The 72,089-nt window shown below is 44.2% G+C and overlaps 2 protein-coding genes across 5 annotated transcripts in view; both read left to right on the forward strand.

Moving 5' to 3' along the window:
- The first annotated feature begins 648 nt into the window (after nt 1–648).
- On the forward strand, nt 649–32,827 carry LOC106572645 (potassium voltage-gated channel subfamily G member 1). The gene is made up of 3 exons (XM_014147011.2): nt 649–784; nt 28,791–29,690; nt 31,155–32,827. The coding sequence occupies exons 2-3, from the start codon at nt 28,881–28,883 to the stop codon at nt 31,920–31,922; spliced, it is 1,578 nt and encodes a 525-aa protein (XP_014002486.1). The 5' UTR covers nt 649–784; nt 28,791–28,880; the 3' UTR covers nt 31,923–32,827.
- Nucleotides 32,828–49,465: 16,638 nt separating this feature from the next.
- LOC106572626 (proto-oncogene tyrosine-protein kinase Src) overlaps nt 49,466–72,089 on the forward strand; it is a 40,469-nt gene continuing 17,845 nt past the window's right edge. For 3 of the 4 annotated variants that reach the window (XM_014146977.2, XM_014146976.2, XM_014146978.2), the window contains exon 1: nt 49,468–49,918. The gene's annotated coding sequence lies outside the window, so the exon portion shown is untranslated. Of the gene's footprint in view, nt 49,919–72,089 lie in introns of all 4 variants that reach the window. The other variant, XM_014146975.2, reaches the window with a different exon arrangement.

The following is a 72,089-nucleotide window of genomic DNA, read 5'->3' on the forward strand; positions in this document are numbered from 1 at the left end:
TAATGGTAGACTGTACCTCCAACAACTCATTCTAACAGTGAGTTCACGCCTGTCTAATTTTGGACACAGTGACGGCTATCTGTTTACATAGAGTGAGGTGCGCAGCGGTCTAAGGCACTGCATCTCAGTGCAAGAAGCCTCACTACAGTCCCTGGTTCAAATCCAGGCTGTATCACATCCGGCCGTGATTGGGAGTCCCATAGGGCGGTGCACAATTGGCCCAGCGTCATCCGGGTAGACCGTCATTGTCAATAAGAATTTGTTCTTAACTGACTTGCCTAGTTAAATAAAGGTTAAATAAAAATATATAAAAAAACAAGGAACCACAGTGAGTGAACCTTCTCAGGCGCTAACTTCAGGGGAAAAATATAAACCATCTACATGAGTCTACAGCCAAAAGAGAGTGATTATTCCAGTTTCAGGGGGGGAACCCTTCGCTCCGCTCGCTAGCTAGATGCTGGTTGCTATGGATTTCTGTGAAAAGCTCTTAGAATAATGTTGGAATGGCACATCCCACCTGTGATGTCAGAGCTGCGAGGCTAGCTGTTGATGTAGTGGGGAGGGGCAAGGCTGTAGCCTGTTGCTCATGATCATCAAATAACCTGGTAATACTCTACAAGCCTTGTGCCTGTGTGCAGAGAGAGCAGAGTTATCGTGCGATGCAGAAGCAACAGCAACAGTTAGGACTTCATGTTTTCTTCTCTTTTTGATCACTTTGAGAGCCGCTGGCTTTTTTGTATCAACTAAAACTCACAGCTGTTAGAAGAACTGATGCACAACCACAGTGAGTATTTCATTATATTTGTTCTTATTTAGCTCATCTCAGAGGATATTGATACAATACAGTTTTCACAGCTCATGTAATAGTAAATGCATAGTGGTATCACGTGCTATCAGTATTTACCAAGACTTCAACAAGTGTGCATCTGTTGACACTTACCAGCCTTTCAACATTTAATGTATTGTATTCCTTTTTCATTTTCAGTGGAACACATAAAACATTGGGTGGTGTAACAGCAGTATTGCTACTATACTAATCAACCTCACAGTGGTTATGATTAAACAGTTCAAAATGTAAACAAATGATGATCAACATGTTAATCTGGTGAGCATGTTTTCAGTTAGTTGGAAAAAATCAGTCAACCAGACATCATAGTTTTCAGCATTAACAAGTTTTGATACTGTTACTCTTGCACGCAGCACCCATTTGAGTATGTATGTGCATATCGCAAGTTAATATTTTTCCCCAGGTTCTGAATTAAATCATAGTAATATACTGTCCTTTCAGTGCCATATGAAACATTTTAGCTACTGTCCAATCTGATTTTATCCAATGATTCCATCTGTTCATTTGTTCTTGTTGTATCACTCCATCTCCATGTCTCTGACAGATGTCTATGATTAGCATACTGTTGATCAGCCCATGGTAAAAGAGTGGCAGATACAGCAGATACGCTACACAGTGAGTCACATGTATTTCTTCTTAGAGGCCAGATTTTGTTGAAATTCCGTAGCTGCAGCATCTGAGCAATGTACAGTATTTGTTGTTGGCAAGGAGTATATATAAAAAGACAGAATTGAAAAAGATTCACACGACAAAATGGTTCCAGTATTATTGGTATTTAGTCATTTTGCTGTCAGACAGACATTTTAAGCAGAGTGGATAATAATGACTGCAGATCATTCTCAACATAATATAAACGTTTCTAAAGTAAAGATCTGCATAACAATGAATCCACCCACCCATTTTATTGGGCCACCTAAGACCAAAAAGTAAACACAAATACATACAGTACATACATACACTTTATATACAAAAGTATGTGGACACCCGTTCAAATGAGTGGATTCAGCTATTTCAGCCAGACCTGTTGCTGACAGGTGTATAAAACCTAGCACATAGCCATGCAATCTCCATAGACAAACAGTGTCAGTAAAATGGCTGTACTGAAGCTTTCAGTGACTTTTAACGTGGAACTGTCATAGGATGCCACCTTTCCAAAAAGTAATTTCGTCAAATTTCTTCCCTGTTAAAGATGCCACGGTCAACTGTAAGTGCTGTTATTGTGAAGTGGAAATGTCTAGGAGAAAAAATGGCTCAGCAGCGAAGTGGTAGACCACACAAGCTCACAGAACAGGACCACCGAGTGCTGAAGTGCGTAGCACACTACCGAGTTTCAAACAGCCTCTGGAAACAATGTCAGAACAATAACTGTTCTTCGGAAGCTTCATGAAATGGGGTTTTCTATGGCCGAGCAGCCGCACACCAGCCTAAGATCACCATGCGCAATGCCAAGTGTCGGCTGGAGTGGTGTAAAGCTCTCTGGAGCAGTAGAATCCCGTTCTCTGGAGTGATGAATCATGCTTCACCAACTGGCAGTCCGACGGAAGAATCTGGGTTTGGAGGATGCCAGGAGAATGCTACCTGCCCCAATGTATAGTGCCAACTGTAAAGTTTGATGGAGGAGGAACAATGGTCTGGGGCTGTTTTTCCAGTTCGGGGTAGGCCCCTTAGTTCCAGTGAAGGGAAATATGAACGCTACAGCATACAATGACAATCTAGACGATTCTGTGCTTTCGACTTTATGGCAACAGTTTGGGGAAGGCCCTTTCCTGTCTCAGCATGACAATTCCCCTGTGCACAAAGCGAGGTCCATACAGAAACGGTTTGTCACGATCAGCGTAGAAGGCCGTGACTGGCCTGCACAGAACCCTGACTTCAACCCCATCAAACACCTTGGGGATGATTTGTCTAATCGCCCAACATCAGTGCCCAACATCAGTGCCCGACCTCACTAATGCTCGTGGCTGAATGGAAGCAAGACCCCGCAGCAACGTTCCAACATCTAGTGGATAGCCTTCCCAGATGAGTTCAAGCTGTTATAGCAGCAAAGGGGGACTAACTCCATATTAATGCCCATGATTTTGGAATGAGATGTTCGACGAGCAGGTGTCCACATACTTTTGGTCATGTATTTTACGTATGTACGTACAGTGCATTCGGAAACTATTCAGACCCCTTCCCTTTTTCAACATTTTGTTACGTTACAGCGTTATTTTAAATGGATTCTATCTACACATAATGCCCCATAATGACAAAGCGAAAACAGGTTTTTAGACATTTTTGCACACGTATAATAAAAAAGAAAAAAGAAATACCGTATTTACAGTATTCAGACCATTTGCTATGAGACTCAAAATTGGGCTCAGGTGCATCCTGTGCACTTTGAGGCAAGCAACACTGCAGCATGCATGAGAGCACCAGCTGTTCCGGACGACTGTGTGATCAAGCTCGCCGTAGCCGATGTGAGTAAGACCTTTCAACAGGTCAACATTCACAAAGCCGCAAGGCCAGATGGATTACCAGGACGTGTACTCAGAGCATGCACTGACCAACTGGCAAGTGTCTTCACTGACATCTTCAACCTGTCCATGGCCGAATCTGTAATGCCTACATGTTTCAAGCAGACCAACATAGTCCCTGTGCCCAAGAACACCAAGGTAACCCGCCTAAATGACTACTGACCCGTAGCACTCACATCTGTAGCCATGAAGTGCTTTGAAAGGCTGGTAATGTCTCACATCAACACCAGCATCCTCCCAGAAACCCTAGACCCACTCCAATTTGCACACCACCCCAACAGATGCACAGGTGACGCAATCTCTATTACACTCAACACTGTCCTTTCCCACCTGGACAAAAGGGACACCTACATGAGAATGCTGTTCATTGACAACAGCTCAGTGTTCAACACCATAGTGCCCTCAAAGCTCTTCACAAAGCTAAGGACCCTTGGACTAAACACCTCCCTCTGAAACTGGATTCTAGACTTCCTGACGGAACGCCACCAGGTGGTAAGGGTAGGCAACAACACATCTGCCACACTGATCCTCAACACAGGGGCCCCTCAAGGGTGCGTGCTTAGTCCCCTCCTGTACTCCTTGTTCACCCATGACTGCGTGGCCAAGCACGAATCCAACACCATCATTAAGTCTGCAGACAACACAACGGTGGTAGGCCTGATTACCGACAACAATGAGACAGCCTATAGGAAGGAGGTCAGAGACCTGGAATTGTGGTGCCAGGACAACAACCTCTCCCTCAACGTGGTCAACACAAAGGAGATGGTTGTGGACTACAGGAAAAAGAGGGCCGAACACGCCACCATTCTCATTGACGGGGCTGTAGTGGAGCAGGTTGAGAGTTTCAAGTCCCTTGGTGTCCACATCACCACATCACCAGCAAACTATCATGGTCCAAACACACCAATACAGTCATGAAGAGGGCACGACAATGCCTATTCCCCCTCAGGAGAATGAAAAGATTTGGCATGGGTCTCCAGATGGTCAAAAAGTTATACAGCTGCACCGTCGAGAGCAAGGCGCTACAGAGGGTAGTGCATATGGCCAAACCTTCTGCCATCCAGGACCTATATACCATGCAGTGTCAGAGGAAGGCCCTAAAAATGTCATAGACTCCAGCCACCCTAGTCATTGACTGTTCTCTTTGCTACCGCACGGCAAGCGGTACCGGAGCTCCAAGTCTAGGTCCAAAAGGCTTCTTAACAGCCAAGCCATGCGACTTCTGAACATCTAATCAAAAGGCTACCCTGACTATTTGTATTGACCCCCCCCCTTTTTATGCTGCTGCTACTCGCTGCTTATTATCTATGCATAGTCACTTTACCCCTACCTACATGTACATATTACTTCAACTACCTCGACTAACCTGTACCCCCGCACATTGACTCTGTATGGGTACCCACCGTATATAGCCTCGTTATTGTAATTTTATTGTAGCTTTTTTATTTTTTACTTTAGTTTATTTAGTTAATATTTTTCTAAACTATTATTTTTCTTAAAACTGCATTGTTGGCTAAGGGCGTATAAGTAAGCACTTCACGGTAAGGTCTACACCTGTTGTATTCGGCGCGTGTGACAAATAAAATGACATTTTGACAAAAGAGCAAGATTTTTTTACTTGTCAAATGACAGCCAAGCATCGATCATCATGGCACCAGAATAAGACCCTTGATATTTATTGGAAAAGAGCATCAAGCATCAACCTTGAACTTCACAGGATGGTGAAAGTGTATCATAACTTATTTAATCTGTAGCCTAATTAACAGCATGCTTTCCTGAGGATTATTATATCAATATCTGTGCATAAAAGCATTTCCACCGATTTCTCGCATAATTAATCTTACAGAAACAAAAAGATCCCACATTTTCTAGCGTATTTTGTTTTGTCACATTCGGAAAGTTGACTGAAAATGTTTGTTTCCATCAGGCCTATCAAGACATGTTTCATCTGACAAAAAGGTTTGGTTACAGACAAATATTTGTCAAAACTTCAGTCATGCCGACAGCACCCATTGACGTGCCCCCTGCCACGCCCCCTGCCACACCCACAACCTAAGCTCCTTTTTGTTCCAGAAAACCCTGAATGTATCTGCTGTACACTGTAAACCCCACACTGACTTTCTATATTTATTTGCAACAGGCAACATGAAGGTGGCAATGCTCAAAACGTTGATTACATCTCTTAAATCCACTACTGGAAATAGCCTATTGGGAAATTATGAGCGATAAGAGAGCTAAGAACTGAATGAAAATGAGCAGAGTTGATTTACTTGCACTCCTGTGTCACGGTTGTCGTAGGAATGAGCGGACCAAAGTGCAGCGTGATTCTCGTTCGACATTATTCTTTATTAAACTGTGAAACTCTGCAATACATACAAAATAAACCTGAATTAACAAACACGTGACGCAGAGGTGACACATACACTACTCAAAAGTAATCTCCCACAAACCCAGGTGGGCCAAACACCAACTTAAATATGACCTCCAATTAGAGACAACGATGACCAGCTGCCTCTAATTGGAGATCATCTCAAACAAAGCCCAACATAGAAATACAAAAACTAGAACAACCCAACATAGAAATACAAAACTAGAACATAACAGAAAAACTAAATTAGAAAACCCCCCTGTCACGCCCTGACCTACTCTACCATAGAAACTAACAACTTACTATGGTCAGGACGTGACATCCTGTTGATCACAGGATTTGTTAGTAGGGTCATTCATCAATTGTGATACTATCAATAACTTGATCATGATTTTCCGCAAATGTATTAGTACGCAAAATGCTAATTTCTTCTTTAGACCTATTTATGATGTGTGGTGTGTAACCTATGGATCAATTTCTCCCACTCTACAAGGTCATTCAGATTTGAATGAGATGAACTAATGACTTTCTTGTACCTACATCTTTAGCAGTCATGCTTTCCCCACACTCAGACAGGGCCAGGGCCAGAGTAATTATAAACTGCTATTCCTAGATGTATTCAATAGCAATTGATGTACGGTACAAATCTCCCAGTTTAGAATGATTTTAGATTTTTGGGGTCTAGGTACTTAAGATTATAAATGACAGATCAACCTACTGTCCATCTTTTTGAGCCACTACACATTCTATCAAATCTATCCGATTTGCTACCAGAACCACTGCTGAATATATCAGTCTTAAATCCGCTCCAAATAAAATAGCTTTTCCTTTTGAGGCCCTACCATTCTATACAATCCTATTTGCTACCACTGCACTCAACTCTTCACTCAACTCCACACAAAACAAGTTTCCCCCTGTTGGTATTACCTAGGGCCCAGCTCTGTTAATCAATCCCATCAACTAAAGTAGTTTCCCCTCTCTGTTCAGGCTGACACAATCTAATAATGGTGTCCAGAAAGACTGGATGTTGATTTTTAAAATTTTCAGTCCAACACCATCCATCCCTCATCCCTCCATCTCTCTTTGATCTGTCATTCCCTGTCCTCCCTGCCAGACCATCCCGCTGAGGCTTGTAGTGGGGTCTGGTTTGGTCTGGTAGCCACACTGAGCAATCCCTTCTAAGGAAGCAGATAAATCCCACAGAGCAATCCCTTCAAAACACTCTGTCCATGCAGTGTCAAGCTGTCTGCCTTCAGCTACACATGCCTACTGGGATGCTTTTACCAATGACTGTAACAGGATACTAATGAGTGGTCATGTGGGGCCTAATACACACAGTCTCACAGCTGAGATCTTATAATCATTATGCAATATTAAGTTGTGTTCTATCTAGTGTACTTTCTAACTCAGAAAGTGATATCAAACAAAAACCCTGAAAATGTGGAAGGACAAGAGAAACACATATACATGAGAACAAGATAAAAATACTCAAATATAGATATAAACTACTTCTTGAATGACAAATGATCTTTTACAAGCATAACATTAATCTAAATTATGATGATTGACAGTTACAGCGCATTCGGAAAGTATTCAGACCACATTGTTAAGTTACAGCCTTATTCTAACATGGACGGAAGAAAAAAAATCCTCATCAATCTACACACAATATCCCATAATAACAAAGCGAAACTGATTTTTATATATTCTTTTGCAAATGTATTTTATTTACATAAGTATTCAGACCCTTTGCTATGAGACTCTAAATTGAGCTCAGGTGCATCCTGTTTCCATTGATCATCCTTGAGATGTTTCTACAACTTGATTGGAGTCCATTTGTGGTAAATTAAATTGATTGGACATGAATTGGAAAGGCACACACATGTCTATATAAGGTTCCACAGTTGACAGTGCATGTCAGAGTAAAAACCAAGCCATGAGGTCGAAGGAATTGTCCGTTGAGCTCCGAGACAGGATTGTGTTGAGGCACAGATCTGGGGAAGGGTACCAAAAAATGTCTGCAGCATTGAAGGTCCCCAAGAACACAGTGGCCGCCATCATTCTTAAATGGAAGAAGTTTAGAACCACCAAGACTCTTCCTAGAGCTGGCCGCCTGGTCAGACTGAGCAATCGGGGGAGAAGGGCCTTTGTTAGGGAGATGACCAAGAACCACATGGTAACTCTGACAAAGTTCCAGAGTTCCTCTGTGGATATGGGAGAACCTTCCAGAAGGACAACTATCTCTGCAGCACTCCACCAATCAGGCCAGACGGAAGCCACATGACAGCCTGCTTGGAGTTTGCCAAAAGGCACCTAAATGACTCTCAGACCATGAGAAACAAGATTCTCTGGTCTGATGAAACCAGGATTGAACTCTTTGGCCTGAATGCCAAGCAACATGTCTGGAGGAAACCTGGCACCATCCGTACAGTGAAGCATGGTGGTGGCAGCATCATGCTGTGGGGATGTTTTCAGCGGCAGAGACTGGGAGACTAGTCAGGATCGAGGGAAAGATGAACGGAGCAAGGTACAGAAAGATCCTTGATGAAAACCTGCTCCAGAGAGCTCAAGACATCAGACTGGGGTGAAGGTTCACCTTCCAACAGGACAGCGACCCTAAGCACACAGCCAAGACAACGCAGTAGTGGCTTCAGAACAAGTCTCTGAATGTCCTTGAGTGGCCCAGCCAGAGCCTGGACTTGAATCGGATCAAACATCTTTGGAGAGACCTGGAAAAAGCTGTGCAGCGGCGCTTCCCATCCAACCTGACAGAACTTGAGAGGATCTGCAGAGAAGAATGGGAGAAAATCCCCAAATACATGTGTGCCAAACTTGTAGCGTCAAACCCAGATGACTTGAGGCTGTAATCACTGCCAAATGTGTTTCAACAAATTACTGAGTAAAGGGTCGGAATAGTTATGTAAATGTACTATTTCAGTTTAATTTTTTTATACATTTGCAAGAATTTCAAAAAAACTGTTTTGCTTTGTCATTATAGGGTATTGTGTGCAAAATGTAATCCATTTTAGAATAAGGCTGGAATGTGCAAAAAGTAAACGGGTCTGATACTTTCCGAATGCACTGTACTACACTATATATACACAAATATCTGGACACACCTTCAAATGAGTGGATTTGGCTATTTCAGCCACAGCTGTATAAAACAGCCATGCAATCTCCATAGACAAACATTGGCAGTAGAATGGCCTTACTGAAGAGCTCAGGGTGCCACCTTTCCAAAAAGTCTGTTCATCAAAGTTCTGTAACTGTATGTGCTGTTACTGTGAAGTGGAAACATCTAGGAGCAGCAACGGCTCAGTGGTGACGGGGTAGGCCACACAAGCTCACAGAATGGGGCCGCCGAGTGCTGAAGCATGTAGCATGTAAAAATTGTCTGTCCTCGGTTGCAACACTCACTACCAAGTTCCAAACTGCCTCTGGAAGCAACATCAGCACAAGAACTGTTCGTTGGGAGATTAATGAAATGGGTTTCCATCACCGAGCAGCCATGCACAAGCCTAAGATCAACATGCGCAATGGCAAGCATTGGCAGGAGTGGTGTAAAGCTCGCCGCTATTGGATCTTGAAGCAGTGGAAACTCGTTCTCTGGAGTGATGAATCATGCTTCACCATCTGGCAGTCTGACGTACAAATGTAGGTTCTGCGAATACCAGGAGAACTCTACCTACCCCAATGCATAGTGCCAACTGTAAAGTTTGGTGGAGGAAAAATAATCAGCTAGAGATGTTTTTCATGATTCAGGCTAGGCCTCTTTGTTCCAGTGAAGGGAAATCTTAACGCTACAGCATACAATGACAATCTAGACGATTCTGTGCTTCCACAGTTTTGGGAAGGCCCTTTCCTGTTTCAGCAGTTTGGGGGAGGGCCTTTCCTGTTTCAGCATGACAATGCCGCCCTGCACAATGCGAGGTCTATACAGAAATGGTGTGTTGAGATTGGTGTGGAAGAACTTGATGACCTGCTCAGAGCCCTGACCTCAACACCATTGAACACCACTGGGATGAATTATTATCGGTCACGCTGTGGTGGTGTTGAAAGTCCTGTGTGGGTCAGTTGGTAGAGAATGTTGCTTGCTACATGGTTGTGGGTTTGATTCCCATGGGGGACCAGTATGAAAATGTATGCAGTTGCTCTGGTTAAGAGCATCTACTTTAAAGTAAAATGAAGGGATGAGGAGTGATGAGGCATACTATGGAGCAGTCAGGCAGAAAATAAGGGATTGGCAAGGTCTTCTAAGCTTCTATCTGGGGAGTTCTGAAGGCATGTCCAGAAGGAGGACAAGGAGGGTACACTAAGATAAATGGAGAAATTTGTTGAAGTATGATCATTCCCATTGGTGGCCTAACATTTTCTTAGAGTGGGAACTGTCTACTGAAAGAAAGACAGAGCCACTGCAAGAAAGGACATTTCCTTAGATTAACATCAAAAGGTTCCCCAGTGCACACAACTGAAAACTCATTTCAAGACATTATTATTATTTTTTTAATTTTCACCTTTATTTAACCAGGTAGGCTAGTGTCACGACTCCCGCCGAAGTCGACCCCTCTCCCTGTTCGGGCGGCGTTCGACGGTCGACGTCACCGGCTTACTAGTTGCCACCGATCGATGTTTCACTGTTCGTTTGGTTTTGTCTTTATTGTGTACACCTGTTTTGATTTTCCCTAATTATGTTCATTATTTAAACCTCTGCATTTCCTGTTTGTCTTGTCGGTGATTGTTTGTCTGTTTTATGTAGTTGGAGGTGTTTCTCCAAAATACAGTGCAAGTAGAGATACTGGGGTGCAAAGGAGCAAGATAAATAACGAGTATGAAGCGAGGGCCAGCCAACGAGAGCATACAGGTCGCAGTGGTGGGTAGTATATGTGGCTTTGGTGACAAAACGGATGGCACTGTGATAGACTGCATCCAATTTGTTGAGTGTTGGAGGCTAATTTGTAAATGACATCGCCGAAGTCGAGGATCGTTAGGATGGTCAGTTTTACGAGGGTATGTTTGGCAGCATGAGTGAAGGATTAAAAATATTGCATGAAGGGTTTTCATCAAGGTAAGAGTGACAGGAGAGATACAAATGGTTTTCATTAACATTTCATAATCATAAAATAAAATATTTGGTCAAATTATACATTTTGTGTATGGTTCCTAGAAAAACGGGTGGCTCATCTTACCCCTTTGGCTCAACTTACCCCACTCTCTCCTTATACATTATACTGTATGAAACCAACTGTTGGTTATATGAAAAATGTAAAGTAGTAGTATTGTGTGGATTAAAGTAAATGACGTTTGGATATGGTGGACAATGTTGAAGGCTAGCAAAGCAATTATAGCCCTGGAGATATTTCTTGTTCCAATGTATTCAGTATTTATTAAATCCACCCACTTGCATCAGAAAAGGGCCTTTTTTCGATTCCGCAATTCATAAGCATAAGGTTTGCTCCAGGCGTTGATTCTTGCCTGCATAAAAAACTGATTTGAAAAGAGAGGAGAGATAGAGCGACATAGAGAAAAGAGAAAGAGAGAGCAAGTGAGCCAGAGAGGGGAAGAGAGAGTGAGTGACAGACAGAGCTCAGTATTTCTGTGGTCAAAAATCCATTTCACGTAACGCGTGGAGAAACAGAGAAAATGGTCTATAGAGAAACCAGTCTATAGTAGAGGGTGAAAAAAAAATCCCACTCTGCTCATACCAAGTAGACAGGATTATTAAATAATGACAGAGAATACAAAAGGAATCAAAGTAACCAACAGTATGACTAATAAGGTATATGATTTGCTTAATTCAACCTTGGTGTGAGTTTTACATTTAAAAGAACGAGATTCTGTTTTAAATTCCAAATATTTCCTTAATAAGAGATTAGAAAAATTTGGCCTCAGTTTTGGTCATTTGATCTAAACTGAACATGAATGTGTCTATCTTAAAAATAACTTAAGAAGATGTATTTAGGGGCCTCCTGAATGGCGCAGCGGTCTAAGGCTGTCAGACGGTGGGTAACTGGTGCAGTGAATCAGGCGCAGGAGAGCAGAAATGAGTGTACAAGGTATTTAATTCCACGACAGCACCAGTATACAGACAATACTCAAGGTGAAATACCGGTCACTCGAAAATAACGGCGTAAATACATAACCCGGCAAACATAACCATCATACAAAGAACAATCAATAAACATGCACACTAACATGTGGGAAACAGAGGCTTAAATAATGAACATGTAATTGGGGAATTGAAACCAGGTGTGTAAAACAAAGACAAAACAAATGGAAAATGAAAAGTGGATCGGCGATGGCTAGAAGACCGGTGACGTCGACCGCCGAATGCCGCCCGAACAAGGAGAGGGACCGTCTTCGGCGGAAGTCGTGACAAAGGCACTGCATTACAGTGCTATAGGCGTTAATACAGACCCGGGTCCATTCGCGGGTCCGTAGTACAATTGGCCCTGCGTCACCTGAGTTAGGGGAGGGTTTGGCCGCAGGGGCTTTATTTGGCTCATCGTGCTCTAGTGACTCCTTGTGGCGGGCCGGGTGCCTGCGGGCTGACCCCGGTTGCCAGTTGAACAGTGTTTCCTCCAACACATTGGTGCAGCTGGCTTCTGGGTTAAGCTGCCAGGTGTTAAGGCGGGTCATGTTTCGGAGGACGCATGACTCCACCTTTGCCTCTGCCAAGATTGAAATTGGGGAGAAAAAGGGGGTAAAATATTAAATAAAAAAATGTATGATACATTTAAGCTTCGTGTAGTTAATAAACTATAATATACTTGTGTTTACACAGACTTCTCTGAAACCTTTTACTCATTACCAAATCAATGACCTCTGAAAGCTAACAGAAACGTCAATGTTGATTCAAAGTGTGACCAGAAAATGTCACCAAATAAGGATCACTTATGATCAACTTCATATTTGTTACATTACGATGCATTACGTTACATTGAATGGCACAATTCCAGGATCTCAGTCATAGCGCTTATCAGACACTTGAAATATGTTGCTCACTATATTTCCCAAGCAATTTGAGTCAAATTCTCAAGGTACTGTTGGAAATCTGCTTCATTTGTGTTGCATTTCGAAGCCACAGTCAATGCTATATTTCTCAGACTCTTGAAATGTTCTGTATAATCTGGTAATGCTTTCCAAAGACAGTTTGAGTCAGTTTCTCGAGGCACAGTTGGAAATGCATGAGCACTGCAGACAGAGGGAATCACAGCCCAGGCCAGTGACTCACAAGCAATCTGGAGAGAACATACCCTGTGGCAAAGCTGCGATAGATAGCATGGCATAGCGCCTGCACAGAGAGGCACATCGAGAGAGGGCCAGACCTCACCCGATCTGGTGGAGAGAGAAAAATGTATCTGGCTCTGTGTTGTTTCATCTCTTTCTCCGAGATCCCTGGGAAATACAAATCTCCCTTAAGGAGGTGTTTAAAGGCACAGCAGAGTTCTAAAACACAACAACTACAAGGGTTCTCCTGTGACGGAGACACCTGTTACTACTGGCCCTAGAGAGTAAACAAAACTGGAGAATATAAGGGTTTTATCTATCGTATCTTTGCCATCCATGTCTTTGGGCTAAGAAGAGGAGAGGAATTTAAGATAATTTATTTGAGAATTTTGACCATTGGAGCATGAAGAATAAATAACTAATTGTTCTGCAATTTAGAGTGGAACACGTTTTTTACTGTCTTTGGGCAAAGAAGAGGAGAGGATTTGAAGAATGTCTCAATAACTTTTATTCTTGATTTTTATCAGTATAATATCCTTGGAGCATCAATAAAATAGTAATTTTCATGAAAGATTTACTGGATATGTAGGATTTTAGAAGCAGATCGGATATGGTTTGTTGAAAATAAAATTGTCTATTTACTATACTTTTGTGGTATTCCATAAAGATATAGAATGCTGTTGGAAGTCACTGCATTGTCATAGAGCTCACCAGCTTGTAGTCCTAAAAACCGGGAATGAGTTACCTCTGGTTCGTTCAGCCATTCCTATGGGGAAATTAATGGGGTTTTGGGATAAGCGCAGAAAATAAGGTCTGTTAACACAGGCTAAGGAGATCTTATACGTGTTGTTCTATGAGATATCAGTCAGTTAACAGGGCCTTTATGAATTATGAGGCCTTTATGTTCTTTATCTGCTCATTGTGATTACATAAATGCTTCAAATTTCACAAAAAGGGATGTTAGCTGATTAAGACTATTGCTCTCTATTGACCATCACAACAGTGGCCTGTAGGTTTTGTTCAAGCTATTGCGTCGATTCAAGATGCTGATCATTGTGACCTTTGTGTCTCTCATCTTACACATATCCTTCTATGAGTAATGCTGGTTCCCTCTGTTCTTTAGAAACAACCAGTGGCAAACCAAACACAGATTGCTCCCATTGGATACCAAGCAGGCTAAATGTTACAGTGATGCTTTGCCAGAGAGGAATAGGCAAATGTCAATGTACTCCATAATCTTTGGCTTCGCTTGGGGTGGTTCACTCTAATGTGACAGGCGGGAAACAGAGAGAAGGCCAACTGTAATCATTGGCTCAGAGGGACTGACAGTGCAGGTGCCTAATAACCATCCACTGACCGTGACGCACTCCGATCCATCCATTTTTAGAACCCCTAGGATCCTTCCTCACCCAGTGATTGGTGGCTGAAGACGCCTGCGCTCTGACATTAATTTGTCACAATTTGCGACTTGCTAACCTGCCTCTCCTTAATCACAATAATTTATTTAATTAGTTTGGACATAAGCCACAAGGTCCTCAGAGCCACTGATGAAGTAAATAGTTTGTGGTTGGTCTTGTGGCTGCACACTGAAACTTCTGAAAATTGTTCTTGAATTGAAATCCAATTTTGTATTCTTAGTGGTATTTTTGGTTGCTATGGCATTGCCAAGGAAAGTCTGTCAGGAATCAAAGAAATACTATTGGAATATTTATTGTAATCATTATAAGCAGGGCACCGATGGGATCATAGGCATAACAAAACATTCAAACATTCAAACTTTTTTGTCATGTGTTTTTTTTTACAGCTACAAAATATATTGTGTTGTGGGATTGGTAGTTACGGTATTTCACACAAGACGGAAGTTGGAGTGTTACAAAAGGCAATTTTATGTAAAAAAGAAACGTCCCTTTTTCAGGACCCTGTCTTTCAAAGATAATTCGTAAAATCCAAACAACAGATCTTCATTGTAAAGGGTTTAAACACTGTTTCCCATGCTTGTTCAATGAACCATAAAAAATTATGAACATGCACCTGTGGAACGGTTGATAAGACACTAACAGCTTACAGATGGTAGACAATTAAGGTCACAGTTATGAAAACTTAGGACACTTAAGAGGCCTTTCTACTGACTCTGAAAGACACAAAAAGTAAGATGCCCAGGGTACCTGCTCATCTGCGTGAACGTGCCTTAGGCATGCTGCAAGGAGGCATGAGGACTGCAGATGTGGCCATGGCAATAAATTGCAATGTCCGTAAATTGCAATGTCCGAACTGTGAGACGCCTAAGACAGCACTATAGGGAGACAGGACAGACAGCTGATCGTCCTCGCAATGGCAGACCACGTGTAACAACACCTGCACAGGATCGGTACATCCGAACATCACACCTGTGGGACAGGTACAGGATGGAAACAACAACTGCCCGAGTTACACCAGGAACGCACAATCCCTCCATTAGTGCTCAGACTATCCGCAACAGGCTGAGAGAGGCTGGACTGAGGGCTTGTAGGCCTGTTGTAAGGCAGGTCCTTACCAGACATCACCGGCAACAACGTCGCCTATGGGCACAAAGCCACCGTCGCTGGACCAGACAGGACTGGCAAAAAGTGCTCTTCACTGACGAGTCGCGGTTTTGTCTCACCAGGGGTGATGGTCGGATTCACGTTTATCGTCGAAGTAATGAGCGTTACACTGAGGCCTGTACTCTGGGATCGAACTGGAGGGGGAGGGTCCGTCATGGTCTGGGGCGGTGTGTCACAGCATCATCGGACTGAACTTGTTGTCATTGCAGGCAATCGCATTACAGGGAAGACATGTGGTACCCTTCCGGCAGGCTCATCCTGACATGACCCTCCAGTATGACAGTGCCACCAGCCATACTGCTCGTTCTGTGCATGATTTCCTGCAAGACAGGAATGTCAGTGTTCTGCCATGGCCAGTGAAGAGCCCGGATCTCAATCCCATTGAGCACATCTTGGACCTGTTGGTACGGAGGGTGAGGGCTAGGGCCATTCCCCCCAGAAATGTCCGGGAACTTGCAGGAAGAGTGGGGTAACATCTCACGTTTGATTTTGACCCCCCCTTTGTTCAGGGACACATTAGTCCATTTCTGTTAGTCACGTGTTTTTATTTTTTTTATTTCACCTTTATTTAACCAGGTAGGCTAGTTGAGAACAAGTTCTCATTTGCAACTGCGACCTGGCCAAGATAAAGCAAAGCAGTTCGACACATGCAACAACACAAAGTTACACATGGAATAAACAAACATACAATCAATAATACAGTAGAAAAATCTATATACAGCATGTGTAAATGAGGTAGGATAAGAGAGGTAAGGCAATAAATAGGCCATGGTGGCGAAGTAATTACAATATAGCAATTAAACACTGGAATGTTAGGATGTGCAGAAGATGAATGTGCAAGTAGAGATACTGGGGTGCAAAGGAGCAAGATAAATAAATAACTACAGTATGGGGATGAGGTAGATTGGATGGGCTATTTACAGATGAGCTATGTACAGGTGCAGTGATCTGTGAGCTGCTCTGACAGCTGGTGCTTAAATGTCTGTGGAACTTGTTCAGTTTATGTCTCAGTTGTTGAATCTTATGTTCATACAAATATTCACACATGTTAAGTTTGCTGAAAATAAACGCAGTTGACAGTGAGAGGACGTTTCTTTTTTTGCTGAGTTTAGTTGTAGAGAGTGTAGCTGTATAAAGCAGAGGTGATTGTACTGTTAAAAAGTGTTCAGTACATACATAGTTTTCGCCTTAGATACCACATGCAATCAATCCAGCCCTAAATGCTCTCGCTAACATATAGTCTGGAAAAATAAAAACAACTTCAGAAAAACAAAAAGCAACATATTGTTCTCAGTTTGAGCAACTGTTACACAATGGATAGCATATATTTGTTGTCAGAACATGGCTAGGTTATTATCAATTCATCTAGACAAGTAATCTTGTTTAAAGATGTGTAAACTTCATCTTCATGTAACAGGGGTCAACTGTGTGGGTGTAGTGCTGCACCATTCTGAGTTTTCACTTGTGTTTTGGTTACAAGTAAATGTTTCATTTCAACCCAGTGTTTATCATGGCTACATGACTCCACTACATGATACATGGTTCCCCACTGGCTGAATTGAACAAAGTGTGTGTGTGGTGACACGTAACAACAATTATTCACATTGACATATTTCACAATGACACCCCCTACATAATCAGAAGCCAGGATCATTTCAGCTTTCATCAATCAAGCATCAACATCACAGTGAAATCATGTTGTTACCTAAAATCCTGAGTCAGAATTATTGATGCGCAAAACCGAAGGCATTTTATATGTTGATTAGACAAAGCTTTTATGTGCATTAAGGGGAAATCAGCCACAATCAGTAACTGTTTCAAACATCCAAAATCAACCACTAAATGCAATAGTTTGTTTTGTTGTTGAGGCTTTTGCTCGGCTGTGACAATAATCTCTCCATTAGGGGCATAATGAGAAAAGACAGTAGGCTAAATCAATGATTTATTTATGTTTGTGGTGTTCGATGTTTCCCATAATTGTCACAACGCCCTGTACATTTGGTGCCATGTCGGTTGTGGTATAGTGATGTACATTATGGCCACTTATACCGTGGGATTGTTGAAATCTTTTTTCTGATTGGCTTGAAGGGCATTCTAGAGCATGCATGATTTCCCTATAATGCCCAGCAATATTCAAAGGCCATGAAGTTCATTTTTACATGTTCTATGTTTACGCTGCTTTTGAAAGTAGAATTGAAAACATTATTGGCATTGTTGAATTTAATTTTCATAATAGCAAGCTACTGAGGACTGATGGTTTGGTTTGCTAAGCTAGCAAGTCTGTTTGATTACCAAGGCTGTAGCTATCTGATACATTTTCTAGCTACTGCAGTGGATGGTGAACTCATTTTTACCGGGAAATTAACACATTTCTAGTGGCAAATGTGTTAAATTATAGCTGTGGTATAAGCGGGATAATCAACTCAGGGTTCTATGCGTTCTCTGGAAAATAATGCAACTCCGTGGAAGGTTGGTGCCACTCCGCTTAGGCTATGCATTGTGACAAACAACTTACACGTCATACTTTATTTTCCTTAGAACGCATAGCTCCTCATTGATTATCCCTTACATGATTGTAACATAATCCTTTTAAAAGTAACAAAAATATATTACAGCTATGAAATTAACTCATCACTTCTTTGAATGAACTTATAAGTTATATTGCAGGATACATATAGAAAGTCAATTAGAAATCCTAACTAGCAAGTACAATTTTCCCCCAATAAATAGCCCCATATGTCTAGTCCATTTAACTTCAGTTAGTTAGCAATCACTAACCAAGCTATTGTGAATGTCTGGGTAACCATTAAACAATGGTAGCCAGCTATATAAAAGCACTGGCTGTCACGTCCTGACCGTAGAGAGCCTTTTTATTTCTCTATTTGGTTAGGTCAGGGTGTGATTTGGGTGGGCATTCTAGATTATGTATATCTATGTTTTGTATTTCTATGTTGGCCTGATATGGTTCCCAATCAAAGGCAGCTGTATTTCGTTGTCTTTGATTGGGGATCATATTTAGGCAGCCTTTTCCCACTGGGTTTTTGTGGGATCTTGTTTTGGTACTAAGCTTATGCCCTACTGAACGTTACGTTTTCGTTTTGTATTTATTTTTGTTTTTTGTTTCGGTGTTAATCTAATATATATGATGTACGCTTACCACGCTGCACCTTGGTCTCCTTCTTACGACGGACGTTACACTGGTGAAGAGTAGGGACGTAAAACGTTCAGCCAGCTACACAGACCCTATGGACACTCCATTCCAGAGCGGCTGGTTAAATTGTGCTTAAATTGTGCTTAGGAGCATTGTGTGTGTTTTTTCGCTTATTTGTAACTTATTTTGTACATAATGTTTCTGCCACCATCTCTCATGACCGAAAGGAGCTTCTGGATATCAGAACAGCGATTACTCACCTTGTATTGGACGAAGATTTTTCTTTTAATATGTCTGAAGTGAAGGATTTACTTCAGACACTGGACACGGCCCAAATCCCCGTCATTAGCATGAAGAAGAGACAGAGATATATATGGGTTGTAGGTCGGGGTGCCTTGTAAGAATCCGAATATTAGGTTTTGCTTGACTGAGTCATTGCCTGAGTATCTCATGATAAGCTGTAGACCACACTATTTACCAAGAGTTTTCAGTATTAAAGCTGATCTAGCCCCTAAAAAAATATATATATATATTTTACAAAAAAATACAGACTTCATCTATATTGTTCGTAGCTGTCTATTTGAACCCAAAAACCGATGATGGCACTAAGATGGCACTCAAGGAGCTGTATAAGGCCATAAGCAAACAAGAAAATGCTCATCCAGAGGCAGAGCCCCTTGTTGCCGGGGACTTTAATTCAGGGAAACTTAAATCTGCTTGACCTCATTTCTACCAGCATGTTACATGTGCAACCAGTGGAAAAAAAAACTAGACCACCTTTACTCCAGACACATAGACGCATACAAAGCTCCCCCTTGCCCTCCATTTGGCAAATCTGAACATAACTCTATCCTCCTGATTCCTGCTTATAAGCAAAAACTAAAGCAGGAAGTACCAGTGACTCGCTCAAGATGGAAGTGGTCAGATGATGCAATGCTAAGCTACAGGACTGTTTTGCTAGAACAGACTGGAATATGTTCTGGGATTCATTCGAAGGCATTGAGGAGTATACCACATCGGTCACTGGCTTCAAAAATTAGTGCATCGATGACGTCGTCCACATAGTGAACGTACGTACATACCCCAACCAGAAGCCATGGATTACAGGCAACATCCGCATTGAGCTAAAGGGTAGAGCTGCCGCTTTTGAAGGAGCTTATAAGAAATCCTGCTATGCCCTCCGATGAACCATCAAACAGGCAAAGCGTGAATACAGGACTAAGATTGAATCCTACTACACCGGCTCTGACACTCGTTGGATGTGGCAGGGCTTGAAAACTATTACGACAACAAAGGGAAGCACAGCCGCAAGCTGCCCAGTGACACGACCCTACCAAATGAGCTAAATTACTTCTATGCAGACTTCCAGTCAAGCAACACTGAAGCACACATGAGAGCATCAGCTGTTCCGGACAACTGTGTGATCACGCTCTCCATTGACAATGTAAGTAAGACCTTTAAACAGGTCAACATTCACAAGGCCGCAGGGCCAGACGGATTACCAGGACATGTACTCCGAGCATGCACTGACCAACTGGCAAGTGTCTTCACTGACATTTTCAACCTGTTTCTGACCGAGACTGTAATACCAACATGTTTAAAGCAGACCACCACAGTCCATGTGCCCAAGAACACCAAAGTAACTGGCCTAAATTACTTCTGACCTGTAGCACTCACATCTGTAGTCATGAAGTGCTTTGAAATGCTGGTCGTGGTTCACATCAACACCATTATCCGAGAAACACTTGACCCACTCCAATTTGCATACCGCCCCAACAGATCCACGGATGACGCAATCTCTATTGCACTCCACACTGCCCTTTCCCTCCTGGACAAAAAGGAACACCTACGTGAGAATGCTATTCATTGACTACAGCTCAGCGTTCATCACCATAGTGCCCTCAAAGCTCATCACTAAGCTAAGGACCCTGGGACTAAACACCTCCTTCTGCAACTGGATCCTGGACTTCCTGAAGGGCGACTCCTAGGTGGTAAGGGTAGGTAAAAACGAAATCTGCCACGCTGATCCTCAACACGGGGCCCCTCAGGGGTGCATGCTCAGTCCCCTCCTGTACTCTCTGTTCACCCACGACTGCATGGTCAAGAACGACTCCAACACCATCAGTAAGTTTACCAACGACACAACAGTGGTAGGTCTGATCACCGACAACGATGAGAGCTTATAGGGAGGAGGTCAGAGACCTGGCAGTATGATGCCAGGATAACAGCCTCTCCCTCAAAATGATCAAGACAAAGGAGATTATCGTGAACTACAGGAAAAGGAGGGCCGAGCACGCCCCCAATCTCATCAACGTGGCTGTAGTGGAGCAGGTTGAGAGCTTCAAGTTGCTCGGCCATCACCAACGAACTGTTATGGTCCAAACACACCAAAACAATCAGGATGCGGGCACGACAACACCTATTCCCCCTATGGAGACTGAAAAGATTTGGTAGTGTTCCTCAGATCCTCAAAAAGTTCTACAGTTGCACCATCGAGAGCATCCTGACGAGTTGTATCACCGCCGGGTATGGCAACTGCTCGGCCTCCGACCACAAGGCACTACAGAGGGTAGTGCGTACTGCCCAGTACATCACTGGGGCCAAGCATCCAGGACCTCTATAACTGGCGGTGTCAGAGGAAAGCCCTAGAAATTGCCAAAGATTCCAGCCACCCTAGTCATAGACTGTTCTCTCTGCTACCACACGGCAAGCGGTACAAAGCACAAAGTCCAGGTCCAAAAGGCTTATAACAGCTTTTACCCCCAAGCAATAAGATTCCTGAACAGCGAACCAAATGATTAACCCCCCCTTTTTACACTGCTGCTACTCTCTGTTATTATCTATGCATAGTCACTTTACCTACATGTACATATTACTTCAAATACCTCGACTAACCTGTACCCCGCACATTGACTCTGTACCGGTAGCCCCTGTATATAGCCTTGCTACTTTTATTTTATTGTTGTTCTTTAATTATTTGTTATTTTTCCATTTTCCTCTTTTTTTATTTATTTATTGTTTACTTCAGTTTATTTTGTAAATACTTTCTTAACACTTGTTTTTCTTAAATCTGCGTTGTTGGTTAAGGGCTTGTAAGTAAACGTTTCACTGTAAGGTCTACACCTGTTGTATTCGGCGCATGTGACAAATAACATTTGATTTGATTACATTTTTTAAACTAGTGAAAAATATATTTCACTACTGAAAAAAATCTACGAGTTTGCTTCATTCACTACCATGCTAAACTATAAAATTAAATAATTTTTCCATATCTAATTAATGTATATTACCCAACTTTTTACCTCAGATTGGTGCAATGGCAACCCGTCATTCAGGGCAGACCCATCTGTTTTGAGCACTACCTGTTTAGCTAAAAAAAAATGTTAATAAAAAATATATACAGTACCAGTCAAAAGTTTGGACACAGCTACTCATTCTAGGGTTTTTCTATATTTTTACTATTTTCTACATTGTAGAATAACAGTGAAGACATCAAAACTTTGAAATAACACATACGGAACCAAAAAAAAGTGTTAAACAAATCTAAATATATTTTATATTTGAGATTCTTCAAAGTAGCCACCCTTTGCCTTGATGACAGCTTTGCACACTCTTGGCATTCTCTCAAACAGCTTCATGAGATAGTCAACTGGAATGCATTTCAATTAACAGGTGTGCCTTGTTAAAGGTTAATTTGTCGAATTTCTTTCCTTCTTAATGTATTTCAGCCAATCAGTTGTGTAGTGACATCGTAGGGGTAGTATACAGGAGATAGTCCTATTTGGTAAAAGACCAAGTCCATATTATAGCAAGAACAGCTCAAATAAGCAAAGAGAAACAAGTCCCTCATCCACCTCTGGCCTGCTCGCCTCCCTACCTCTGAGGAAGCACAGTTCCCGCTCAGCCCAGTCAAAACTGTTCGCTGCTCTGGCACCCCAATGGTGGAACAAGCTCCCTCACGACGCCAGGACAGCGGAGTCAATCACCACCTTCCGGAGACACCTGAAACCCCACCTCTTCAAGGAATACCTGGGATAGGATAAAGTAATCCTTCTAACCCCCCCTTAAAAGATTTAGATGCACTATTGTAAAGTGGTTGTTCCACTGGATATTATAGGTGAATGCACCAATTTGTAAGTCGCTCTGGATAAGAGCGTCTGCTAAATGACTAAAATGTAAATGTAAAATGTACTTTAAGACATGAAGGTCAGTCAATCAAGAAGTTTGAAAGTTGCAAAAACCGTCGCAAAAACCATCAAGCGCAATGATGAAACTGGCTCTCATGAGGACCAGCACAGGAAAGGAAGACCCAGAGTTACCTCTGCTGCAGAGGACAAGTTCATTCGAATTACCAGTCTGTAAGGGCTGTCGTCGCAAGAAAACCAAGATGCATCGGAGGTTGTGGATTCATTATGAATATTTAATCAAATGAACCACTATAAACAAAACAGCAATGATAGCAAACAGTCCTGACTGGTCAAAAACGAACGAGACAGAAAACAATCACCCACAAAACCCAAAGGAAAAATAGGCTACTTATGTGTGACTCCCAATCAGCAACAACGAACTTCAGCTGGGCCTGATTGGGAGCCACACACGGCCCAAAACAAAGAAATACAAAAACATAGAAAAATGAACATAGAACGCCCACCCAATGTAACACCCTGGCCTAACCAAAAATAAAGAACAAAAAACCCTCTCTATGGCCAGGGCGTTACACAGTCTCAGAATGAGTGTGTGTGTCCAAACTGTATATATATTTTGCATGTTATTTTGGCATTAATACAAGTCACATATCAGTTTCCAACCACGTATAAAAATGAATAATTGAGTTAATAAAGCTGCAAACAAACATGGTCTCTTTTTCGCTTTCTTGAGTAAGGCAGCTCCAAAATGCAGGTGTTTCAGCCAAGCTCAGTGCTTTCTGTGGTGGTGGGGCAGCCAGCGGAAAGTACAGAGTATAGGGGTTGGTAATGTTCGCCCGAGATTGTCTCAGTATTCTGTCACTCATTGGGACACTACGTCACCGCAATATCTGCAGGTAGAGCTTGAAAATTCCAGACCCTTGGGTGCTGCCATAGATGTACATTAGATGTGCCCATCCAAGAAGGCTCAAGGTCATTGGCCAGAGATAAAATTACATCAAACCACGTTATATCTACCGTAGCTTTGATTGGATTGATCATGTCAACATCATCAAATCAAATCAAATGTATTTATATAGCCCTTCTTACATCAGCTGATATCTCAAAGTGCTGTACAGAAACCCAGCCTAAAACCCCAAACAGCAAGCAATGCAGGTGTAGAAGCACGGTGGCTAGGAAAAACTCCCTAGAAAGGCCAAAACCTAGGAAGAAACCTAGAGAGGAACCAGGCTATGAGGGGTGACCAGTCCTCCTCTGGCTGTGCCGGGTAGAGATTATAACAGCACATGGCCAAGATGTTCAAATGTTCATAAATGACCAGCATGGTCAAATAATAATAATCATAGTAGTTGTCGAGGGTGCAACAAGTCAGTAACACAAGAGTAAGTGTCAGTTGGCTTTTTCATAGCCGATCTTTGAGAGTATCTCTACCGCTCCTGCTGTCTCTAGAGAGTTGAAAACAGCAGGTCTGGGACAGGTAGCACGTCCGGTGAACAGGTCAGGGTTCCAGCAGGTCTGGGACAGCAGGTCTGGGACAGGTAGCACGTCTGGTGAACAGGTCAGGGTTCTATAGCCGCAGGCAGAACAGTTGGAACTGGAGCAGCAGCATGGCCATGTGGACTGGGGACAGAAAGGAGTCATCAAGCCAGGTAGTCCTGAGGCATGGTCCTAGGGCTCAGGTCCTCCGAGAGAGAGAAAGAAAGAAAGAGAGAAAGAGAGAATTAGAGAGAGCATATTTAAATTCACACAGGACACTGGAAAAGACAAGAGAAATACTCCAGATGTGACAGACTGACACTAGCCCCCCGACACATAAACTACTGCAGCATAAATACTGGAGTCTGAGACAGGAGGTGTCAGGAGAAACTGTGGCCCCATCCGAAGAAACCCCTGGACAGGGCCAAACAGGTAGGATATAACCCCACCCACTTTGCCAAAGCACAGCCCCCAACCACCAACTTACCATCCCGAGACAAGGCCGAGTATAGCCCACAAAGATCTCATGCTTTCAAAAATCTTAGTAAGCAAGCTAGACAAGCAGTTATCATCCTGAATCAAGTCTGCAATCTACTGGCAAATACTTTTCAATCCCTGTCATATGAGGAGAAATTATAGATAAAATGTATCAGTACTCATCGGCCATAAACATTACATAACAAGTTGGAAATCGCAAATTCAACAATGAGTGCTAAGGCGCCACTGCAGCCCCGGGTTCGATCCCAGGCTGTGTCACAGCCGGCTGTGACCGGGAGACCAATGAGGCGGTGCACAATTGGCGTCGTCCGGGATAGGGGAGGGTTTCACTGGCCGGGATGTCCTTGTCTCATCATGCTCTAGCGACTCCTTGTGGCGGGCCGGGCGCCTGCAAGTGGACTTCGGTCATCAGCTCGACAGTGTTTCCTCCGACACATTGGTGCAGCTGGCTTCCAGGTTAAGTGAGCAGTGTGTCAAGAAGCAGTGCTGCTTGCCTCTCGACCTTTGCTGAGTCCGTAAGTCTGGGAAATCTCAGACTTCAGTGAATTCAAGACAATTGGGAGCTCGGATCAAACTAGCTCCGACTGGGAAAATAATTTTGAATGGTCATCCAACTCTGAATTCGAAGTTGGGATTTCAGGCCTCTTTCTAGAGCCCACAAGAAGGACCTGTTCAAGTGAGCAGAGCACAACAACGTGAGTCAGAAAATTGATTGTATGCTACTGCATAAATTATGTAATATGCCAGGGAGATATGTATACTGTAGCCAAGAAAGTAATACTAAGGGTATGTTGTGTAGTAAGCTGTTAGTAACCTATGTGCTTCACCCTAAACATTTGGTCCCTTTCCTCCCTCATAACTTAGCCTACTGTTCTGACTTGATGGTGCACATGTACTGTAGCCTATAGCCTGTTATAGAGAAATATAATCATTGTAAGAGCTTTCATTGTCTGCTTATATGCCCCCTTATTTATCCTAGAGTTCTGACTTGGTGTTCAGTGAGAATACTGTAAGAACAGCCCATGTTCTTAATTCAGTTGCTGTACATTTCAAAGGGCTGAACAAATAGTTATATTGACTATGTCCGTCCTAGCTCGCTCATTAATGTCTTAATCAAAATTACGGATTGCCTCTTATCTGCTCGTCGTCCCATTATGCCATAGTTTGTACATCTCAACTGTCAGTAGAAACCACATTTTGTTTAAGCAAGTCAGCCTTATCAGCTATGTTTTTTTAAAAGGCAGTAAATGAGGATGAATGAACTGCCATGAAAATAAATAAATTACAGTGGTTTTTGGACTCATTCAGCAGTTTTTACCTGATTAACTACAATATCATTGGAAATTAATGTTGAAAGTTCAATATATATTCCTAAAACTTAAATGTTTTATTGTCACATAGGTGCAGTGAAATGTGTTGTTTTACAGCAAGTCAGAACCGTAGGATAAATAAAGGGGCCATCTAAGCAGACAATGAAACCTCTTACAATATTAGATGATGACATTTCTCTAAAACAGGCTATAGGCTACATGTGGACCACCAAGTCAGAACAGTAGGCTTAGTTATGAGGGGGAAAGGGACCAAATTATTAGGGTGAGGCACATAGGCTACTAATACCTTACTACACAACATACATTTAGTATTACTTAGCTACAGTATGCATATCTCCCTGGCATATTACATCACTTATGCAGCAGCATACAATACATTTTTGGACTCACCTTCTTGTGCTGTGCTCACTTGAATAGGAAAGTGGTGCAACGGTCCTTCATGGGCAAATTTTGTCATCAAACTTTGTCATCAAAGTATGGCATTCTCTGGATTTATGGTGCTTTCATGACAACTGGGAACAAGGTTGAATCAAGACGTCAGTGATCTTCAGGTCGGAGCTCTAAAAAGAGGCCCGAGTTCCCCAGTTGGATGACCGTTAAAAACGTATTTTCCCAGTCGGAGCTCGTTACTTTCAGAGTTCCCAGGTGTCTTGAATTCACTGAAGTCTTTCCCAGTTCCGAGTTTCCAGTTGTTTTGAACACGGCAGAAGTCATGCTGGATTGACAGCATGGCCAATGTATTCAACCTTTTCTGGCAAATCATGTTGAATGTTGATCCTTTTAAGCTTGGAAAGAGAATCTTAAACCCAGACTTGGACCACACACCCACTCCCCTTAATACCAGGCTAGTGATTGCCTTTCAATGCTTGCAGTTAGCCACTGATTCCTTCCAAACCACTCATTGTTGAATTTCCGATTTCCAACTTGTTGTGTAATGTTTATGTCCAATGGTTGATGAGCACCGATACGTTATATCTATAATTTGTCTTCATACAAAAAGGATTGAAAAGGCTTTGCTAGTTGATTGTGGACTTGATTCATGATTATGACTGCTAGCTTGCCAGCTAATATTTTGAAAGTATGATGTTGACATGATTAGTCCAATCAAAGCTACGGTGGATATAATGTGATTTGACGTAATTCTATCTGTGGCCAATGACTTTGAGCCTTCTTGGATGGGCACTTCTAATGTAACTCTATGGCAGCACCAGGGGCTTGCATTTTCGAGCTCTACACCTAGATTTTGTGGCGACGTAGTGTCCTTATGAGTGACAAAACACTGAGCAACTAGAGAACATTACCAAGCCCTACTCTCTGTATTTTCCGCTGGCTGCGATACCACCACAGAAAGCACTGAGCTAGGCTGAAACACCTGCATTTTGGAGCTGCCTTACTCAATAAAGCAAAAAAGAGACCATATTTGTATGTGGATTTATTAATTGAAAGATTATTATTTTTTGCATTGTTTTCAAACTGATATGTGGCACGTATTAATGCCAAAATAACATGCAAAATAGGCAACAACAAAAAACAACAGGTGTGGCACTGGTTCTGCCTACATAGAGAAATGTTCACCGAGTTAAATAGACAGGAATGAGCAGTTAGCTTCCCAGCCAGCTACAATTTGATATGCTACCAGCCAACTCAAAGAAGAAACAATATAAATGTAGCTAACTAGCAAGATACATTACCAAATATAATGTAGGTCTTATTCAGTTAAATGCAAAGAAGTAATGTTAGGAAAAAGTAACTCACCTAAAGTTTCAATTCTGGCGTCCCAGGCACATGTTCTTAAGACAGAGGTTGAGGTTCAACTTCAGGTGATATTATCTCAGAAAAAGTAGGACAATAACTTGTGGGGGGAGGGGTGGAGGAGGACGTGGAGAAAATGTCCTTAGGTTTGATGTACTGTATGACATTAAGCTTCAAGCAAATACAAAAGACAGGGCCGGACTACTGCAGTTGGGGCCCCGGGCCACTGACGAAAGAGGCTAACTATGCCTAAAGTATGTTGGTGGCTTATACTCTTAAAGGGATAGTTCACCCAAATTACAAAATGACATATTTGTTTCCTTACCATGTAAGCAGTCTCTTGACAATGCATGACAGCAATCCATGCTTTGGTTTAGTTTACCTGGCAGTGGCTGGCATGGTTTCCAATCGATTAAATCCAATTGAAGTCATAGGACCGATGTTAGCATTTTTCGTGCATCATATTCAAATGATCTATAAGTGACTTTGTTGAGCTTTACAATCCATTTTAGATTCTTTAGAATAATTTGGACATGATGCTCGAAAAATGCTAATGTCAGTTCCATGACTTGAATGGGATTTGTGCCACAAACGCTAAAACTTTATCATTTGGAAACAGTGCCAGGTAAACTAAACCAAAGCATGGATTATTGTCATACCTTGTCCATAAACTGGTTACATGGTAAGGAAACTAATGTAATTGTGTAATTTGGGTGAACTATCCCTTTAATGCAAGGGTCAAGAAATGTTTACATTCTAAAAGGCCATATTTCCCTCAAGAACCATAGGTTCTAACAAGGTTCTAACAACCCTTTAAGAGTATTTTTAAGAGTATATATATATATAGTACATGTACACTTTTCATATGAGATTTTTGTGTTTGTCCTTTCCCTCCAGAAGGTAAAGGTGTGTCCGTGAGAGGTTGACCACAGGAACGTGAGCTGCGGTGGGAGTGCACATGGAGGTTCTGTGCCTGTATAGGTAAAGATGACTCTGCTGGCAGGCGACGGCTCAGACTACGACTACAGCGCTCTGAGCTGTGCCTCCGATGCCTCCCTCCTCCTCCCTCAACCCCCGCCCCTGTCAGAGCAAGAGGCCCTCAAGGGGGCCTACTACAAACGGGCCAAACTCCTACCTGAGGACCCAGACCACCTCCTCATCAACTCCACCTCGCTCTCCGCTGCCCGTAAACTCCATGCCATTATCAACGTTGGCGGGCTGCGTTATCAATTACCCTGGACCACCTTGGAGGACTTCCCCCTGTCCAGACTTGGCCAGCTGCGCCTCTGCAGCAGTTTTGACGAGATCATGTGCGTCTGCGACGATTACGACATTGCCAGCAACGAGTACTTCTTCGATCGTTCGCCCTGCGCCTTTCGCACCATCCTGACCTTCCTGCGGGCCGGGAAGCTGCGATCCCTCAGGGAGATGTGTGCCCTCTCCTTCAGGGAGGAGCTGCTCTACTGGGGGGTCCCTGAGGAGAACCTAGAGTGGTGCTGCCGTCGCCGCCTCATCCAGCGGGTGGAGGAGTGTGACGAGCTGGAGCGGGCAGCCCAGGAGGACGAGGAGGAGGAGCTGATGATGGACACTGAAAGCGGGCACCGCAGGGGCAGCGCCGCCCGGGCTACGGAGACCCGGATGGGACATTATATGAACAAGCTGAGAGACATGGTGGAGAGGCCTCACTCAGGCCTGCCAGGGAAGATCTTTGCCTGTTTGTCGGTGCTGTTTGTCACCATCACGGCTGTCAACCTGTCCATCAGCACCATGCCGGCCATGAGAGAGGAGGAGGAGCAGGTAGGTGGACATCATGAGGACTAGGAGGCGTCAGCACAGGGCAACAGGACATACACTCTCACCATGGTTATTACATAGTTATTACATATGGACATAATAATTACACCATACGTATTACATAATTACTAACATAGCCATTACATCGACACATAATTCTATTCCCCGACCCTTGATAACAAAGCCTGCACTTTGAAATTGTAAATAACTTTTTTTATATCAAAGCTCAAAGAGCATTTGTCAAGTAAAATGAATAATTGATTATGTGTGTGGGCATCAGAACACTCTTCTAATTTGCAAAGAAAACATTTGGAAAAGTCTCGTTCTAATCTAATTTAGGTGCTCATTATCATGGCTGACTTCAATCACTGCGGTAATTAACTTTTTCTGGCCTCGGTAGCCAGATAAAAAGAAAATAAATAGAAAATTGGAGTCACACACACATACACACACACACGCACACACACACTGCACTTCTCTGGTTTCATTGTGAGTTCTAGGAGAGTACTTTCAGGTGGAGCAAAAGCAATTCATTTGTCTTTAGCCTAGTCTTTACCTGTATGTAAACATTATGGAACATATGTTTGTACCCAGAAGGTAATTCATTACCCCCAGAGGGGAATTACTTTATATGGGGCTCCAAAGGCTAGTACCTGAGCAGTTCATTCCAAAATTGTATCCCTGATATATTATGTTGCTTTCTAAAAGATGTTCTGTCTGAAAAAAAGCTTATTGTACATTCTGTGTAGACATGATACACTGGTATAAGTCATTTCCGACTGTGTGGGAGTGTTTCATAATAATACTGCGTGCTTTCTTCTGAAATAGAATCAACTCAAAGGCCATTTTATATTATATTGTATGTGCTTTGAATTGGTTAACAATTGAATATCAATTGAAACATCTTCACGAAAACAATTTATTAGAAACAACCTCCCAAATAATACATAACCATCGGGCTTGGAGAGCATGTTCTGGTGCTAACTACATTCAGGAGTTTTGTCAGGTTTTTGTTTCAGTACATTGCATTCTCATCTTTTATGTAGCTTAATAAAGCAACACCTACTCTCACAACACCTCACTCTGAACAGAACCATCTGAGCAGAGAACAGAGAAGGTGCAATCTTGGAGTTTAACATGAAAAGATTGGCAACAAGCTGTGACTAGAAAATAAATGGGCTGTTATAAATAGAGTCTGTTTTTGATGCCCTGCAGTCTACAATTTGACATTTGAGGAATACAAGTTGGGATACCACAATAATGTCCCTTAGATTTTAGGCAGCATAATAGCTCCCTCTAGTGTCTAACTACATCCTTGTAACAACAAAAGGTCCAAAATTACACACCCTGTGGCCTACACACCCTGTGGCCTTATAGGACAAATGGTGAAGAACACTGTTGTATATGCTAGATGAATAATGTTAGATGTATGTACAGGTGCTAACCAGTGTCTCCTGTGCCTCTTAGGGCAAGTGCTCCCAGATGTGCTACAACATCTTCATAGTGGAGACGGTGTGTGTGGGCTGGTTCTCCCTTGAGTTCACCCTGCGCTTCATCCAGGACCGGGACAAACTTGCCTTCCTGAGACGCCCTCTGAACCTCATAGATGTGGTGGCAATCCTGCCCTACTACATCACCCTGGTAGTGGACAGCTACCAGGGGGAGAAGAAGCTGGGCTCAGGCAGCAGTTACCTGGACAAGGTGGGTCTGGTGCTCAGGATCCTCCGTGCCCTGAGGATCCTGTACGTGATGCGGCTGGCCCGCCACTCATTGGGCCTGCAGACTCTGGGGCTTACTGCACGGCGCTGCACGCGGGAGTTCGGATTACTCCTCCTCTTCCTCTGCGTGGCCATTGCCCTCTTCTCCCCACTGCTCTACCTCATTGAGAACGAGATGGCTACGACCCACGAGTTCAGCAGTATCCCTGCCACCTACTGGTGGGCCGTCATTACCATGACGACAGTGGGCTACGGGGACATGGTTCCGAGGAGCATCCCGGGTCAGGTGGTGGCTCTGAGCAGTATCCTGAGCGGGATTCTTCTCATGGCGTTCCCAGTCACCTCCATCTTCCATACATTCTCCCGGTCCTATGTGGAGCTGAAGCAGGAGCAGCAGAGGCTACTGCAAAGACGGACACACTTCCTGTTACGCAGGAGGATAGGCGGGCTGGGGAGTAACATGTCGCTGGAGAGTGACTACCCCAGCTGTGGTTCCTCTGGGGCCAGGGACAACTGAGGAGGAGGAGGAGGAGGAGGAGGAGGAGGAGGGATGATTAAAGGGCACAACACACAAAGAAAATGAGAGAAACGAGGGGTTAGAACTTGGCAACTTCATCTGTGAACAGGGACCCAAATGACTGAGGAGGATGAGAGAAGAGATCAAGGACACAAAGCACAGACTATAGACAAAGAGACTATAGACAAAGAGACTATAGACAGAGAGACAAACTGAGAGTGATAAAATAGGGGTTAAGTAAGATTACCTGGCAATGTTCTGCTTCCATTTTTTGAGTTTATTATTCTTCAATGGATGACGTCATCTCTGTCTACAGCATTATGATTTAACAGATGCCGGAAATGTTCCCAGAAACCAGAAGATCTGCACAATAGCAGAAAGAAGATTATAATAAACCATATTAGATGATTGACATAACAGTACATCATATTCCATAAAGTAATTTATCAAAAATAACATGGACGTACAGTATAGGCTACATGTAATATGTGATCGATTTCTTATTTGTGTCTCAATTGTAAAGTGTGAGTCCATAACCATATTTCTTAAGAGTTACATGTATTGGAGGTGTATTGGTGCTCAGCACTGGGTTGCAATTTTCTGTATAAAACAATGAAGGAATATGTATCTGTACGTAGTTATTATGTGCTCCGTCTCTCACAAATGTATTTCTAAGAACATAGTAATTAGTGTGTAAAAAAAATCTTACGTTTGTTTTATTTTTTGCTATTGATTGCTAAATGTTTTAAACTTATTTTTCTCTTTAAAGTTTAACTGAACTTAATCTGATCTGCCTCATGATTGCTTGGACTTATTTGTAATTTACTGACTTTTCTGCTATTTCCTAACCATTTATATGTCTATTTTCAAAACACAGCAGATTAAATCAAATCAAATTAAATCTATTTGTCACATGTGTCACATATTTGTCACATGTGCTGAATACAACAGGTGTAGACTTTACCATGAAATGCTTACCTACAAGCCCTTTAAGAACAATGCATTATTAAAAATTAAGAAACATTTTCTAATCGAAAAAAGGAAATAGTAACACAATAAAATAACAATAACGAGGCTATATACAAGGAGTACTGGTACTGAGTCAATGTTCAGGGGGTATGAGGTAGTTGAGGAAATTGAGGTACTATGTACATGTAGGTAACGGTTAAAGTGTCTAGGAAATCAGAATAGATAATAATAGGTAGCAGCAGCGTATATGTAGAGGGTGAAAGTGTGTCTATGTGTGTGCATGTGTATGTGTGTGTTGGTGTGTCAGTGTAGTATGTGTTAGTGTGTCAGTAGGGTCCAGTGAGTATGCATAGAGCCAGTGCAAGAGAAGCAGTGCAAAACAAAGTGGATCAATGCAAATACACCGGGTAGCCACTTGATTAACTGTTCAGAAGTCGCATGGCTTGGGGGTAGAAGCTGTTCAGGAGCCTTTTGGTCCAAGACTTTGCGTTCTGGTACAGCTTGCAGTTTGGTAGCAGAGAGAACAGTCTATGACTTTGGTAGCTGGAGTATTTGGCAATTTTTAGAGCCTTCCTCTGACACCGCCTGGTATAGAGGTCCTGGATGGCAGGGAGCTTGGCCCCAGTGATGAACTATCCTCTGTAGCGCCTTATGGTCGGATGCCAAGCAGTTGCCATACCAAGCAGTGATGCTGCCAGTCAAGATGCTCTCAAAGGGTGCAGCTGTAGAACTTTTTGAGGATCTGAAGGCCCATGGCAAATCTTTTCACTTCCTTAGGTCCTTAGTGATGTGGACACCGAGGACCTTGAAGCTCTCGACCCGCTCCACTACAGCCTTGTCTATGTGAATGGGAGGCATGCACGGCCCTCAGTTTCCTGTATTCCACGATCAGCTCCTTTGTCTTGCTGACGTTGCGAGAAAGGTTGTTGTCCTGGCACCACACTGCCAGGTCTCTGACCTACTCCCTATAGGTTGTCTCATCGTCATCGGTGATCAGGCCTACCACTGTCGTGTCGTCGGCAAACTTGGAGTCGTGGGTGAACAGGGAGTACAGGATGGGACTAAGCACACACCCCGTGTTGAGGGTCAGCGTGGAGGATGTGTTGTTACCTACCCTCACCACCTGGCAGTGGCCCATCAGGAAGTCCAGGATCCAGTTACAGATGGAGGTGTTCACTCTCAGGGTCCTTAGCTTAGTGATGAGCTTGTCCAGGTGGGAGAGGGCAGTATGGAGTGCAGTAGAGATTGCGTCATCTGTGGATCTATTGGTGCGGTATGCGAATTAGAGTGGGTCCAAGGTGTCTGGGAGGATGACGTGAGCCAAGACCAGCCTTTCAAAGCATTTCATGGCTACAGATGTGAGTGCTACAGGTTACCGTGGCGTTCTTGGGCACAGGTGGTCTGCTTGAAACATGTTGGTATAACAGGCTCAGTCATGGAGAAAATGTCAGTAAAGACACATGCCAGCTGCCTTGCGTGTCCTGGTAATCTGTCTGGCCCTGCTGCCTTGTGAATGTTAACCTGTTTAAAGGTCTTACATCGTCTATGGAGAGAATGACCACACAGTCCTCTGGAACAGCTGGTGCTCTCATGCATGGTTCTGTGTTGCTTTCCTCACAGCGAGCATAGAAGGAATTTTGCTCATCTGGTAGGCTCACGTCACTGGACAGCTCGCTGCTGGGTTTCCCTTTCTAATCCGTGGTAGTTTGCAAGCCCTGCCACATCCAACGAACGTCAGAGTCGGTGTAATAGGATTCAATCTTAGTCCTGTATTGATGATTTGCCTGTTTAATGGTTCGCCGATGCATATAGCGGGATTTCGTATAAGCGTCTGGATTAGTGTCCCTCTCCTTGAAAGTGGCAGCTCCTTAGCTCAGTGCTAAATCCATGGCTTTGGGTTGGGATATGTATTTACGTTCACTGTGGGGATGACGTCATCGATGCACTTATTAATGAAGCCGGTGACTGATGCGGTAAACTTCTCAGTGCCATCGTATGAATCATTCGTATGAACATATTCCAGTCTGTGCTAGTGAAACAGGCAAAGCTTATCCTCTGCTTCATCGGACCACTTCCGTATTGAGTTTTCGATTGTAAGCAGGAATCAGGAGGATAGCGTTATGGTCAGATTTGCCAAATGAATGGCAAAGGAGAGCTTTGTAGGAGTCTCTGCATGTGGAGTGAAGGTGAAATATAGGTTTTTCGCCTTTAGTTACATGGGTGACATGCTGGTAGAAATTAGGTAAGACGGATTTCAGTTTTTCTGCGCATTAAAATCACCGGCCACTAGGGGCGCCACCTCTGGGTGAGCATTTACTTCTTTGCCAATGGCCCTATAGAGCTCGTTGAGTGCGGTCTTAGTGCCAGCATCGGTTTGTGGTGGGAAAAAAACAGCTATGAAAAATATGGATGAAAACTCTCTTGGTAAATAGTATGGTCTACAGCTTATCATGAAGTATTGTAACTCAGGCGAGCAGCACCTAGAGACTAACTTAATATTAGAGATCGCACACCAGCTGTTGTTAACAAAGAGACACACACCACCTCTCTTGAGTTTACCCGACGCTGCCGCTCTGTCCTGCCGATGTGTAGAATAACCAATTTTTATGCTATTTTTCTCGTGCGGGTAGTAGGCCTATCACACAAGCGTGGCTTCATCAATAAGTGTATCGATGACATCGTCCCCACAGTGACCGTACGTACATACCCCAACCAGAAGCCATTGATTTACAGGCAACATCCGCACTGAACTAAAGGGTAGAGCTGACGCTTTCAAGGAGCGGGACTTGAAAAAAAGGCAAAGCGTCAATACAGGACTAGGATTGAATCATATTACACCAGCTCCGACGCTTGTCGGGCTTGCAAACTATAACAGACTACAAATGGAACCACAGCCCAGTGACACAAGCTTACCAGTCGAGCTAAATTACTTCTATGCTAGCTTCGAGGCAAGTAACACTGAAACATGCATGAGAGCATCAGCTGTTCCGGACAACTGTGTGACCACGCTCTCCGTAGCCGATGTGAGTAAGACCTTTAAACAGGTCAACATTCACAAGGCCGCAGGGCCAGACGGATTACCAGGACGTGTACTCCAAGCATGCGCTGACCAACTGGCAAGTGTCTTCAATTACATTTTCAACCTGTCCCTGACTGAGTGTAATACCAACATGTTTAAAACAGACCACCATAGTCCCTGTGCCCAAGAATACTAAGGTAACCTGCCTAAATGATTACCGACCCATAGCACTCACGTCTGTAGCCATGAAATGGCTAACATCAACACCATTTTCCCAGAAACCCTAGACCCACTCCAATTTGCATACCGCCCCAACAGATCCACAGATAATGCAACGTTTGATCCAAGTTAAACAATTTAAAGGCAATGCTACCAAATTCGAATTGAGTGTATGTCAACTTCTGATCCACTGGGAATGTGATGAATGAAATACAAGCTGAAATAAATCATTCTCTCTACTATTATTCTGACATTTCACATTCCTAAAATAAAGTGGTGATCCTAACTGACCTCAGACAGGGAATTTTAATTAGGATTAAATGTCAGTAATTGTGAAAAATGGAGTTTAAATATATTTTGCTAAGGTGTATGTAAACTTCCGACTTCAACTGTATTTCCTCAATTACCTCAACTAAACGGTGCCCCTTCACATTGACTCTGTACCGGTACCCCCTGTATATATCCTCACTATTGTTATTTTACTGCTGCCATTTAATTATTTGTTACTTTTATTTTTTATCTCTTTTTTACCTAACACTTATTTTTCTTAAAACTTCTTAAGCATTGTTGCTTAAGGGCTTGTAAGTACGCATTTCACCGTAAGGTCTGCACCTGTTGTATTCGGCGCATGTGACAAATAAAAAATGTGATTTGATTTGAGTCTGTATTGTCTTTTTGCATCCGCTAATGGATTTGCAGAGCTCGTACCTGCCATAACCCTATGTGAGTGCTCCTTAGTTTACAAGAAGTTAAAACACTCCTAAAACAGACAACTACACTACACGTTCAATGAGACACACAAGCAGGCCAAAATGGCTCCTACATGGCCCAACGTGAACACTCAGAGAATAGAGTAATTTAGAACGCAAAGTACCAGCACTGACAAATCTTCAGCAGCACAGTGGCAAAAAAAAACTCCCTAGAAGGATGAGAACCTGACTCAGTCAGAGGCTGTGCACATCTGACTGTAGCCTACCAGTAGATGACAACAGTGTGACACAGAAGCACTTTTGCAAAGTAGACTGAAAATTGTCAATGGGCGCGTTCCTCTGCCCAGGCGTTGCTGACGCCTGCAAGATTTTACAACGCCTTAATAGGTATTTTACGTATCAGCGAAACACATTATATGTTATAGAAAACTGTCAGTCGATGACACGCTTAATGACATGGCTGTAACGTCTGCGTCCAACTCACACTCCCAAACACTTAGATCCCCGGAACGCAGCCCACTTTCCAGCTCACTCTCCAGATCTCAATCACAGGAATTCTAGTCACCTGTTCACATACCTGCATGTCATCCTCCCACACTATTTAGTTCAGTTCCTTGCACCCCATCACTGTGAGGTATGGTTTGTTTTGAGACACACTTTTTTGGAGCGCTGGGTTTTCCCGTCCTTCTCTCCTCCCGTGTATGATAGTTTTTGCCTGCCTCACTCACAACGCCTTTTACCTATTCCCTTCCTGTACTGTTGCCATTTTTGGACCTACCGTGTATGACCTTCTGCCTGCCCCTGGACTCAGCTACCTGCCTCCTCCTATGGTCCTTTTCATTAAACACCTGCTGCGCTCTGCGCTTGAAACCAGCTTTCCGTCTCCCTCGTGTTCATTACAGTGGTATGCAACCATTACTATCCAATGCCCGAGCCGGGGTACACGACCATAAACTATTCTCTCATTAACATTTAATTATTATTATTTTTTTTGTAATTTAGCAGACGCGCTTATCCAGAGCAATTTATAGGAGCAATTAGGGTTAAGTGCCTTGCTCAAGGGCACATTGACAGATTTTTCACTTAGTTAGTTCTGGGATTTGAACCAGAGAGCTTTTGGTTACTTGCTCAATGCTCTTAACCACTAGGCTACCTGCCATCAAGCAATACTACATTGAGTGTAGTTCATACACGTGGGATCAGTTTCAGAAGCTGAGTGAGCAGGTGATGGCTCGGGTGGATATGAGAGGGGATGTGGATAGTATGAATAACTGGGTGAGAACAGCGTTAGTGTGGGGAAGCTACTGAGGCTATACCTAAGAGTTCAGGGAGGAGGAGGAGGAGGAAAGCAGTCCCATGGTGGACGGAGGAGTGTGGGGCAATGGTGAGGAGTATGAACAGGGCATTTAGAGTACTGTCAAAGATGCATAACTTCCAATATCTGATTTAGTATAAGCAGACCCAGGCCCTGGTGAGGAGAACTATTCGTCAGGCAAAGAGGTCATGTTGGCGTCGTTTCCTTGACACTATTGGAAGGGCGACACCTGTGGGAGAAGAGTAGGGGGATGATTAAGAGGATGAGTGGGGTCAGAAGGGAGTGGGATTATCAAGTGTTGACGAGGGTGAAGGATGTGGCAGTAAGAGATGAGGAGAAGGCAGAGATGATGGCCAAAGCTTTTGTCCAAGTGCATAGCTCGGCAAATTTGTCAGAGGAGAGCAGAGGGAGAGAGAGAGAATGAGAGAGGAGAATCCTGGAGTGCTGGATAGGAAGGAGGATGTAAATTATGCGTTGAATGCACCATTTACCATTGCAGAGGTGAAAAGGGCAATGGGTAAGGCTGGGTTAACTTCACCTGGGAAAGATGAGGTGTGCTATGTTATGTTGGCCCATCTTAGTGATGAGGCACTTGATAAGGTATTGGTGTTGCACAACAGAGTGTGGGAGGAGGGGAAACTACCGGGCAGCTGGAAGGAGGCAGTAGTGGTACCAATCCTGAAGCCAGGGAAGGACACATCAAGGCCAACAAGCAAACAAGCTATCGGCCAATAGCTTTAACATCACATGTATGTAAGATCATGGAATGTATGATTACGGAGAGGCTAACTTACTTCCTGGAGAGCAGGGGGCTAGTGTCGCCACATTAGAGTGGGTTCAGGAAGCGTAGGGGAACTACGGACCGAGTATTCTGCTTAAAGTACCGCTTCCAGACAAACTAAACACCTTCTTTGCCCGCTTTGAGGATAATACAGTGCCACCGTCACGGCTTTCTAACAAAGACAGCACCCCCCCTCCTTCACCGTGGCCAACGTGAGTAAAACATTTGAACTTGTTAACCCTCGCAAAGCTGCTGGCCCAGACGGCATCCCTAGCCGCGTCCTCAGAGCATGCGCAGACCAGCTGGCTGGTGTGTTTACGGACATATTTAATCACTCCCTATCCCAGTCTGTTGTCCCCACATACTTCAAGATGGCTACCATTGTTCCTGTACCCAAGAAAACAAAGATAACTGAACTAAATGACTACCGCCCTGTAGCACTCACTTCTGTTATCATGAAGTGCTTTGAGAGGCTAGTCAAGGATCATATCACTCCCACCTTACCGGCCACCCTAGACCCACTTCAGTTTGCATACCACCCCAACAGGTCCACAGACCCTATTTAAAAAATATATATATTTCACCTTTGTTTAACCAGGTAGGCTAGTTGAGAACAAGTTCTCATTTGCAACTGCGACCTGGCCAAGATAAAGCGTAGCAATTCGACACATACAACAACACAGAGTTACACATGGAATAAACAAAACATACAGTCAATAATACAGTAGAACAAAAGAAAACAAAAAGTCTATATATGTCAGTCGTTGCTAGGAGTGGTGGTAGGAGTCAGGCGCAGAGAGCAGAGGTAAGGAACTGTGTGTTTATTCAATAAAAACACAACACGATCGATGCCAACACAACGGGCGTGAAAAATGCAAAGTGCCCAAACAACAGGTGCACAGCATGCATGAAAATAGAACAGTAGTAGATCGCCAGCACATCCAAATACAAAACACAACCTGACGCTAAATAATCCCGCACAACACTGGGCGGGCTAACCAGGCTTAAATAACCAAAATCAAAAGACAAATGAGGAACAGGTGCAACCAATAAGACAAACCAAACGAAAAGGAAAAAAGGATCAGCGGCGGCTAGTAGGTCGGTGACGACGACCGCCGAGCGCCGCCCGAGCAGGCAGGGGAGCCACCTTCGGTGGGATTCGTGACAGTACCCCCCTCCTGACGCGCGGCTCCCGCAGCGCGCCGCCACCGACCTCGAGGGCGACCCGGAGGACGAGGTGCAGGGCGATCCCCATGAAGGCGGTGGAACTCCCTCAGTAGTGGAGGGTCCAAAATGTCCCTCCTGGGTACCCAGCACCTCTCCTCCGCGCCGTACCCCTCCCAGTCAACGAGGTACTGTAGGCCCCGCCCCGAAGTCTGGAGTCCAGAATGGCGCGTATTTTATACGCCGGGGACCCCCCAATGTCCAGCGGGGGGAGGAACCTCCGGCACCTCACCTTCCTGCATGGGACCAGCCACCACCGGCCTGAGGAGAGACACATGAAACGAGGGGTTAATACGGTAGTAAGATGGAAGTTGTAACCGGTAACACACCTCGTTTATCCTCCTCAGGACTTTAAACGGCCCTACACACTGCGGGCCCAGCTTCCGGCAGGGCAAGCGGAGGGGCAGGTTTCTAGCCGAGAGCCAGACTCGATCCCCTGGTGCAAACACAGGGGTCTCACTGCGGTGCTGGTCAGCGCTCTTCTTCTGCCGTCCACTCGCCTTTGTAAGTGCGTCTTTGACGGCTCTCCAGGTGTCCTTCGAGCGCTGCACCCAATCCTCCACCGCAGGAGCCTCGGTCTGGCTCTGGTGCCATGGAGCCAGGACCGGCTGGTAGCCCAACACGCACTGGAACGGTGACATGTTGGTTGATGAGTGCCGTAGAGAATTCTGGGCTATTTCTGCCCATGGCACGTATCTCGCCCATTCTCTGGGCCGGTCCTGGCAATACGTCCTTAGAAACCTACCCACCTCTTGGTTCACCCTCTCCACCTGCCCATTACTCTCGGGGTGGAAACCCGAGGTCAGGCTGACCGAGACCCCCAAATGTTCCATGAACGCCCTCCAAACTCTGGACGTGAACTGGGGACCCCGATCAGAAACGATGTCCTCGGGCACCCCATAGTGCCGGAAGACATGGGTAAACAGGGCCTCCGCAGTCTGCAGAGCCGTAGGGAGACCGGGCAACGGGATGAGACGACAGGACTTCGAGAACCGATCCACAACGACCAGGATAGTGGTGTTCCCCTGTGATACGGGAAGGTCAGTGAGGAAGTCCACTGATAAGTGTGACCACGGCCGCTGTGGAACGGGAAGGGGGTGTAATTTCCCCTCTAGGCAGGTGTCGAGGAGCCTTGCTCTGAGCGCACACCGAGCAGGAGGAAACATAAAACCGCACGTCCTTACCCAAGGTGGGCCACCAGTACTTCCCCCTCAGGTTCCTCACTGTCCTCTCGATCCCAGGGTGACCCGAAGAGGGGAGATTATGGGCCCATCGAATCAATCGATCACGGAGACCAAGCGGTACGTACTGAACACCTGTCGGACACTGCGATGGTGCAGGTTCCGACCTTAACGCCCGCTCGATCTCCGCGTCCAACTCCCATACCACCGGAGCTACCAAACACGACGCCGGAAGGATGGGAGCCGGATCGATGGCCCTCTCCTCGGTGTCATATAGGCGGGACAGTGCGTCGGCCTTCGTGTTCAGTGAACCTGGCCGATAAGAGATGGTGAACCGGAAACGGGTAAAGAACATGGCCCACCTGGCCTGACGCGGATTCAGTCTCCTAGCTGCCCGGATGTACTCGAGGTTATGGTGGTCAGTCCAGATGAGGAAAGGGTGCTTTGCCCCCTCAAGCCAATGTCTCCACACCTTCAGAGCCTTGACCACAGCTAACAACTCCCTGTCCCCCACATCATAGTTCTGCTCCGCCGGCCCTAGAGAAGAAAGCGCACGGGCGGAGTTTGGGTGGCATGCCCGAGCGCTGTGATAGCACGGCCCCCACCCCAGTCTCGGACGCGTCCACCTCCACTATGAATGCCAAAGAGGGATCCGGATGAGCCAGCACTGGAGCGACGGTAAACAGCTCCTTCAGGCGACTGAACGCTCTGTTCGCCTCTGCTGACCAGTGCAAGCGCGCCGGACCCCCCTTCAGCAGTGAGGTAATGGGAGCAGCAACTTGACCAAAGCCCCGGATAAACCTCCGGTAGTAATGGGCAAACCCTAAAAACCGCTGCACCTCCTTTACCGTGGTCGGAGTCGGCCAATTACGCACGGCTTTAACGCGGTCATCCTCCATCACCACCCCCGAGGTGGAAATGCGATACCCCAGGAAGGAAACGACTCGTTTGAAAAACTCACATTTCTCAGCCTTGACGTACAGGTCATTCTCCAGCAGTCGCTAAAGCACCTTGCGCACCAGGGAGACATGCGCGGCGCGGGTGGCGGAATAAATCAAGATGTCGTCAATATACACCACCACCCCCTGTCCGTGCAGGTCCCTGAGAATCTCGTCAACAAAGGATTGAAAGACGGCTGGAGCATTCTTTAACCCGTACGGCATGATGAGGTACTCATAGTGGCCCGATGTGGTACTAAATGCGGTTTTCCACTCGTCTCCTCCCCGGATACGCACCAGATTGTACGCGCTCCTGAGGTCCAGTTTCGTGAAAAAACGTGCGCCGTGAAATGATTCCACCGCCGTAGCGATGAGAGGTAGTGGGTAACTGAACCCTACTGTGATGGAATTTAGACCTCGATAATCAATGCACGGACGCAACCCTCCATCCTTTTTCTTCACAAAAAAGAAACTCGAGGAGACGGGTGACATGGAGGGCCGAATATACCCCTGTCTCAGAGATTCCGTGACATATGTTTCCATAGCCAACGTCTCCTCCTGTGACAATGGGTACACGTGACTCCTGGGAAGTGCAGCGTTTACCTGGAGATTTATCACGCAATCCCCTCGTCGATGAGGTGGTAATCGGGTCGCCCTCTTTTTACAGAAGGCGATAGCCAAATCGGCATATTCTGAGGGAATGCGCACAGTGGAAACCTGGTCTGGACTCTCCACCGTCGTCGCACCGATGGAAACTCCCTTACACCTGCCTGAGCACTCCTCTGACCACCCTCTGAGAGCCCCCTGTCTCCACGAAATATTGGGATTGTGATTGGCCAGCCAGGGAATCCCCAGCACCACCGGAAACGCAGGAGAATCAATGAGGAAGAGAGTAATCCGTTCCCCATGATCCCCCTGCGTTACCATGTCCAGTGGCACCGTGGCCTCCCTGACCAGTCCTGACCCTAATGGTCTGCTATCTAAGGAGTGCACGGGGAAAGGTTGGTCCAATGACACCAGGGGAATCCCTAGCCTTAATGCGAGCCCACGATCCATAAAGTTTCAAGCTGCGCCTGAATCGACTAGCGCCTTATGCTGGAAAGAGGGAGAAAACAAGGGGAAAGTTACTAAAACGAACATGTGACCAACAGGGAGCTCTGGGTGAGGTTGGTGCTTACTCACCTGAGATGGACGAGGAGTGCTCCGCCTGCCATCCCGATTCCCAGAGGAGCTCCCCCAGCACCTGTCGGTAGTGTGTCCTCTCCGACCACACTGGATACAAGGGGAGCCTCCTCCTCCGGTTCCCTTGGACGCGGCCCCCCCTAGCTCCATAGGAATGGGAGCTGGAGGACCTGGAGGTGGAACCAACAGGGCCCCGTCTGGACGCCAGCGCACAGCCAGCAGATTGTCAAGACGAATGGACATGTCGATTAGTTCGTCTAGCGACAGGGTAGTGTCCCGACAGGCTAGCTCACGGCGGACGTCCTCCCGGAGGCTACACCGATAGTGGTCCATCAGGGCCCTGTCGTTCCACCCCGCTCCAGCAGCCAAGGTCCGGAACTCCAGAGCAAAGTCCTGTGCGCTCCTCGTCTCCTGACGCAGGTGGAACAGCCGTTCACCCGCCGCCCGGCCTTCTGCTGGGTGGTCGAACACGGCCCGGAACCGGCGGGTGAACTCAGGGTAGTGATCCCTTGCCGAGTCTGGGCCGTACCACACTGCGTTGGCCCACTCCAGGGCACGTCCCGTTAAGCAGGAGACGAGGACGCTTACGCTCTCCTCTCCGGAGGGAGCTGGATGAACGGTAGCCAGGTACAAATCCAACTGTAGCAGGAACCCCTGGCACCCCGCCGCCGCTCCATCGTACTCCCTGGGGAGAGCCAGGCGTAGGGCTCCGGGTCCGGACGTCGGTGGAGGGGTAGATGGTGGAGGAGGAGTTGGTGCTGGGGATGCGGTAGGGAGGCCACTCCTCTCCCATCGGTCCATCCTCTCCATCATCTGCTCCATCGCTGAGCCGATTCGGTGGAGGATGGTGGTATGGTGAAGGACCCGTTCCTCCATCGATGGGAGAGGAGGGGAGGCTGCTCCTGCTGACTCCATAGCTGGTGCGGGATTCTGTCAGTCGTTGCTAGGAGTGGTGGTAGGAGTCAGGCGCAGAGAGCAGAGGTAAGGAACTGTGTGTTTGTTCAATAAAAACACAACACGATCGACGCCAACACAACGGGCGTGAAAAATGCAAAGTGCCCAAACAACAGGTGCACAGCATGCATGAAAATAGAACAGTAGTAGATCGCCAGCACATCCAAATACAAAACACAACCTGACGCTAAATAATCCCGCACAACACTGGGCGGGCTAACCAGGCTTAAATAACCAAAATCAAAAGACAAATGAGGAACAGGTGCAACCAATAAGACAAACCAAACGAAAAGGAAAAAAGGATCAGCGGCGGCTAGTAGGTCGGTGACGACGACCGCCAAGCGCCGCCCGAGCAGGCAGGGGAGCCACCTTCGGTGGGATTCATGACAATATACAGTGAGTGCAAATGAGGTAAGTTAAGGCAATAAATAGGCCATGGTGGCGAAGTAATTACAATATAGCAATTAAACACTGGAATGGTAGATGTGCAGAAGATGAATGTGCAAGTAGAGATACTGGGGTGCAAAGGAGCAAGATAAATAAATAAATACAGTATGGGGATGAGGTAGGTAGATAGATGGGCTGTTTACAGATGGGCTATGTACAGGTGCAGTGATCTGTGAGCTGCTCTGACAGCTGGTGCTTAAAGCTAGTGAGGGAGATATGAGTCTCCAGCTTCAGAGATTTTTGCAGTTCATTCCAGTCATTGGCAGCAGAGAACTGGAAGGAAAGGCGGCCAAAAGAGGAATTGGCTTTGGGGGTGACGAGTGAGATATACCTGCTGGAGCGCATGCTACGAGTGGGTGCTGCTATGGTGACCAGTGAGCTGAGATAAGGTGGGGCTTTACCTAGCAGAGACTTGTAGATAACCTGTAGCCAGTGGGTTTGGCGACGAGTATGAAGTGAGGGCCAACCAACGAGAGCGTACAGGTCGCAATGGTGGGTAGTGTATGGGGCTGTGGTGACAAAACGGATGGCACTGTGATAGACTGCGTCCAGTATGTTGAGTAGAGTGTTGGAGGCTATTTTATAGATGACATCACCGAAGTCGAGGATCGGTAGGATGGTCAGTTTTACAAGGGTGTGTTTGGCAGCATGAGTGAAGGATGCTTTGTTGCGATATAGGAAGCCGATTCTAGATTTAATTTTGGATTGGAGATGCTTAATGTGAGTCAGAAGGAGAGTTTACAGTCTAACCAGACACCCAGGTATTTGTAGTTGTCAGAGCCGTCCAGAGTAGTGATGCTGGACGGGCAGTGATCGATTGAATAGCATGCATTTAGTTTTACCTGCATTTAAGAGCAGTTGGAGGCCACGGAAGGAGAGTTGTATGGCATTGAAGCTCGTCTGGAGGTTAGTTAACACAGTGTCCAAAGACACCTATCCCATCTGGACAAAAAGAATACCTACGTAAGAATGCTGTTCATTGACTACAGCTCAGCATTCAACACCATAGTATCCGCCAAGCTCATCATCAAGCTGCAGTCCCTGGGTCTTAACCCCGCCCTATGCACCTGGGTCCTGGACTTTCTGACTGGCCGCCTCCAGGTGGTGAAGGTAGGAAACAACATCTCCACTTCGCTGACCGTCAACACTGGGGCCCCACAAGGGTGTGTGCTCAGCCCTCTCCTGTACTCCCTGTTCACCCACGACTGCCTGGCCATGCAAACCTCCAACTCAATCATTAAGTTTGCAGACGATACAACAGTAGTGAGCTTGATCACCAACAACAACGAGACAGCCTACTGGGAGGAGGTGACGGCACTCGGAGTGTGGTGTCAGGAAAACAACCTCTCACTCAACGTCAACAAAACAAAGGAGATGATCGTGGACTTCAGGAAACAGCAGAGGGAGCACCCCCCTATCCACATCGAAGGGACAGCAGTGGAGAAGGTGGAAAGTTTTAAGTTCCTGGGCGTACACATCACAGACAAACAGAAATGGTCCACCCACACAGACAGCGTGGTTAAGGCACAACAGTGCCTCTTCAACCTCAGGAGGCTGAAGACATGTGGCTTGTCACCCAAAACCCTGACAAACTTTTACAAATGCACATCGAGAGCATCTTGTCGGGCTGTATCACAGCTTGGTACGGCAACTGCACCGCCCTCAACCGCAAGGCTCTCCAGAGGATGGTGCGGTCTGCACAACACATCACTGGGGGCAAACTACCTGCCCTCCGTGACACCTACAGCACCTCATGTCACAGGAAGGCCAGAAGATCATCAAGGACAACAACCACCCGAGCCACTGCCTGTTCACTCCGCTATCATCCAGAAGGCGAGGTTAGTAAAGGTGCATCAAAGATGGGACTGAGAGACTGAAAAACATCTTCTATCTCAAGGCCATCAGACTACTAAACAGCAATCACTAACTCAGAGAGGTTGCTGCCCACATTGAGACCCAATCACTGGACACTTTAATAAATGTATTACTAGTCTCTTTAAACAATGCCACTTTAAATAATGACACTTTAATAATTTTTACATATCTTACTCATATCACATGTATATACTGTATTTTATACCATCTACTGCACCTTGCCTATGCCGTTCGGCCATCACTCATCCATATACTTATATGTACATATTCTCATTCACCCCTTTAAATTTGTGTGTATTAGGTAGTTGTTGGGGAATTGTTAGATTACTTGTTAGATATTACTGCACTATCGGAACTAGAAGCACAAGCATTCTGCAAGCATTCCACTACACTTGCATTAACATCTGCTAACCATGTGTATGTGACCAATAAAAATTGATTTGATTTGATTTGAGAAGCAGAAGGAATCTGTTGTAGCTGTCTTTTTTGATGTGGTGAAGGCATATGATATGATGTGGAAGGAGGGGTTGTTAATCAAGCTTGATATTATGTGGGTAGGAGGAAGAACGGATGAAGGATTTCCTGTTTGGAAGGTGAGGGTGGGGAAGTCTCTATCAGGCAGCTACCTGGTGATATCGATACACCGCAGGGGAATGTGATTAGTCCTCTGTTGTTCTCAATCATGATCAATGATGTTTACTCTCAGGTACAGCCGGATATCGGGAGGTCGTTATTTGCAGATGATGGGGCCTTATGGAAGAGGGGAAGAAATGTGCCAGACATAGTCAGGAAGGTACAGGAAGCAATTGATGAAGTAGAGGGGTGGGTATTAATGTGGGGATTCAGGTTCTCTATAGAGAAAACTCAGACTGTGTTTACCAGGAGGACGGTGGGAGATGAGGTATGCATGAGGGCAGAACACATTGAGAGAGTGGTGGGAAAGTGTAAGAAGGTGCTAAATGTGATGCGCTGTCTGACAGGGAAGGAGTGGGGGGCTGGTTGTTCCTCATTGAGGACCATGTATGTTGCATTGATTCGATCTGTAATAGACTATGGCAGTATTGTGTATGGTTCAGGCAGCAAGGACCTCATTGGAAAGGCTAGATGTCATACAGGGGCAAGCATTTCGGACATCCCCAGTGTCTGTACTACAGGTGGAGATGGGGGATATGCCATTGCAGGTTAGGAGACAGCAGCTGGCAATTAATTATTGGGTCAACCTACAGGGACATGGGGTGTCTCATCCTGCGAAAGGGATTTTACAGGCATGCTGAGAACATGAGCGAAGACAGAACACAATCTTTGGGTAGGTGGGTCATACCCAGGCGAAGGAGATGGGACTGTATGGAATGGAGTTTACTCCAATGGTAGCTATTCCTGTATATCCACCATGGCTACTCCTGCCTCCAGTAGTTGATCTAGAAGTGTTGAATAGACTACAGAAAGATAGTGAGGGAGGGTGTTGATCTATCTATTTTGTTTAAGAGACATCTGAATACTGTCTATCAGGATTTTGTGGCCATTTTCACAGATGGTTCAAAAGATCCAAGGACAGGACATACTGGGTCAGCATTTATAGTGCAGGAATGTGGGATGACAGTCCGGAAACGTTACAGATCATCTGACTGTATATATACGAAGGAGCTGATGGCCATACTGTTGGCCTTGCAGTGGATGGAGGAAGTCAAGCCAGACAGAGTAGTTATTTGCTCTGATTCAGGTGCAGTGTTGATGAGTCTCCAGTCATTTAGGTCACATAGCAGACAAGACCTGCTTCATGAGGTGCTACAAACCCATGGCTGGATTAGACAGATGGGTATACAGATAAGATTTACTTGAATCCCAGCCCATGTGGGGGTGGAGGGGAACGAGGCAGTTGATGTCCTGACTAAACAAGCACTTAGTAGTGGGGATGTTGATGTTGTAGTTTCAATGAGCAAGGCAGAGGCAAAAAGCCTGATATGGACAGTGATAGTGCGGAGATGGTGGGAGCAGTGGAATAGAGATACTAAGGGCAGGCATTTATTTCAAGTACAGAGTTAAGTCGGGGAGGGGAAGACGGCAGGAAGGGACAGAAGAGAGGAGGCTATTTTTACAAGATTAAAGGTTGGAAACAGCCGGTTGAAGAGGACCTTAAATGTGATAGGAAAGCATCCAACAGGAAAGTGTAATTATTTGCCAGGAAACAGAGATCGTGGAGCATGTATTGCTACAGTGTAGGCAGTATCAGAGAGAAAGAGAGAGGCTGAGATATAGTATGAGGGAGAAGGGGATACTGGAAATTAAAGTATATTGAGAAGTATGGCATTAGATATAGTCTCAAATATTTTGTTATCTTTTTTCAAGAGCAACAGGTCTGGCAGGTAGGATTAAGTTTCTCCCTGTCTCTGGCCCACACTCCAGTACAGTACAGTACAGTACAGTAGGTGGCAGTAATTCACCATAACTTTGGATGCCAACCACCGATAATCCCCACAGAAGAAGATGCACAACGTTTGGTAGGGAAAGGAAGTCCAGTTGTGGGAAGTGGGAGAGGTCGAAACTGGGCCGATATAATTTTATCATCGCAATAAATGTTTCTGTTCCCAAAATTAGAATCTGTTACGAACACAGTGCACTAAGTTTTATACACTTAGTGCTTTGCCGAAGACCAAAACGTCATAAAATGTCGTCATAATATATGCACTAACTGTTTCGAATGGGACGCATGTGGACGTCTTTACCCCATCCTCCCCTCCTTTTCACTGTCAATGTTTTGGTCCTGAATTCTCTTTGCTTGTGTGATAGGCCTACTACCCGCAGCAGTGAACGCAGGAGCCTAGATATGTTTCTACCACAAAATCTAGTCATATCTATCCTTTGATTTCAAGGCAGTTGGCAAAGAGCTGGATACTCTCTTTCATAATTAGGGATTCAAATGATTGCTGCAATCAGACTAGTCCCGACTGCTGCCCTGATTCTCAGGCAATCCCCGTCTTGGTCTAGCCCGCCCCTCCGGTTGAATGGGATCCCTCCGCATCAGTTCGACAATCGATTCTCTGCTGTGAACGTCGTCTGAAATCGGTTATAATTTTGGGGTTTACTTCGATGACTGAGTCTGTGACATTTTGTCGTTACATTCGATGAACTATTGCCCATCTCGTAAATAAACAAGCAACGGCAATACATTGGTACTCGTCAGGGTAAGTGACTTGTTATTTTTGTATATGATGAAACCAATGATTGAACATAAACAATGTATCCGGGCCGTCAAGTTGCATTGAAATCAAATACGTTCTGAACACAACATTGCCGCAATGCTTCTAATAAAGCTGATGTGAAATAACTCCCTGGATCAGGGTGTTCGGGAGGGTCTTTCTAATCCAATAATTAATGTCTTAATGATAGTAGGCTAAGTGTTGCCTAACATTTTACATAGTTATTAAGTACCTAGTTTTATTATTGGGACAAAGCTATGGAACGCTATTGACCATCACATTATTGGCTCTTCAAGTAGCTACATTCATGCCAAGATATGTCAATCAGCAATACACTAGTCTGTGTGTGTGAGAGAAAGAGAGAGATATGTAATAAAGTGTAGCTATATAGGCCATAGAGCTCTCACTAGCTCTCTGCCGGTGGCTATAGCCTACTTCTAAACTATGGGCTGTGTCATATGCTCAGGATTAGTGTTCTCCTACTCAAGATGAGTCAACAAGCCAAATATTGACACTTGATGAAGCGTAACATGTCTCATTTCAGTTTTTGAACATATATGTTTTTTACTTATTGAGAATGGCTATGACTAAGGACATAAAAAAACTGGTTTCAGTGTTGACTATTGGGAGTGGTATACACTTGATGAAGTAATAGGATCACCTTGCCCCATGGCAATTGTATTTATTCAACACAGAGTTGCCATAATCCTAAAACACACACATACACACTGTACAGTATACATTCACTTTGTTTCCACCCCCACTGAGTGTTATCTTGTACCTTTTTATCTATCTGAAGTCTAGATAATGTATGAACAAACAAAGCCAAAATCTCCACTGGAATTGTCTCTCCAGGAATTCACTCAGTTAATTTTAGAATCACAAAGAATTTAACATTTCCCAAGGAATTATATTTTTGTTTAGAATGTGCAATTGAATTGGCCAGTACATTGTAAACTGTGGATGATTAGATGAATTGAAGGACACATCCTTAATTGAATATGAATTATGAACCACTCAGTTTCTGTAATGATGAGAATATGTATCTGTTTCTGCATTATTGAGGAATTCTGTTGTTCGGCAAGAGCATTCTGAAGCTATTAGTCTCTGTATAGGCTAGCCTATATCCCTTCCCAAAATCTGCTCCTCTGTCTCCAAAAATCTGACACGCAAACCAAACGTATGCTCCAAGGAGATTTAGTTCTAATGTCCAAAATCATACATGATGATGAGAAAAGCACTGCAGTGTTTTAGTCACACAATTTCAATTAAATGTGTTTATTTTGTACTAAAACAATGGGAGAATTCAATATGATTTTGCTGCTTTCTTGGCAGCCATGCTCTCTCTCTCTGCAGGTCTTTTCAGATGGCCTGTCAGTCATAAGTGTTTTATCAACATGCCTAACTGAATCTTCCCTGGTTGATGTAGGCGCCATTGATAAAGGAAATGCCCCTTTGAATCCTTCGAAAGAATGTCCCTCAGTGAAACCTCTGGAACTTTGTTGGCTCCAATGAGATCACTGCAAAGTGGCAGAATGTCCTGTTAGTTGGTGGATTGACCCCTTTGTCCCCCTATATACTGAAGCATTCTTTTTGACAGAGTAGTACACTACACTGGGCCTGGCAGGAGTCAATGACTCGCTTGTTTCCAAAGCCAGGCGTCCAAGCCTTGAGAATGATCTGCCTATGCAACAATTGTGACTGGCTCTGTTAAAATGTATTTGTGCACTTAATGGAAAGGGCATTTCGAGGAGCCTTGTAGAGCCACTTGAGGAGTGACTATTACTATGAATAAAGTTTTGACCCTATATTGCTACCTTGAATTTGAGAGTTAACCATATTTAGCTGTAGGAGGCAAATACAATGAAAACAGAACAGGCTAGTTTGCCAGCAAATGTCATTTCAACCGAGTTATCCCGGTTTCCTTCAGGTCAGACGAGGATTAATTAGCGTAAAGTTCTAACAACTTAATTGGCTATAATATTATGAGTAGGGGGGCTGGTTCTTGGGCCCAAGGAATAGGATTGTAGTGATGCGGGATGGTGAAAAGAAAAACCCACACACAAGCGTAGACACGTGCTGTGTTGTTGGTCCAAGTAGAACAGCACAACGTTCCCTGATGGCTTATTGAGGAGTTCTTAACAAACAAAACACTTATCTGATGCCAACAATGCCTAGAACATTCTCACTTCAATTTGGCCTTTGGATTTATAATTCACTTACAGCACTCACTGCAGTTGTATTGGTACTTTGGCCGGCTGGCGCGAGGACTGCGACAGCCTCCCACTGAACTCATTGAATTTTTCATGTGGCAGACGTACACACCAAACTTATGTTGCTTTGTCTGGCCCAGTTTTAGTACTAATTAGTGCCCAGTGATTTTGAAGGGCAGCCATTTTAATGGTGGGGGGGAGGGGGAAATCCCACCTGTTCTCTTTCTCTGTTGAAATGGGCTTTGTTTGGGGTAGTTAATCATAAATGGTGGAAGAGGACAACTTATTTTTCAAGAGAGCCCTGTGAGTCCTAACCCATCTTCAGGGCGTGGACGTATGCATATAAAAGGGAACCAGACTTATGACCTGAAGTGTACAGTATTATCAAGTTTCACTTCCAGGTTACAGTCAGCTGAGCAGTGAACAGCCCGCAGGATGTCACATGAGTTACATCAGAAGATTTACTTAAGGGTAACTCCATATGTAAAAGTCAAACCAATGTTAAATCGATATTGTTTGTGTTCAGCTTAGAAACCACTGTATATGATAATAAGCAGTCACTCACCCAGCCCTCTCTGCATGCAGCTATCTGATAGCAGTCACTCACCCAGCACTCTTTGCAAGATACAGTTGAAGTCGGAAGTTTACATACACATATGTTGGAGTCATTAAAACTCGTTTTTCTACCACTCCACAAATGTATTTTTTGGCAAGTCGGTTAGGACATCTACTTTGTGCATGACACAAGTCGTCATTTGTCCAACAATTGTTTACAGACAGATTATTTCACTTATAATTCACTGTATCACAATTCCAGTGGGTCAGAAGTTTACATACACTAAGTTCACTGTGCCTTTATTCCAGAAAAGGATGTCATGACTTTAGAAGCTTCTGAAAGGCTAATTGACATCAATTGAGTCAATTGGAGGTGTACTTGTGCATATATTTCAAGGCCTACCTTCAAACTCAGTGCCTCTTTGCTTGACATCATGGGAAAATCAAAAGAAATCAGCCAAGACTTCAGAAAACAAATTGTAGACCTCCACAAGTCTGGTTCATCCTTGGGAGCAATTTCCAAATGCCTGAGGGTACCACGTTCATCTGTACAAACAAAAGTATGCAAGTATAAACACCATGGGACCACGCAGCCGTCATACCACTCAGGAAGGAGACGCTTTCTGTCTCCTAGAGAAGAACGTACTTTGGTGCGAAAACTGCCAATCAATCCCAGAACAACAGCAAAGGACCTTGTGAAGATGCTGGAAGAAACAGGTACAAAAGTATCTATATCCACAGTAAAATGAGTCCTATATCGACATAAAAAAGGCTGCTCAGCAAGGAAGAGCCACTGCTCCAAAACTGCCATAAAAAAGCTAGACTACAGATTGCAACTGCACGTGGGGACAAAGATTGTACTTTTTGGAGAAATGTCCTCTGGTCTGATGAAACAAAAATAGAACTGTTTGGCCATAATGACCATTGTTATGTTTGGAGGAAAAAGGGGGAGGCTTGCAAGCCGAAGAACACCATCCCAACCGTCAAGCGTGGGGGAGCTTTGCTGCAGGAGGGACTGGTGCACTTCACTAAATAGATGGCATCATGAGGGAGGAAAATGATGTGTATATATTGAAGCAACATCTCCAGACATCAGTCAGGAAGTTAAAGCTTGGTCGCAAATGGGTCTTCCAAATGGACAATGACCCCACGCATACTTCCAAAATTGTGGCAAAATGGCTTAAGGACAAAAAAGTCAAGGTATTGGAGTGGCCATCACAAAGCCCTGCCTCAATCCTATTGAAAATTTGTGGGCAGAACTGAAAAAGCTTGTGCGAGCAAGGAGGCCTACAAACCTGACTCAGTTACACCAACTCTGTCAGGAGGAATGTGCCAAAATTCACCCAACTTATTGTGGGAAGCTTGTGGAAGGCTACACAAAATGTTTGACCCAAGTTAAACAATTGAAAGGCAATGCTGCCAAATACTAATTGAGTGTATGTAAACTTCTGACCCACTGGGAATGTGATGAAAGAAATAAAAACTTAAATAGAATGATTTCTGCTATTATTCTGACATTTCACATTCTTAAAATAAAGTAGTGGAAAAAATAAAGGATTAAATGTCAGGAATTGTGAAAATCTGAGTTGAAATGTATTTGGCTAAGGTGTATGGAGACTTCTGACTTCAACTGTATCTGAAGCCCTGTGGCTGGAGACATTTCAATGGAGTATCTGATTGTGGTTCATTGAGTGGAACAGAACAGAGGAGGGACTGTCCTCTCATTCCTCCCAGGGTTCCAGGCTACTGAAGCTAGTCACTTCCTGTTCTGGCCTAGCGTGCTCTGTGAACAGTGTGACCGGGCCCATACATCTAATCTCAATCCCTCCACTGTTGCTTGGGAGTAGAGACGGGAGGGTTATCAGTCGAAAGGTCTTGTTTGGATTTTCTTCTCACTCCCACCAGTTCTCTTGACAAGAAAAGGCTCCTTTTCATTCAGAAAGATGTCTCTCTGTGTCTATGCAGTCACAGCTGGGCCACTAAGTCAAGTTATATGACTGCATGACTGCTTGCTGATTGCTTCCTCAGGGCCAAGGCTGACTTGAAAAAGAGACTCCTATCTCAATGGGACCCGCCTGGTTAAATAAAGGATTAATTCATGTTGATATTCATACTCATCCTCTTTGAGATGCTGGACCAGCCTTGATCTTTGTTCCTCTCAGGGTCCCCTGCCTGAAAATCACTATATTGAAATGGGTTTTATGTAAATGTTGTATTGACAAAATGACCCCCTCAAGTTGGACTTGCAGGCCTTTTCCCTGCAGATGTAGTCTAATTGAAGGCACAACACACAGACTTTTTGTGTTTACTGATCTGAAGTACCATGTCATTATGAGTACAACAGGATGTAGGTAGATGACACGATCTCAGATTCTGTCATTTTCAAGGGAATGGAAACACACAATTCTCATTTCTGGATTGAGAGTGTGTAGGAGGTCTAGGAATTTATTCAGCAATGCTTGAAGAGTAGCCTATTTTTTTTAAATTTTACTTTTATTTAACTAGGCAAGTCAGTTAACAGGTTATTAAGAACACATTTTTATTTACAATGATGGGCAGAACGCAGATTTTTACCTTGTCAGCTCGGGGATTTGATCTAGCAACCTTTCGGTTACTGGCCCAACGTTCTAACCACTAGGCTACCTGCCGCCCCTATCCATCTTAAACTAAAAACCTTTTCCACTCCTCATAGTCCTCACATGGAGGTCAGGCAGGAGCAGTTTTCCTGGGTGGTGGCCGTAGTCCCCCCTGATGCTTATCTGTGTGAGTGTGAGAGCTGCTCCCTGGGGTCCTTTTCTTCCTCATCAGTCTTGTCGAGGGTGCAACAGCGTCTCTATTTCCTAAGGTGGCTGAAAAAATTCTGCATGCCGCCCTGGGTCCTCTCCAAATACTACCGCTACACCATCGAGAGCGTCACGACCTGGTACGGGAATTGCTCCATCCACAACCGCAAGGTCCTCCACCCGCCAGCGGGTGGTGAAGACGGCCCAGTACATCACTGGGACCATGCTCCCACCCATCCAGGACATCTACTTGAAATGGTGTCTGAGGAAGGTATGCAGCATCATCAAGGACCCCACACACCCCAGCCTTGAGTTCTTCTCTCCCTTAACGTCGGGCAGACCACGCTCAAAAGTTGCTTAGGTCACTCGTTTTGCCCATTCTAACATTCAAGCGAACAGTAACTGGATGCCTGTCTGCCTGCTTTATATAGCAAGCCACAGGCACGTGACTCACTGTGTGTAGGAGCAAACCATTTTTGTGTTGGTGTACCTAATAAACTGGCTACTGGATGTACATTCATACAGCTGCTACCAGACTTATATTATACTGCTCAATATATACACTTGTAAATATTGGACTATTAATTGTCTTATCTTGTATTATACTTACGCTAAAATGTATTATTATATTTTACTGCCATTTATACTGAACAAAAATCTAAATGCAATATATTCAAAAGCTGTCCAGAACTTGCAAACTGCTATTTATACTGTTCAACATACCTTGTGTCAATTGAAGCTTATCCTCAATACTGACAACTAAACTAATGGTGTTTTCTAAAGCAAGAAATATACCTCTGAACCTTTCACCTATTACTACCTGTCAGGGCAAGGAGATTGAGACTGTAACCTCATATAAATATCTTGGAATTTTAATTGATGACTGCCTCTCTTTTTTAAATTGCATATTCAACAACTTACAAAAAAATTGAAGCTGAAATTGGGATTTTATTTTAGGAATAAGGCCTGTTTTTCTTTTGAAGCCAGAAGAAGGCTAGTATCAGCTACATTTATGCCTTTACTAGACTATGGGGATATTTTATATATGAATGCTTCCGCTCAGTGTTTGAGATCAATTGACACCCTTTACCATTTCACTTTGAGATTTATTTTAAACTGCAAAACCCTTACGCACTTTGTATACCAGGGTTGGCTGGCTTTCTCTAGTCACTCGTAGGCTCAGTCACTGGTATACTTTTATTTACAAAGCCATTTTGGGTTTACTACCTTTTTATTTGGGCATTTTTATTGTTCAGAAATGTGGTGGGTACTCTCTTCGTTTGCTGGACTTTATCCTGCTAACTGTTCCAAATGTCCGAACTGAATTTGGTAAAAGGGCTTTTATGTACTCTGCGCCATCGTCTTGGAACGCCTTACAAAATACTTTTAAACTGGAAGAACTTGTCCCAATTGGTATTTTTAAAGCACTGATGAACGATCTTGAGACTGATGCCCTGACCTGTCAGTATTTAAAATTTGCTGTTTTTGATTGTGTTATACTCTTGTGAATTCTATGGTTTTTACTAGATTACTTGTAGTTTTTCATGTTGTTTGTCTCTAATTTTTGTAATGACTTGGTGCTGCCTATCTTGGCCAGGATGCTCTTGAAAAAGGGCCCAATGAGCTCTTCCTGGTTAAATAAAATATGCAACAATTTCAAAGATTTTACAGAGTTACAGTTCATATCAGTAAATATAAATAACTTAATTAGGCCCTAATCTATGGATTTCACATGACTGGGCAGGTGTGCAGCCATGGGTGGGCCTGGGAGGGCATAGGCCAACCCACTTGGCAGCCAGTCCCACCCACTGAGGAGCCAGGCCCTGCAAATCAGAACAAGTTTTGCCCCACAAAGGGCTTTAATACAGACAGAAATACTCCTCAGCACCCCCCCCCCCCCGAGGTGAAGATGCTGGATGTGGCGGTCCTGAACGTACTGTAATATTTTCTAAAACGACGTTGGAGGTGGCTTATGGTAGAGACATTAACAATAAATTATCTGGCAATAGCTCTGGTGGACATTCATGCAAGTCAGGAAAGGGGGATACCTTGTCAGTTGTACACCTTAATGTATTCAACTCAAATGTGTCTTCGCATTTAACCCAAGTCAGCATGCCAATTGCACGCTCCCTCAACTTGAGACATCTGTGGCATTGTGTTCTGTGACAACTGCACATTTTAAAGTGGCCTTTTATTGTCCCCAGCACAAGGTGCACCTGTGTAATGATCATGCTGTTTGATCAGATTATTGATATGCCACACCTGTCAGGTGGATGGATTATATTGCAAAGGAGAAATGCTCACTATCAGGGATGTAAACAAATTTGTGCACAACATTTGAGAGAAATAAGCTTTTTTGTGCGTATGAAATATTTCTGGGATCTTTTTATTTCAGTTCATGAGACCAAAACTTTACATGTTGCATTTAATATTTTTGTTCCGTTTACTTTCTTCGTATTCTTATCTGTTATTTCTTATTGTATTTTCGAGAAGGAACCTGCAGGTAATCATTTCGTTGGATCATGCGTATCCTGTACATTCGACTAATAAAACTTGAAATTTGAATTGTGTGAGCTGAGCAGCCATGCCCTGTGGACTGGAAGCTGTACAGCTACTGCTACAGCTGCATGTTCTGTCCTGTGAGGAGGGACCACATGCCTGGGGTGTATTCGTTAGTGCCCACTGTAGCAAAACATTTTGCAATGAAAAACAACCAAGTGTTTCTTATTGAGTAAGACCAGGTAGTTCCTCCCTGTTTGTCTGTTTCCTTCCATTTAGTGCCGAATGAACACAACCCTGCTGTCCTCTAAGCAAAGGAAGTTTACCCTGGTCTTCACCTATGAATGGATGAAATCGGTTCATTGATGGGGCCCATCTCCCTAAAATCTGTTATGAAAATGCTAGCCTCAGCCGAGTACCCAACAACCGGATGTTCTGGTTTTCAGGGGAAATGAAAAGAGAGCCTGTGACACGACTTCCGCTTTTGGATGTTAACAAAGCCAACACTCTTAACTCCTCCTCCACATTTACTGAATTGGTGCAGAAGAGAACCTCCCCTGACAGTTTAAAAAAAAATGTTCTTCTTGTAAAGACCAGTATGTAGGGGATCTAGTTTCAGGCCTTTCTTTTATGCCTGCTACGTTAGGTTGTGGAAATACTAACCAAGGCGTGGAGGAGACCTGTTTATATTTTAATGATCATGCGTGACGATCACATTTGTTTCATGTAGGGAGGGCCTCAGCTGTTGTTTTATTGTCATCTTGTTTATCTACCACTGGCTCTGCTGGAGAAGCATTCCAATCTGTTACAAAGTGCTGAATCTATTGACAAACATTAGAAAAGTGTGGTTCAGCATCTACACCATCAAATGTAGCCATATTGGCTTCCCCCTCCCCCAAATATGTTCATTGTACAGGTCCCATTGGTGCAGTTACTGGCAAGAGAATAGGTCAGGGCTCTCCAACCATGTTCCTGGAGAGACTACCTTACCGTCCTGTAGGTTTTCACTCCAAACCTAATCTAGCACACCTGATTCTAATAATTAGACATGTATAGCTTAATCTTGGTGCAAATCTATAATGAATGTTTGTACTTTTGTAGAAAGGTCATTTATGTTTTTCTGACCTCTTCTATTCTGCTTAAGGATAGTTCTTGTCTCACTGAGGAAGTGCTCTTGGCAGCCTCAAAAAGGGAAAATATGAAGGAAACTTTTAATGTTTCCAGACAAGTGACGAACCAAACACTGTCACCTGATTCAGTCGATTCTAAATCCAAACATCCACTAGCCTAAGGAAGTCTGTTGACGAGAACAACAATCAATCTTCTTTTGGTTTAGTACTGCTTATTGGTTTCAGGAATGGAAATTAACGTTTTTCCTACTCTAAGTTGTTGTGAAACGTCCCTGGCTGACGGTGCGGGATGTTAGGATGTTCTGTGATTGAATCAGTGGCCAGTGGCATCATGAACTTCTATCCACGTCCTGGGTGTAGGGTGCCTCTACCAGCTCTCAGAACATTCCTCGTATGGTGTGTGAGATGGAGTGGTGTCAGGACTTGTCTCATTCTTCACTCTGCATTCCACAGACATGACTGGGGCTCACACTGATATCACAAACCTGAGTGTACAGACACCTGAGAGTACACATGCAGACATGCACATGCAGTGTTCCCCTAGGAGATTTTCCAAAAGCAGTGGCAAAGTTAGTGTGTGTGTGGGGCGTGGACAATGGGGCCATCTTCTTGGCCACAGAGACAAAATGGTGCTGTTTTAATGCACATGTTCTGCAATTCTACACATTTTGCCATGGGGCTTAGAGAAAATGTGCAGTTTTAAAGATAATTTCCTGCAATTCTACACATCAGTGACGCAAACATTATAACAAAATCAACGTGGGACCCAAGCCATTCAATTTTTTGGATTTTTGATTCTCCCTGACTGCCTAGTTTTTATGTTGGTGATTGAGAACTAACAAAGATGGTCTTATTTAAAAATATATGCTCCATTACTTTTCCACATACTATATACTGTATATCTTATGGAGTGGTGGCAACGATTTAGCAGGGCGGCTCGCTACTGCTAAAGGAATATAGGGGAAACACTGACACGTGTGTGTGTGTGTGTGTGTGTGTGTGCGTGCGCACAGACACACACACCAAACCTCTTCAATACACACACCTGCTAGTCTCATTCCTCATACCTGTAATGGAGACTCTAATATTTGGACTTGTGTTTACACACACATGATTATGTTTAGAGTTGCTGTGAACTGCCATTTTACATCCATATGGTTTTCTGCTGGGGCCTCAGATTTCAGAGGTACATGGAGTTTTCTTAAATGGTAACAGTACTAGGCACTTCTGCCTAAATCAGACATTAAACAGTCAAAGCCCTGAGTTGGTGGATGCTAGCTGCTTAGAAGTTCCCTCTTTTTAAAATAAGATTAAAAAGAAGGGTCATTGACGGGCTAGGTTATACTTCAAAGCATCTCGGTACTTTGTGTAGGTTTTTACACAGAGATTTTGACTGGTTCTCTTCTTTATTATCCTAGTTTCTGCCTCTGACATTTATGAGCTAGAGCGGCGTTTTTGAGACGAGGGCAGATCCCGAAGGGGCCGGGTCTTTTTTTTTTACAGAAACTTATGTAGAGTCAAAGTGTTTGGTTTGAGCTACAAACTATTCATCTATGAAAAGCTGAGACTCTCACAAACACGCACATTACATTTACATTTAAGTCATTTAGCAGACGCTCTTATCCAGAGCGACTTACAAATTGGTGCATTCACCTTATGATATCCAGTGGAACAACCACTTTACAATAGTGCATCTAAATCTTTCAAGGGGGGGGGTTAGAAGGATTACTTTATCCTATCCCAGGTATTCCTTAAAGAGGTGGGGTTTCAGGTGTCTCCGGAAGGTGGTGATTGACTCCGCTGTCCTGGCGTCGTGAGGGAGCTTGTTCCACCATTGGGGTGCCAGAGCAGCGAACAGTTTGGACTGGGCTGAGCGGGAACCGTGCTTCCTCAGAGGTAGGGGGGCCAGCAGGCCAGAGGTGGATGAACGCAGTGCCCTTGTTTGGGTGTAGGGCCTGATAAGAGCCTGAAGGTATGGAGGTGCCGTTCCCCTCACAGCTCCGTAGGCAAGCACCATGGTCTTGTAGCGGATGCGAGCTTCAACTGGAAGCCAGTGGAGAGAGCGGAGGAGCGGGGTGACGTGAGAGAACTTGGGAAGGTTGAACACCAGACGGGCTGCGGTGTTCTGGATGAGTTGTAGGGGTTTAATGGCACAGGCAGGGAGCCCAGCCAACAGCGAGTTGCAGTAATCCAGACGGGAGATGACAAGTGCCTGGATTAGGACCTGCGCCGCTTCCTGTGTGAGGCAGGGTCGTACTCTGCGAATGTTGTAGAGCATGAACCTACAGGATCGGGTCACCGCCTTGATGTTAGTGGAGAACGACAGGGTGTTGTCCAGGATCACGCCAAGGTTCTTAGCACTCTGGGAGGAGGACACAAGGGAGTTGTCAACCGTGATGGCGAGATCATGGAACGGGCAGTCCTTCCCCGGGAGGAAGAGCAGCTCCGTCTTGCCGAGGTTCAGCTTGAGGTGGTGATCCGTCATCCACACTGATATGTCTGCCAGACATGCAGAGATGCGATTCGCCGCCTGGTTATCAGAAGGGGGAAAGGAGAACGCACATGTAACATGTTTTGCTCTATGACGCTTACAAGCTACATGAGTCATTTGAAGGGAAGGGGATGTTCTACATACGTGTAGATCATAGGAAATCCCAGGACATAGTGTCTATAATACTGTAATAAGCTCACATAGTTGCTGTCACAAACTCCAAACTCCACACAGTTGGATAATTGGATATTAATTTCCCACTGAGAAAACAATTCATGTTTCTTACAGCATTCATATAAATGCACTTTTATCATATTTTTGCTTTGGCTGACCTAATTGTTTTAATTGACATTTGCCAATGAAACTCATGAATGCAACTATTTATGTCAAATTGTTTTGAATTCTATTTGTAGCCTTGGTTGTCCTGAAAAGAAAACGGTAAAACACTTCATTGTGAGGCTGGATCAATAAAAGTCAGATACATTGAAATCCTATTTTTGTGGGGATTTCAGGACTGATGGGGTTAAGAGGATCTGTGTGTTTTCCCAATACTTAGTGTTGTCTAGTTCAATAACATTTTGGAAGCTGGGAAAGTTTTTTTTATTTTTTTGTCACATGCCATCATAGGTTGTGGAAGGAATTGTATTATTTTATTTCCATTTGGAAATCTCCTGAAAGGATTGGAGAGGGAGGGAGAGAGAAAGAATAGGAGAAAGCTAAACCCTTAGAGGATTCTATGCTCTCTATCTACTTGTCCCTCAAACATATGACCATATTTAGATGAAGGGAAGAGCTGGGAAGGAGATGTGATCGTTTGGGGGTAATGGCAGAACAACATAGGGTACCCAAACATTACACAGACTTCCATTAAGGCTTCTAAGATTCAAGTGTGAAGCTATGGCAAAGCAGATTTAAACAATAAATCAACCATTGTATTGTTAGTCTAAATATTCCATAGTGGAACAATATGGAGCTTCTTATGGTCTCTATAGAACATAATACACATGCAAAGGTCACTGCAGTGCAGTCCCATTGCTGAGGCCCAGATGCTTAAAGAGACAGTTCAGTTATAGATTTCGATGAACCATCCCTTTAAGATCCTTTACTTTCAGGCAGGAGAAAGTGACTTAGGCTTCGGTTGCTTGCTTCAGTCTCTATATTTATCTGAAGATATATGGCCAAGATAGCAGCCATGAATCGTGAGGCCAGGAAACCGAACACGCTTTTGTAGTAACACGGTTTCACAAGATAACTGGAACCTAACCAACTGCTCTTTATAACTGTCATTTCTCACATATAGGAATGGCACAACTGCTCTTATAACGGCTACTTCGAAGCTGTCCTTTTACACAACAAGATGAACTGCTGTCACACCTGCCCAGTGACTTCCTTACTGTTAAACAGTAGCCTCTGCAAACTATAATCTATTTTAAGGCTTCACTGCTGCTCTGAAGCTGTCCACAGTTGTTTTTGTTTGCTACCTTTTTATTAGTTCAGCAGTGATTATCACTTTTGCACCCTCGGATTTATCTCTTTCATAGTCTAAACGGTGTACGCATCATCAGAAACAGAAAGAGTTGTTATATGTAGCAAATCCACATCCCAAACTTGTGTAAACTAACCAAGTTGAAGCTGATGAAAGGATCTTATTTCTCCATGTCTGTCTCTTAAGAGCCTCTTATAAGCCACTAGGAATGGTACAGCACAGTCTGGGATGGGATAGGTTTAGGCCTATGGCTCAGTCAGTCAAAGTTGCGTGGGAAACGGTGCTGTTTAACATGTGATTTGACATGCCCACAGAGGTCTAATCTGTGGATGATTCACACACACAGCTGATGTTGGACTTGTTTGTGATTCAGATCAGATGGGCCAGGCTGGGCTGGGAGGCTCACTGCAGGGATGAAGTGAGACTGGTTTTCTGCACTCTGCTAGCTCTGCTCTGCTCTCGTCTTGCCACACTCTCATGTTGTCACAGAATAGTTTTAATTGTCCTCTACTGACTTTGCTATGTCTCTGAATCATGGTTGCAGGGAGTGTGATAGAAGTTGCTTTTCTCTGCTCTCACTAGACTCTCATTTTGTCACATGATACTTTGTGATTAAATATTTGATGTGTCCTATATAGAGGTCGACCGATTATGATTTTTCAACACCGATACCGATTATTGGAGGACCAAAAAAGCAGTTGCCAATTTTTTATTTTATTTGTTGTAATTGTCATTATATATATATATATATATATATATATATATATATATATACTGCTCAAAAAAATACATAGTTGAATGTGCTGACAACAAAATCACACAAAAAGAATCAATGGAAATCCAATTTATCAACCCATGGAGGTCTGGATTTGGAGTCACACTCAAAATTTAAAGTGGAAAACCACACTACAGGCTGATCCAACTTTGATGTAATGTCCTTAAAACAAGTCAAAATGAGGCTCAGTCGTGTGTGGCCTCCACGTGCCTGTATGACCTCCCTACAACGCCTGGGCATGCTCCTGATGAGGTGGCGGATGGTCTCCTGAGGGATCTCCTCCCAGACCTGGACTAAAGCATCCGCCAACTCCTGGACAGTCTGTGGTGCAACGTGGTGTTGGTGGATGGAGCGAGACATGATGTCCCAGATGTGCTCAATTGGATTCAGGTCTGGGGAACGGGCGGGCCAGTCCATAGCATCAATGCCTTCCTCTTGCAGGAACTGCTGACACACTCCAGCCACATCAGGTCTAGCATTGTCTTGCATTAGCAGGAACCCAGGGCCAACCGCACCAGCATATGGTCTCACAAGGGGTCTGAGGATCTCATCTCGGTACCTAATGGCAGTCAGGCTAACTCTGGCGAGCACATGGAGGGCTGTGCGGCCCCCCAAAGAAATGCCACCCCACACCATGACTGACCCACCGCCAAACCGGTCATGCTGGAGGATGTTGCAGGCAGCAGAACGTTCTCCACGGCGTCTCCAGGCTGTCACATCTGTCACATGTGCTCTGTGTGAACCTGCTTTCATCTGTGAAGAGCACAGGGCACCAGTGGCGAATTTGCCAATCTTGGTGTTCTCTGGCAAATGCCAAACGTCCTGCACGGTGTTGGGCTGTAAGCACAACCCCCACCTGTGGACGTCGGGCCCTCATTCCACCCTCATGGAGTCTGTTTCTGACCGTTTGAGCAGACACATGCACATTTGTGGCCTGCTGGAGGTCATTTTGCAGGGCTCTGGCAGTGCTCCTCCTGCTCCTCCTTGCACAAAGGTGGAGGTAGCGGTCCTGCTGCTGGGTTGTTGCCCTCCTACGGCCTCCTCCACGTCTCCATATATACTGGCCTGTCTCCTGGTAGTGCCTCCATGCTCTGGACACTACGCTGACAGACACAGCAAACCTTCTTGCCACAGCTCGCATTGATGTGCCATCCTGGATGAGCTGCACTACCTGAGCCGCTTGTGTTGGTTGTAGACTCCGTCTCATGCTACCACTAGAGTGAAAGCACCGCCAGCATTCAAAAGTGACCAAAACATCAGCCAGGAAGCATAGGAACTGAGAAGTGGTCTGTGGTTACTACCTGCAGAACCACTCCTTTATTGGGGGTGTCTTGCTAATTGCCTATAATTTCCACCTGTTGTCTATTCCATTTGCACAACAGCATGTGAAATTTATTGTCAATCAGTGTTGCTTCCTAAGTGGACAGTTTGATTTCACAGAAGTGTGATTGACTTGGAGTTACATTGTGTTGTTTAAGTGTTCCCTTGATTTTTTTTGAGCAGTGTGTATATATATATGTATGTATGTATATATGCGCGCGCACACACACACACACACTTGTAATAATGACAATTACAACAATACTGAAGGAACACTTTTTATTTTAACTTAATATAATACATTATAAAAATCTATTTAGTCTCAAATAAATAATGAAACATGTTCAATTTGGTTTAAAAAATTCAAAAACACAGTGTTGAAGAAGAAAGTAAAAGTGCAATATGTGCCATGTAAAAAAGCTAACGTTTAAGTACCTTGCTCAGAACATGAGAACATATGAAAGCTGGTGGTTCCTTTTAACATGAGTCTTCAATATTCCCAGTTAAGAAGTTTTAGGTTGTAGTAATTATAAGACTCTTTCTCTCTATACCATTTATATTTAATATACCTTTGACTATTGGATGTTCTTATAGGCACTTTAGTATTGCCAGCCTAATCTCGGGAGTTGATAGGCTTGAAGTCATAAACAGCGCTGTGCTTCAAGCATTGCGAAGAGCTGGTGGCAAACACAGGAAAGTGCTGTTTGAATGAATGCTTAAGAGCTTGCTGCTGCCTACCACCGCTCAGTCAGTCAGCTCTATCAAATATCAAACAGACTTAATTTTAATACAATAAAACACACTGAAATACGAGCCTTATGTCATTAATATTGTCAAACATAGAAATACGAGCCTTAGGTCATTAATATGGTCAAATCCGGAAACTATCATTTCGTTATTCTTTCATTGAAATACGGAACCGTTCCGTATTTTATCGAACGGGTGGCATCCCTAAGTCTAAATATTGCTGTTACATTGCACAGCCTTCAATGTTATGTCATAATTATGTAAAATTCTGGCAAATTAATTACGGTCTTTAGGAAGAAATGGTCTTCACACAGTTCGCAACGAGCAAGGTGGCCCAAACTGCTGCATATACCCTGACTCTCTGCTTGCACAAAACGCAAGTGAAGTGACACAATTTCCCTAGTTAATATTGCCTGCTAACATGAATTTCATTTAACTGAATATGCAGGTTTAAAAAAATATACTTGTGTATTGATTTTAAGAAAGGCATTGATGTTAATGGTTAGTTACATTGGTGCAACGATAGTGCTTTTTTCGCGAATGCGCTTGTTAAATCATCACCCATTTTGCGAAGTAGCCTGTGATTCGATGTTCTAGTCTTTAATTTCTATGTTGGTGTGAGTATGGTTCCCAATTGGAGGCAGCTGATGATCGTTGCCTCATACTTAGTGTGGTCTTTTTCCCACCTGCGTTGTGGGATATTGTTTTGTTTAGCGCTATGTGCGCTACGAACGGCACGTTCGTTTATTTATTTGCTGCTTTGAAGTTTCACTAAAATAAATATGTGGAACTCTGCCTTGGTCCACTCATTATAACGAACGTGACAGACAAGCTAGTTAAACTAGTAATATCATCAACCGTGTAGTTTACTAGTGATTATGTTAAGATTGATCGTTTTTTATAAGATAAGTTTAATGCTAGCTAGCAACTTACCTTGGCTCCTTGCTGCACTCGCGTAACAGGTGGTCAGCCTGCCACATTGTCTCCTCGTGGAGTGCAATGTAATCGGCCATAATCGGCAACCAAAAATGCCGATTACCGATTGTTATGAAAACTTGAAATCGGCCCTAATTAATCGGCCACGCTGATTAATCGGTCAACCTCTAGTCCTATAATGAGTAACTTGACTGAGTAATCTGTCTGTGCCCTTGAGCAAGGCACTTAACCCTAAATGCTCCTGTAAATCGCTCTGCATAAGAGTGTCTGCTAAATGACTAAAATAAAAAAGTTAATGATTAAAGAAAGCAAAAGGAGGAAAGTAGGGAAAGATGAAAATGGTGAGAAATATCAAACCTTTTTGTTGCTTGATGTGAAGTTAACTTTGAGACTTCAACATTCTCTTCTGTTTTGGTTCATTCAGCACTCCCTCCCTCCGTGAAGCTCCTCCCTCCACGACGCTCCTCCCTCCACGACGCTTCTCCCTCCCTCCACGACGTCACAGGAACTGTCCTCTAAATGAATCCCCTCCTAATACAAAATGGCCTAGATATTTTAGAGTTGAGCCTCAATTCCAAAATGATTTCATATGTGTTGCAGTGAGATTAGGCACCGGGCATAACTGGCCTTTAGAAAAACCATGGACCTGGGAACCCTGCCAGACCAGTGGCTCATTTGTTGATTTTCAAGTCGTAAATATGTAACCTGCCTGTGGAGGGAGAGGGTTTTAAGCCCAACCAGCCTCAGCCTTTTTTGAGAGCAGTGTGACTTTTTTATCGTAACACTGACTGGATGTTTTGTTTTGAAAACGGTTAGTGATATGAACTTAGATTGGGTAAAGCAGAAGTATCAGTGCTGCTGACACACACACACACTTGAACAGTGGAAGGGATCAGGACTCACAGGCTCTGATCCTATTAAGAACCACAGTACAGTAGTCTCCTAAGAGTGAAAATGAAAAAAGGATAAAGGCTGTGTTTTTCTCTTTATCTGAGAAGCTTGCTACCGTTTTCTGCACGTTTCTCTGACAAATAAGTGTGAGCGTACAAGTGCATCAGAGCCGTTGCTTGTGGAATGCGGGGAATCACCTCCATGGCAACGGCTGGTGTGTTCTGTGTGGAGAGGTAAATATTGGCTCCACTCACTCCCCATCCTGACCGGGTGTCTCTCAGTGATTGGAGAGCAGAGGAGGGTCTCTTTCTGGGCTGACAGCCCTGTTGTCCTCAGGTCAACACTCACTAGCAGCCACTGTCCTCCTCTCCCTGTGGGTGGATGTTTACCTTTGGCCCTTCCAAACATGGGAGAGCTATTTGGCTTTAAGTGTTCCTGGTTTGACTTGATATACACACACTATCACATGAAAAGAGTTTTAACACGCTCAAGCTTGTTGTGTTCAATGGTGTGTGTGTGTGTGTGGATGGACTTCATTGAAACTACACAGAAATAATTAGCCTATTAATGGCTTACTGAATAGGACGCGTGCATAGTGGAGGTAGGCTAGGTCCTGTTACCGAGGTGTAGGTTGGCTGAATCGAATAGAGGGATGTGTAAACACTGCGTGACATTTAACCATTTCAAATAAAATAGAAATTATTACGTGCTTCGTAGACTAACAGTGCAATGCTTACTTACGAGCCCTTCCCAACAATGCAAAGAGGGAATTTCTTTTTAGAAATAGTAGAAAAATCTTCTTGTTTGTGGGGAAAATAATGAAAAACCCACATTCTGTAACTGAACTTTAAGGGCTATGAACGAGAGCAGCTCTCTGTCTGAGCAGGATAAGCATGACTTAAGTTACTTAATGAATTCTCTGACTGAGTCCAAGCTCTGTGGAGTCTGTAGGAGAGATTTACTGTCGGGTGCCTGCCCGTATTTAGCACACTGCAGCAGATGGATTTGTCTAGGCAGGATGAGATATGTGCTCGGCTGCAGTAGCTGCCTGCAGTGAGTGTTCAGACCCCCTGACTTTTTCCCACATTTTGTTAGGTTATTCTAAAATTGATTAAATTGTTATTTTTCCTCATCAATCTACACACAACGCCTCATAATGACAAATCACAAACAGGTTTTGAGAAATGTTTGATACTTAATAAAAAAATATAAATCACATTTACATAAGTATTCAGACCCTTTACTCAGTGCTTTGTTGAAGCACCTTTGGCAGTGATTACAGCCTCGTCTTCTTCGGTATAACGCTACAAGCTTGGCACACCTGTATTTGGTGAGTTTCTCCCATTCTTCCCTGCAGATCCTCTCAAGCTCTGTCAGGTTGGATGGGGAGTGTTGCTGCACAGCTATTTTCAGGTCTCTCCAGAGATGTTCGATCGGGGTCAAGTCCGGGCTCTGACTGGGCCACTCAAGGACATTCAGAGACTTGTCCCGAAGTCACTCCAGCGATGTCTTGGCTGTGTGCTCTGGAGCAGGTTTTCATCAAGGATTTCTCTGTACTTTGCTCTGTTCATCTTTGCATCGATCCTGACTAGTCTCCCAGTCCCTGCCACTGAAAAACCATGCTTCACTGTAGGGATGGTGCCAGGTTTCCTCCAGATGTGATGCTTGGCATTCAGGCCAAAGAGTTGAGACTTGGTTTCATCAGACCACAGAATCTTGTTTCTCATAGTCCGAGAGCCTTTAGGTGCCTTTTGGCAAACTCCAAGTGGGCTGTCATGTGCCTTTTTACTGAGGAGTGGCTTCCGTCTGGCCACTCTACCAGAAAGGCCTGGTTGGTGGAGTGCTGCAGAGAGGAAAGGTTATCCTAGCACCACAGAAGAACTCTAGAGCTCTGTCAGAGTGACCATTGGGTTCTTGGTCACCCCCCTGACCAAGGCCCTTCTCCCCTGATTGCTCAGTTTGGCTGGACGGCCAGCTCTGTAAAGAGTCTTGGTGGTTCCAAACTTCTTCCATTTAAGAATGATGGAGGCCACTGTGTTCTTGAGGACCTTCAATGCTGCAGAAATGTTTTGGTACCCTTCCCCAGATCTGTGCCTCGACACAATCCTGTCTCGGACAATTCCTTCGAACTCATTGCTTGGTTTTTGCTCTGACATGCACTGTCAACTGTGGGACCTTATATAGACAGGTGTGTGCCTTTCCAGATCATCATGTCCAGTCAATAAAAACATCTCAAGGATGATCAATGGAAACGTGATGCACCTCAGCTCACTTTTGGGTCTCATAGCAAAATGTATTTATGTAATTAAGGTATTTCTGTTCTTTATGTTTAATACATTGGCAAAAAAAAAAAATCTGTTTTTACTTTGTCATTATGGGGTATTGTGTGTAGATTGGTGAGTTTATTTATTTAATCCATTTTAGAATAAGACTGAAAAGTAACAAAATGTAGGAAAAGTCAAGGGGTCTGAATCCGGTCCTTTAAAATGTATTGTAACCAATTTTGTTCAGTTACATCTAGTCCTGACTCCCCAGATGGAATGTCATCACGGCATATCCAAATGCAATTACGGAATTGATGTTGATAATCTGGGGAGAATGAGCGGCTGGATTAGGACTGCGATCGGTGGGCAGTGACGCAGGGAGGGCCAAGGCCAAAGCCTCCCACTTTTCCTGCTTTCCCTGGAGTAATTACATAGAGAGCATTAAGATGAAGGAATACTTCTAAGGCCTGATTGAGGCTGGGTCTGAAAACTCTGTCCTTGTTTTCAATTCCTCTCAAAGTGCTTTGGAGGAGGTCAAAGGTCCCTCCCTCGGACCTCATCCAATTAACTTTGAGCATGCAATGGAGGAAACAAGGACTGGAGAAAGCAAGGATTTTATGGTTAGTAAACTTTTCTGACACAGCCCCACTGGGGTGTTCTATGATGCTAGCTAGATTTACTTAGGATTCTATAAAGCTAGCCAGCTTCAGTTAGCTTTACATTCCTTCTCCGGCTTCATCCATGTTATGAAGGTGGATATTGATCATCCAGCTGCCGTCACATCCAGTCAGGCTTGTAACTGCACTTGCATGTCACACGTGGATAAGCCCAGCGAGTCAAATGCTGAACTCTTCATTGATCCAATGCTGAGGAAATTACCTTGATAACAGCATTTTCAGCTGTTAAATGCAACATCAAAGCACGTGAATGCATCCAACTGGTATTTACGACTTCACAAGTGGTAAATTCCCACCTTCCACTTGGTTACGAATGCAGCATTATCCCCGAGTTACCCTGCCCCGGAGCAGGTTAGTTCTGAGGGATTCGTTGCCACTTTCGTGTCAACTGTTATCCCGATTTGGGTTGAACTCAGAGGATTTGGTGAGCTAACTCCATCTCGTGTCATAGTACACCCCTCAACTTTAATGCGGCCTAGTCTTTGTTCACTTGATGCCCTCCCCCTACGTTTACGTCATTTAGCAGACGCTCTTATCCAGAGCGACTTACAGGCGAAATTAGGGTTAAGTGCCTTGCTCAAGGGCACATCGGCATATTTTTCACCTGGTCTCCTCGGGGATTCAAACCAGAAACCTTTTGGTTACTGGCCCAACACTCTTAACCGCTAGTCTACCTGCTCCCACTCAACTCTTCTTCTCTAGAAGTTGATGTGTACCTTCCGCCTAAATAAGAACATTGAGCAAGGACATGAAACCTAACCCTCAGGGATATTTTACCGAGGATCCGATTGGTCGATTCTTGATCTACAGTACCTCAGTTTTTGATATGTTTTTCTCTGAATTTCATTCTTTAGCATCCCTGTTGAGTATACCTGTGGCTCAGACTTGTCTCCAGCTGATAACGATGGTAGTAGCCTGGGATGCAGGTCACATGTTATGTAACAGGACAGAGTCATTCTGTATGTTGATTTGTTGTCTAGAACCTGTGTGGTTAGATGTACTATAAGTTGCATGCCAAGAGAAGGAAGAGGCACATCTAGAGTACATGTTTGTTTCCTGGCCTGATCCTAAAAGCCTCAGTACAGACTGCAGAGCTGTCCAGGGCTCCAATGCATACAGCATATTAAAACAATGTTTGACGTCTGACTCATGCAAATGCAATATAAATGTGATGGCCATCTCGCCAACCTGTTGTTCTGTCACAGGTGTGATGGGAGGACTCACTACGGAAGGAAGGTTAGTGGATAGGATGGAGCTTTAATGTCAAACCTCACCACTGATGTCAGACTGACTGTCACAGCAAGGCCACAATGACAGCTTTTTTTGGGGGGGGGGGCTCTCTTTGAAGTTCTGTCTCTATTTTCCCACAGGTGATTCTCCTTTCACTGC

This window comes from Salmo salar, chromosome ssa15 (assembly GCF_905237065.1).
Source record: "Salmo salar chromosome ssa15, Ssal_v3.1, whole genome shotgun sequence".
In the NCBI taxonomy this organism is placed as follows: domain Eukaryota; kingdom Metazoa; phylum Chordata; class Actinopteri; order Salmoniformes; family Salmonidae; genus Salmo; species Salmo salar.

Bases quoted from the DNA above. Each gene is read 5' to 3' on its own strand.
- LOC106572645 (XM_014147011.2), top strand. From the start codon at position 28,881: ATGACTCTGCTGGCAGGCGACGGCTCAGACTACGACTACAGCGCTCTG. The intron at 29,691-31,154 runs GTAGGTGGACAT...TGTGCCTCTTAG, and splicing joins TGAGAGAGGAGGAGGAGCAG to GGCAAGTGCTCCCAGATGTG.